The sequence below is a fragment of the Haemaphysalis longicornis genome, unplaced genomic scaffold, assembly GCF_048455015.1.
Source record: "Haemaphysalis longicornis isolate Haplotype H1 unplaced genomic scaffold, Haemaphysalis longicornis Haplotype H1 scaffold_6, whole genome shotgun sequence".
Lineage (NCBI taxonomy): Eukaryota > Metazoa > Arthropoda > Arachnida > Ixodida > Ixodidae > Haemaphysalis > Haemaphysalis longicornis.
In genome coordinates, this window is record NW_027526407.1 from 100678726 (window position 1) to 100750664 (window position 71939).

General features: G+C 49.3%; 2 long non-coding RNA genes and 1 pseudogene across 2 annotated transcripts; 1 reads left to right on the forward strand and 2 right to left on the reverse strand.

Annotated features, from left to right (window-relative positions):
* Positions 1-403: 403 nt before the first annotated feature.
* LOC144141095 (uncharacterized) lies at positions 404-28226 on the reverse strand. Its single transcript, XR_013316429.1, has 2 exons — positions 27891-28226; positions 404-3596 (listed from the first exon to the last, which is right to left on the reverse strand). It is a non-coding gene; the product is annotated as an uncharacterized LOC144141095 (long non-coding RNA).
* On the forward strand, positions 16742-18357 carry LOC144141811 (zinc finger BED domain-containing protein 4-like; annotated as a pseudogene).
* A 9703-nt stretch (positions 28227-37929) lies between the features above and the next one.
* LOC144141096 (uncharacterized) lies at positions 37930-40606 on the reverse strand. Its single transcript, XR_013316430.1, has 2 exons — positions 40227-40606; positions 37930-39412 (listed from the first exon to the last, which is right to left on the reverse strand). It is a non-coding gene; the product is annotated as an uncharacterized LOC144141096 (long non-coding RNA).
* Positions 40607-71939: the final 31333 nt, after the last annotated feature.

Genomic DNA, 71939 nt, shown 5'->3' on the forward strand with positions numbered 1-71939 from the left:
ACCTCAAAATCATTTAAAACTCAAGAGTGCATCAGCAAGCACGGATGATGACGCTCATCACACAAGCAATACACAACTTGCTTCCTAGTGCTTCGCCCCCTCGGCATTGTTCATGCACGCAGATGTGCGATTTTTTGTTAAACATGAATTTGTGAGTGCACAGTAGCCTGCAATGTTTGAAATGGAATGAGTTTCTTGAAGGTGTATAAAGGAGAACAGATACTTCTCACTGAGTAAAAGGTGTAATGGCTGGTGCTGGGAATAAAGCCAGGTTCATGCAGGAATTTAATAGGTGATGTAGCGTTTAAACACTGAGAAACAAGAAAAGCAGCAGTGAGGTTTTTAAAAATTGAATCACCGAAGAACTAATTCATTGCAGACAAGTAAGACAGTAAGTCAGTCATCCGCATGCACCTTTATTTTTTACAACAGATTTGCAGCGTTCGTTCGGCACAGAGTGCTGTCAAGCAAGCTTATAAGCAAAAGGGATTGGACATATTTTGTAACATTTCTAACGTTGCATACGGCGTCAAGCAATAAATCTGCGCTTATAAATGCTCCACTGGTCGTAGTCGCCTGCTGTGGTCTTGTCAGTTCATTCAGGCGATCGCTCATGTTTCCACGAGCGCTTAACCCAACACCGCTGGCCTGTCAGCTAAGTTTTTTTCGGTGACGAACACCACGTCAGAACAAACGTCGTAAAAGCGAACAGAATTAGTTGTGTTAACACCAGCACACGCTAACGTGGTCTCGCGATTGTGAAACGAAGTCGCGCGTCTAGCAGACAAGTTCACTACTAAAACATCTCAACTGACTGAAAAAAGCTTACATAATCCAACGCTTTTACTGGTTGTTAAATGTCTAAAACTTGTAAGATAAAATGACCATACGTATTCGCCGATTGTTCACAGCGGCCAGTGAAAAATGTTTGCTTTTGCCACAGCTACGACGAGTATAGCTGGTAGCATACATTCACAGGATGAGTTTTCGTGATTGCAGCTGTCTCAGAAGGACGACCCCGGCGAATGGCTGGGCTTGAATTCAAGACGAGTGAATACTTCGTCCTTTGGGACTGAGATTTCTTTCGGTGGACTTGGCCGCTCTTTCGTCGGGAAGAATGCAACAGTCGATTGAAGCCGAGGTTGCTGAGACGTGAAGCGAAGATAGTCATCCTCTTGTTCCACAAAACTCTTCTCCGCGGAGTTTGGCCAGTCTTGGAACAAAACGTAGAATGTTTCAGGTGAGCCAGTTCGAGGGTGTTCTGGTGATGACACGGTCTCCAACTTGTCCGCTTCCCCAGAAAACTCCCCTGTCTGGACGCAGCGGTGATGCTGCCTTGCGGCGTCATGATACTCGCTCTCATGTTCATTCTCTGTCACGACAATGGTTTCATCAGACGAAGTATTCTCTTCGTCGGTTAACTCAGCTAGCTTTCCCGGCAGGGACCACTCTTGATCGGACATGGTTTTCTGCACTTCCGTTTCGTTTTCCTCCACCTGGACGTTGTTACTAATGTGCCTCGTGGCCTGATCGCCTTCTAGCGCATCACCGTTTTTGTTTTCCGCTGTTGTGTTCTCGACAAGATGGAACAGTTCATTGGTGTGTCTATTTGAGTTCACTGCTTTCTGCTGGCGCCGGTAATCCGTTTCGTCGTCTACAGACGGCTCTTGGTCCAGATTTGTGTTCCGTCGTTTGATCTCTTTCTTCGCCGGTGGTTCATTTATCAGATGTTCTGCAAGTTTTCTGTCTGATACAAACTGCGGAGGTGTAGTCGTTCGGGAGCATTTGAGTGGGTCCTTTCGATCCTTGCCCTTGTTTCCGGCAGCTGTTACCGCTCCTCCTTGCGTGCGCTGACCAGCTACGGCCGTAGGGACGTTCTCCACCCCCGGCCGACTTTGGGACTGCTGCGGTGGCCATTCCCACGTACTCCATCCCCGTCGTCCGCTTCCAAGTAGTGGAACTTTGGGTTGACCCCGCTCTTTCCCTCTGTTCTGTTGACTCAGCGGAAACTGCTGCTTTTCAGGTTCAGCCTGGTGGCTCCACACCTGTCCGCCTTTGGGTTCGAGCACTGTCTGTTCCAATGTGTTCCCTTCTGACTGTTGACGGCGTTGGCCCTGCTTGACGTCATCACCTGAACGACACGACCGCTGACATCTACTGACGGTTGCCTGGAACGGAGAAGGGTCGTGGCGCTGAGGGGGCTCGTTGAGCAAAGCAGGTGCTCTTTGTTGAGGGTTGCGCCGTGCACCTTGGTTTTTGCGCGTCCGTTCACGTGCTCCTGACGAGGATCCCAAAGTGGCGCTTCTGGAGCCTCCGGTACTTTGAGTTGGTGAAGGTTTAGCGTTCCCACTTACTTTCCACCGCTCACAATCATCCAACCACGCCAGTACTGCAGCGTTGCGCTCATGGGAAATAATCCTTTGTCGTTCGTAGTAAGGCATCGTCGAGAAGTAAGCCCGCTGGCTTGGACTTTGCGGCTCGGTGTGGGAGCGGGGCAGTGCATGGTTCACCAGCGTCCCTTGGTTCTCGTATTGTGTTTGCAACGCCGTGAGAGCCAGCTGACGTTGTAGCAGCAGCAGGGCTGGCCCATGCAATGTGTTCTCGAATGGAGGTTGCGGATTCTCATTGCCAGAGTACTGTGCCCCTGATTGTGCCTGTGGTGCCCCAGACATTGAGTACTGAAGTGCTAGATTTGGCAAAGCAGCGAGGGTTGCAGCATAACTGCCGGTACGGCTATCTACCATAGGGGAGGTGGGAACCTGAAAACAGCCTCTTCCTGGTGGACCTGGACGTGTTGCGGGGATGTGGGTACCCTGCCCTCCTACTGCCACGTTAAAGCCAGTGTCAGGCTGCACTAAATGTGGCTGTCCAGAGCCGTGCGGTATCGGTGCAGCAACAGCGGGAAGTGCATCTCCCGGAAGGAAGACCTGAGGTTGATAGTGGGGAAAATGCTCCAAGTAACGGGCCGGTGCTTCTAGCACTTGTGTTTGGGTAGGCACCATCGTCATCCCGTGCATACCAGGCGGAAATTGAATTATCGGCTGTTGGTATGAGGCCACTGCGGCTTGTACGAAATACATCTGGGCATTGTCTGCAGAATGCAAAAATGGGCTCGTTGTATAAGCGGGAGCACTGTGCGCACCTTCAAGCCCCATCGTTACATCGGCGCTCTGGATGACCTGAGAGCCCTCGGGTGAGAAGTGCGGTGCCACCGGCTGCGGGGATTGCATCACGGGTTGGAAAGCCAAGGAGTGAAAGTCCCTTTCTTTTTCAAAACAGCTCTTCTGCCTGCATTCAATAAGGGTATCCGAAGGCAGCAATGACCCCCCTGCATTCAAACGGGGATGCATCTGGTGAGTTAATACGTTCGGCGAATTCGGTGGAGCTTGAATATTCCCGCCGCACGTAGAAGCTTCACTTGGGAAAGAGGTATCTGCCGACGCATTAACAAATCCGCTCGTAGTGTTGCCACGGTGCGTAGAGTCAGCGGTTTCAGGAATATCTCGGGGAGTATTGGAGCTACCGCCATGACGATCGCCCTCCATTTTGTGAACGCTGTGGCTGTAGCGTTTTCTTGAGCCGATGGGTGGCGGACCCTTTGTGAGATGGGAGAAACAGAAAAAGAAGAAACAGATTTAAAATAAATCTTTGGGGCATTTACATTTTATGCTCACGAAAATTAAAGAAGCAAATTCAATAGGTAGAGTGCAACCCCATTTTCTGAAAAGAAGCTCTGCTACGGTGCCGCAATCAAGGCCACGTATTTACATAGCTGGTGTACTTATCCCTGCTGTAAAACAGTTTACTGTAGTCAGGTACAACTTTGGAACGGCAACGGAAGTTGCCACAGAGCTGAGTACGCCCCACTGCGAGTGTTTTAAACAAGGCGTGAGACGTTTCGGCGATTTTTCACGCTTAATCTGGTTATAAATGAGTGGAGCGACGACAAACAATCAGCGTGAAAAAAATGCGGGCGATGTCACGCATTCAGCGCAATCTCCTTTCAAAACGTGCGCCCAAACCGACATGCGAAGCCGTAGCTTCGGCGAAGCGCTGTAGTGCATGCGCTATGACCGTTCCTAATTTGAACCTGTGTACAAATTAAGGACAGCAACTTTTGCCTTTTGTTCTGTTGGTCCACCTTAGTAAATATAACCGCGCCTCTAGTTCAAACCAGCTGTATAAACAGCGCAATTGTCCAGCCACCTTCGTATTTTCCTAACATTAGAATAGAGCCAACCACTTCCCGATGTCTACGCGTTTACGTAATTGAACAACGACAAGCATTGGAACGTTCGATATTTCAAGTGGTCGTAATAGAAGACCAGCAAAAAGTCGGCACGCGTATGAACGGCCTATAAAAATATTGGCCGCGTATCTGCTCCTTTCGTTGCAAATGTCGTCAAAAGACGATAGTCTTTATCGACTTTTGCCAAGTAAATCCCTTCCTTCGTTTTGCCGCTCACCTCTCATGTTTCTCTTGCGTCGCGCTCCTCCCAAGGTAAAGACGCCAAAGGTTTGCTTAAATCATATTAAATTTCCCGCGTTCCACAGCTCCAAACCGGGTGACTCGATGCCAACGCTGCCGTACGGCGAAGACGCGCGTGAATCGAGGCCACCTACTTAAACGTTTATAGAACCGCGTTTCCCTACTCCACGTGCGTTGCAAGCAGAACGTGGAACCTATCTAGTGGAACCTTGCGTAACTGTTGCCGGTTGATTTCTTAAAATGGCGCCAGAAGCTTTAGTGGCGCGTGCGACAGCAGGCGACGGCGGAGTGAATTTTTTTTCTGCAGTTTGATGAAGTATTTAATTTCGCAAAATTCAAGCATGTTTAATTTCTTATAAAGGAACACTGCAAATATAACGTCTATATTAATTTGTTGTCTTATATTTGCGTAATGTCTTGTTCTTCTTCAACAATGTTGACAAGTATGAACGTTACACCGGACTTAGATGGGTAGATTTAGCTGGGACTATATGAGACTATTGCGCAGGCATTTTTTTCTTTGGCTGGGCGGCTGAATTGAATCACAGACAGACAGATGGACAGACAGACCTCAATTTCTGGGTTTAAGTAGGCCAAGAAAGACTATCGTTTTATTCGTAGCATATCTGATTACTCCACTGAAACTGTAGTGAAAAGGGTCCTCAGCAGCAACATAGCTCATCCTCACTGCGTTCCCACGCCTCCCTCTCTTCCCCGTTCCGCTGGGCTCATCACAAGACATTCAGTGGAAGTTTGTTCAAACCAAGTAAATTTTGCCGCATTCACATTGCAAAGGAGCCATCTGTTAGCGTAGCGCACACCTTTCTTTACAGTGTTTTTTTTTTGTTCTGTAAAGAACAGCAGGGGTACGAATGCGGTTCTTTTCATGTTCGCGTTTATCTGGATCTTTGGCGCCATTCTCTCGCGTTTTTTACATTGCCACAGCAAACATCAGCCATTCGTCCTACAAGTAATGTGTTTATATTTTGCCTAAAATGTGTCTCAGAATTCCTTTGTGCGGACTCATATGAACATTTAAGACCGGTGCCAATGGTTTTTGTGTAGATTGGAAAACTCACCATCCGAGCCCGTAGACAGTTCGTCCCTCTACAACACCGTCCCATACGCTGAAGAACGGGTGGCCACAAACAAAGAAATTACAGCACATTACCTGTGTCTACCTACAGGGTGGTGGATGGGGACCCCCCACCCCCCTTTTTGCACAATCCATCAAAATACAATGGCGTATTGTGGAAATCGAACACATTACCTGCCATATATATATATATATATATATATATATATATATATATATATATATATATATATATATATATATATATATATATATATATATATATATATATATATATATATATATATATATATATATATATATATATATATATATATATATATATATATATATATATATATATATATATATATATATATATATATATATATATATATATATATATATACATATATATATATATAGGGAATCAGAATGGGAAATGAGGGGCTCATGGAAAATAATACAGAAATAAGCATTGCCAGTCAAGAATGCCAAGGAAAGCAAGTGGGAGGCTGCGGTTGGTCATTGAAATAGATAAAGACTTAAAAGAAAGAAAAAGTGGAGACAATGTTTCTACAAGCCCGTCATTTCCCATTCCGATTCGCTACATGCATTGCAAGGGTCTCTGTTCTGGCAGTCTTGGTGCCACAGGTAGCTTAAGAGGGTTCAACTCTGGTCGACCACTCTCGACATGTCGTTGACACTCGAGTGACGGCCCGGGGTAAAAAAGAAGGTCCCCTTCACCCCGAGTAGTCCGAGTGACGCTGGCTACCACCCCAAAGCGCCGGCAAGCAAAATCCCTTAACATAAATACCCGATAAAGTGGAGGGTAAAAACAGCCCGGCGGTAGCGTAGTGGTCATCGCAACAGATCGGTATTCTGGAGGTCCTGGGTTCGGATGTCACGCAGAGGGCATACTTTCTCCACTTTCTTTTTTCGAAATTCTTTATCTATTTCAATGACCAACCGCATGCTCCCCTTTGCATTTCTTGGCATTCTTGACTGGACTGGCAATTCTTATTTCTGTATTGTATATACATATACATACATACATATATACATACATACATACATATATATATACATACATATATATATACATACATACATATATATATACATACATATATATATACATACATATATATATATATACATATATATATATATATATATATATATATATATATATATATATATAGGCGTCACATTAAGGGACATGAAGAGAACGGAGGAGTGGGTCAGGGAACAAATGCGTGTTAAGGACATACTAGTAGAAATTAAGAAGAAGAAATGGACGTGGGCAGGGCATTTAATGCGAAAGCAAGATAACCGTTGGTCATTAAGGGTAACGGAGTGGATCCCAAGAGAAGGCAAGCGTGGCAGGGGCCGGCAGAAAGTTAAATGGGCAGATGAGATCAAGAAGTTCGCGGGGATAAATTGGTCGCAGTTAGCAGAGGTCCGGGGTAATTGGAGATTAATGGGAGAGGCATTTGCCCTGCAGTGGGCGTAGATAGGCTGGTGATGATGATGGTATACTTCAACTTGTGATGTCCACAAGTCCTTATGTACCCAGCGCCCATCATTCGGGGCGTACCTAAACTTCCCTCCGAATAATAACCACGACCAAACTGCGAAGATCAAGAGGTGTGCTATGGGAGAACCCTGCGAGAAAGATTGATTTAATTGATTGATCCAACGTAGGGCTTAACAGGCCGACGCAACGTAGACGAGGAGGCGCGCCGTAGTGGAGGGCTCAGAATTAATTTTGACCACCTGGAGATCTTTAACGCGCGCCGAAATCTCGAACACATGGGTGCTCTTGCTTTTCGCCTGCAACAGAAAAGCGGCCGCCGCGGCCGGGAATCGAAACGGCGTCGTTGTACTCAGCAGCGCAAGGCCTTAGCCACTGAGCCCGCCTGTGAAAAGGCCGCGTTCTGGTTTGTAAATGCGAAGCAATACGTAAGAGTCGGTCCGACCCTCAAGATTTCGAAATAGAGGAAGGCGCTGCTGGAATATTGCTATAAATCCACCAATAAATATTATAGTCACTTTAATGCCGAAAGCCATTCTTAGAGTTCATAGATGGCTCTCGAGAATGTTATACGCGCATACGTTGCTAGAAATGAAGTTGGTGCAAGCCTGTCGCAGTGGAGAGGAGGAACGTTGAAATCGTGCCTGGTTCCTAGGTGCGAATACACCGTTAAAATGTTTACCACAGCAGCGGAACGCGCATCTTCAAAGCACGACATTTGATAAAGCGAGCCACGACCCCCCTCTCACCCACATTTTTCCTTGGATCTCTCACCGAAAAGAGACTGCAACAGCAGCGCACCGACGGCATCGCGAGGCTGAAGTAGAACATAGGCGTCGTGTGGTGGATACACAAGTTTAATGCGGGGTTCACCTTGAAAGCGTTCGTGTGTCGACGTATTGCTGTATCCAGAAGAGAACAGAAGCGCACGAGGATCTACGCAGCTTTCGTTATAAGACTGTTTCAGCGCTACAACTGCACTTGTCTTTAATTGGCATACCTGTCACCGTTTTTCTAAAACCATCTCTACAGCGCTCACACCATGTGCATGTCACGCTGGTTCATTGATGTCTTATCTTGGTGTGCCACGCCACTTGTGAGAACGGCGCCCTGTATCCCGAGAAACGGAGCACCTGTGTTTTGCGCATGAACAGCCGCCAAGGAGAAAGAGTGGGCGAGGAGAAACAGGGCTATTCGCAATGACGCCACAGGTCAGGCAACAAAAGCCTTGCTCGAAAAAAAAACAGCATTGCCTTAGCTCGGCTATGCCAGGATATTGGCCGCGAGGGCCACCACTGGAGGGGTGGGCGCTGCTATCGTTTTGACGTCACTTGCAGGATCCCCGTTCCCCCGTTCCTACTGTTCCTACCTTGATGCTTAGTTGACTTGCAGCGCGTGACATTTCGTTTCGGACGCGCCTTCTACGTTTATTTTCGTGATAATTTTCAGCGTTTGAAGCTAATTATCAGTGCGTCAAGCGCAGTTTTACCTGATTGGAACTTTATAACCGTGGCAACCGTGGTAGGCTGCTTGGAAACCACTTGAGCGTGATGGTGTATGCGGGCGTATGCGACCGAGTCTGGTGTAAGCGTAAGCTGCGGCTCCTTTCCCGGATCAACATTGTACGCTACGACGATCCCCGAACTAAATTTTTAGGTTCCGCTTGTCGTTCGCAAGAAATGGATGAAGCAGGAAATTATGAAGCGTGTACTGCTCGTACAAACGCTCCGCACATTCGGCCACCGTGCCTGCCTGCCGGTGGCTCGAACTGATGCAGGTCGTGGCAGCAACACATTGTTGCCGCGTTTTTAAAATCACACTGATCGCGGAAGAGGAGGTCCGCATTCGCGAAATTGGATGTTACTGTGGTGAAAAATTGTGGTAGGTAGTGTCAGGAGGTGTGATTTTCAATCCTATGCTCACCCGCCGCGGTGGCTCAGTGGCTAAGGCGTTGCGCTGCTGAGCACGAGGTCGCGGGTTCGATTCCCGGCCGCGGCGGTCGCTTTTCTGATGGAGGTGAAAAGCAAAAACGCCCGTGTGTACGAGATTTCGGCGCACGTTAAAGATCCCCAGGTGGTCAAAATTAATCCGGAGCCCTCCACTACGGCGCGCCTCATCGCCTGCGTTGCGTCGGCGCGTTAAACCCTACGATCGATCAATCAATCAATCCTATGCTCAAATTTCTGCCGCGATCTACGCCGACCCGCCGCGGACGTCGGTCCTGGCACTTCTGGCCCATCACTGCGAGCCGGCCTAGTTGGAACTGATTCATTTTGAAGGTAATAGCGTACAGAAACGAGGACAAAGAAAGGAACACACGGACAAGCGCCTATCCGTGTGTTCCTTTCTTTGTCCCCGTTTCTGTGCGCTATTACCTTCAATACTTCTGGCCCGTTCACGCATGGTGCGGCGAGCGGCCGAAGGGCGGGATACCTGCGCGCAAAAATCGCCCGAGGCCATGGCAGGTATCTTGATCATCAATCGCTTAAATGACAGTCACCGCGAATACAAACTTTCACTTTCTAGAAAGGGGGTGACAGTGTCGTGAAAAGTTGTTTTAGGGGCTGTCATTCGCGCCTAACGATAGCGGCGATGAAATATCTGCCGTTACACTAAGCCTAAAGTTCCCAACATGGGACTACGCGAATCCGAAACCGGCGGCGAGCTAGCTATTGGGAAGACCCTCTTTTAAAACTCACCGCGCGCAAGCGTGTTGCTTTGCGGTCCTCTAACTTCTTGGGGTGCCCCAACGCTTGGTTCCCCTATTCTAAACCTCCCCATTACCGTACGACGTGCTTCGCCTCGTACACAGCCGCGCCTTCTGTGAGCAGTCGTGAGTTCTCGAACTTGATGCTACAGAAAGGCGCAGGCTCATTGTGAACAGACAAAAGCCCTTGGTGCAATGATAAATTTCCACTTCGAGGGATTAATTAAAAATCTACATATGCACATCTAAACCCAGTCGAAGGCGTTGAAAACTCGAGTTAGTACCAGTCATACATTGCGGACAAGTTGTCGCGCGAAAAGTAAACAAATCGCCGAACCGAATACTAGTGATCGTTAATCAAATCACGACATAAATATAAAAAAAAAACATTGGAGAGGAAATAGGCATTGCTTAAGCCAAACTGCAGATCGTACCAGCCTTTTTAAGCATATTCGGTGAAGCAATCGGCTCACCGTTCTCACGTAGTCATTGATTTACCAGTCAGGCAATGCGCGCAGTACGCGTGGTGAGATCACAACTGAGCGGCACGTTTCCGTAGCTCCTGAAAGGTCTGTTTTCTTGGCACACACAGTCTCGTACACATCACGTCGCAATTATTTCATAATTAATTAACAACGTACTTTTCTCGGCACCAATTGGATCGTCTTTGGCGTTAGCTGGCTGCGTACGAGCTGTCGGTGGCGGTGGTAACAACTACCTAGCCGTGGCGGTGTCGCCGGAAACAAGCTAGTCGCTGATTGCTCGCCCGGACAATCGGTATGTAGACAAGTTTTTTCTGTAATTTGCACCAGAACTGCGAGGAAGGAGCACACGGTAGCTGCAACAAAATACCTGCGGGCGGATAAGCACACAAAATGTGTTTTAGCAGACGACAACATAACCCGGCGTCCTACAAGGGACGTCACTGGTATGTGGCGCCACGGTATGTCCTCGAGGCCAATACGTAGCGTGAGCTAAGGTTCAGCAGGTTATTCTTAGGTTCCCTGGTTGTCTAGGATTAGCTTATTATCACTGCTGCTAAAACGATTTCCAATCCAATCCAGTCCAGTCCGGTACGGTTCAGTCACTGGTCCTCGCGCATGCGCAGCACGGCTCTCCAGGAGCCACGTGAAACAGCTATCAAGCGGCTCCGGCGCAGCGTCAGACTTGGCTACTGCGCAACGGAGGCGCACAGCTGGGCACGCACCGGCGCCAGTGCATCTACCGCGGCTATGACGTCACTCCTCTGGAATGCGCAGACCGGCGAATGTGCAGACCCAATTATCTTCCCATCCGTACTCCAATTGGATTGGATAATCTAATCCAATTCAATTCAAAACAACCCGATCCAATCCAATGCTCCCCGCGCTTTCGCAGCACGGCCCTTCAAGGTCCACTCGAAACTGCTCAACCTCGGCCAGTGTAGCTTAGGCTACAAAAAATTGCCGTGCCTGAACGCGGCAAAATCAAGTTTGTCGAGCGATTGCTCGATTTTTGCGCAGCGAGGGCGCTCACAATTTTACTGCAAGACAAAACAGAGACATTGCTCGACGCTGTTGCCGATGTAGGGGAACACTCCCAGGAAACTTCGATGCGGCCAGCGCCGCGTATAATTCTCTGATCGCACACGCTCTTATTCTAATTACATGACCCCTGCCCTCCGCCGATACCTGGATGTACAGTCTTTGTCAAAATTTTGTGGACCACGGCGACCGTGGCCGGAGCAGGGGCGCGGCCGAGCAGGGGCGCGGCGCTTGCCGCTGTCGGCTGGTTGCGCGGCTATAGAGAGCGAGGGGAACTTTTGCTCTTGCTTTTGTAGTGGGCCCTCTTTGACAAGCGCTGCGCACAGTGCCTCCGCTGAAGCGAAGGGCGCCTGCTCTGAAAAATCAGCCCCGCTTCACTTATCACGCCAGCCATAGTACGAAAGGAAGCGCAGAAGTTCCCCTCACTCTCTTTAGCAGCGTAACCAGCCCACTACGGCAAGCTCAGCGCAACCTGCTCGGCCGCGCGCTTGCTCCGGCCACGGTCGCCGTGGCCCACAAAATTTTGACAAATACTGTATATATGACCAAGTAGAGTAATCTATTACCAATCATCTCCCGCAAGAAATTTGTTACAGAAATAAATATTACCTGAGATATTTAAACTGGAAACCACCCACCGTCGCCGCATCGTGCATCTTCATCTTCTCACCATTCTCCTTGATGTTGGTGCGCGCGAGCGTTCCCCCCCATGACGCTTCGCTCCTCAGAGGTGGCGTCTCCAGCCATTCCTGGTTTTATGTTTCGCTGGGACAGCTAGCACGTTGCGGTGGCTGCTATAGGCGGCATGCCTAAACAACAGTTGAATTCGGTGCAGAACTGGGGATGGCGATGAGCCACTTGAATATCATTCCCTTTATCAGTCGCAAGGAGATGATTCTACGTGTCTTGTTCTCTTTCACGCAGCGCGCGCACTGTTTTTCCGAAAAGCTTTGTCCCACATTACGCCCCGACGGTGCGGGGCCTCGTATTGTGGACTCCTGCCGCGGTCATGTAAAATATTTCACGCATCTCCGCAAAGCGAATCATGGCGAGTGGGCGAAGCAGTTAGGATCGTTCTTACCGTAAATAACCCATGAGAGTGCCTACTGCTGCTAAAACGATTTACACTGCAATCCGATTGAATACAATACAATTTATTCCAATCCAATCCACTCCGTTTCAATCCGAATCCAAACAAGTACAATCCAATCCAATCTCCTCGCGCACGCGCAGCGCGGATCTCCAGGAACACACACTCTCTCTCTAACCTTTTGTGAACCTTTTAATGTTTTCTTGTTAACCTTTTGTGAACGTTTTGTTCGCAACGGTTTGTTGTGAACGTTTTGTTCAGCGAACAAACTAAGCATTCTGTGGGCCCTAAACACGGAGTAGCAGTCCCTCCCCCTAGTGAAGGCTGGACAAAACATGTAAGTTGTTTCGTACAGATTCTGGTATGCGGCTCTGCTCGTCGGACAGCGCTTGAGTTCATGTATATAACTCCCCTAGTGGAGCAGAGTAGCGCGTCCATCCGCCATCTTGAGTTCCAGGCCGTGCGGGAAAGCCACCCTTCTCGCATGTTGGTCGCCGCGCCAGCGGCAACGGCGAGGAGGAGTGGCGAAGATCGGCCAGACAAAAACTGGCGCACGATTCTCGGCTGCTTATCAGCTGAGCCGCTGCCGCCGCTTCCACAACCGCCGATGCCCAGTTGAGCAGAACTGACTGATTACGGGGTCTTGTGCGCAGAACTGAAAGCGGGCTTTCTGTCGAACTGGAACCCGCGGCATGTGGCAATCAGACGCGCAACTCTTGCGCTAAGCGATTATACAGGAACTCTAGACAGCGCTGAGGCCGGCAGCATGCAGAAAAGGCGAAAGAGGGCAACGGAGAAATGGCTGTTTCGCCATTATCAGCTGACGCGATAGGCAATTTTATATAGATTACGCTGTTTGTTTGAAGCAGCTGGCTCAACCATCGTTCGTTAATGTGCTTTGCCGCTGTCAATTTTTACCATGAGCGTACATATCAGCAAATAGAGCTATCTTCATCTGTGCAATACGTTTATGAACAAAATCAGTGAATGTTTCCCGAAATAATTTCATCAACTTGAAGAGTAGTTTTAAACGAGCTTTGAACTACACTTGACTTGTTCGTTTGCAATAACCATCCCGCACGCACACATAACCACTACCAATGAACCGACTAACTAGAAGGTCCCAAATATTAGGAGCTGTTTTGTGTCACATTCCAGCGGAAAAAAGTAGTGCTATCTTCGTTCAGCGCCCTATGTCTTTTTCGGGTGATGCAGCCTTGGAGGCATTACAGGTATGCCAGAGCAGCCTTAACGCAGCACAAGCATCTGTCAGCAAGTAAACAGCTTTCGAGCGGCAAATGATTATAGAGCGCCGAAAGCTTCCGCCTAAATTGGTGGTCTATGACGACTGGGTTGCGAAAACACGCCTTTTAATGCCAATTTGCTTTACACGAATGACTTTCCAGAAAATTCTTCTGGTAGCTGCCTGCCACGTTTAGAATACGGTGCTCGAGCGGGAGTTCCACGTGGCAAAGCTACGGCTGAGCTACGCAGGTGGGTTGTGTAGAGTAAAAGGCGAAGGATTGGTTACCACGACCTTTTCTCGAATGACTAGCCTACTCCTGAGCTATGGCAGGCGTTCCTGTTTCTCCGTCAGACCCAAACAAACAAAAAAAAACGACCTCCGCAATTCAAAGTAAATTTCGCTAACTCAAGAGCAATCCCAACCACAATGTCTAGGATAACGCCAAGAGCAGGGCTTTGATAGGTTTAACGCGCCAGCGCTTCACAGGCGATGAGGCGCAACGTAGTGGAGAGCTCCTTTTTAATTTTGACCACCTGGGGATCTTTAACGCGCACCTAAATATCGACCACTCGGGCATTTTCGATTTTATCCTGCATCACAACTGCCGGCGCCGCGGCCTGGAATCGAACTCGCGTCCTTGGGCCAAGAGCAGTGCTTTGCTTTTTAATGTTAGAACAGGTTCCCTGACAGCAAAGGCCTTTGAAGAGAAATATACTCAAGATGACGATGCGGCATGGTAACGGAAATAAAAGCGATTCCTGACGTTGTATTAGAATGTGATTGTATGCATCAAGTTGTTGGGGGAAATCTAGAATCGGGAAGTTGTAGTGTATAAAAGCCATACAGAGAAATTATGCTACGAGGCTGCCGCAGTGACTAAAACAAGATTGAAATGCTGGTGGAGAGCGAGCACAGTCGATAGTATAGCGCAGGAAAGCTACCAGTTATTACCAGGCTGTCGAACCGGAACCTAACCGAATGGAAAACCGGAACTGAACCGGTATTTTTGCCGGAACTGTACCCGAACCCAAACCGTTATTTTTTGAGCACGCTGAACCCGAACCGCAACTGAACCGAAAAACGAAATAACGGTTACCGGTTAATGCCGAAACGTTTTGACCCTGCGTTGTTGATATTGCACAGGCAATGCAATTCAGGTCGTTTTTTCTTTCACGTACCATCAACTTTGTACCCGCGTGCGCACATTCCCCGGCAGACAATTGAACACTATCACGCTCTGTAATAACAGGGTAAATGAATGAGCACCAATGAAGCAATGGTCTGTTGCTGGTGGAAGCGGGAGCGCCGTGCAAGCTGACCAAACAAAATGTAATTCTCGGCAGCTTGCAGGGGATATAAAACGAATTTGCTTTTCCCTAGCTGCGACTTTATTGGAGCAATCAGGCTGCAGGAGTGCTCCACTGCGCAACAGCGAAAGCCCACACCCGATGTGTGCAAACTTTTTTTGCATTTCATCATTTGTTTAAAAGGTCCGATACCTGCAAATTGTTAACGCTTGACAAGTGTGACCGCAGGAGCTGCTCAGTGGCTACGCCGTTTCGCTGCTGACCACAAGTGACCTCGATCTCCCTTCGATGATTTGATTTGATTAGGGATGGGCGAATATTCGGCGTTGTCGAATATTCAATCGAATAGCTCTCTATTCGTTATTCGCTGCGATCCGAATGCAGGTATTCGTTATTTTCGAATTATTCGGTGCTCCCGAATAGGCAGCTAAAAGCCAAGCTTTTCGGTCAAGCTTTCCGAGATGTTATCCCAGGCTTGGCTCAATACCCACCAACGCGGACATTTCTATCATCAGTGCCGGCACTGCCGAGTTGTTGCCTTGCCTAGAGGTTCGACGAAGCTCTCGGCCGCCAGCACACTTTCCGTTAAAAAAAAAAAAGCGGCACTGAAATAACACTTCTCCCAACATAGCGGCACCAATTCCGGCAAACTTGTACTGCCGCCACAGCCGCACTGCGCGAGCCTATTCAAAAGGGCGGCCTGCCACTTGCGCTTTGGTTGGCTACGGCCGCAGATACTAGTGGCTAGAATACTTTTTTTTTAGCGGAGCTTCTAGGCGGCGCTAACCTCTGGGGCGGTATTCTCGAGTTTTGTCCCTTTTGCGTCCCTTTCAAAAGTGTCCCTTTTGGCGAGTCCTGATTGGCTAAAAGCCAACAACCGGAAGTGACGTAACGCAAGCGCGGCAAACCTACTGCCAACCTTCCTCCATGCTGCCAACGTCCACCTCTTAACCGGAAGTACGTCACGATGAAAGGGACGCAAAAGGGACGTTTTCAAAAGGGACAGTTACGAGAATACCGCCCCTGGAGTCGACTGCGTGTAACTTTCCCATTTCGGCAAGCACTTGTTGCTTTGGAATATAAATCCTCCAACGTAAATCAATTCATCACTTTTGTAATTTTTTTTCAGTATCTACTTGGACTTTAGTAAATTAAAATGTAGTAAATACCAGAATAAATACGGGAGCTCACCGAGCCTACCGAGCTCACTGCGTGAGCTGCCGTGCATTGGTGTCGACATCAATTTTCTTTTTCTGACGTTTAGGTAGAGTGAACTAGAATTCTAGTTCACTCTAGTTTAGGCTTGTCACCGTATTGATTCACGTGGTGGATACGGCCGCTTATCCTACACAGTCTTTGGTCCTTTGGCCTATCTCGCTATCGGCAGTCGCTGCAGTCGTTGGAGGAAATGGCGTCGACCGCGCCTGTGTCTGGGCAGCGCGTGTTCGCTAACCCCATATGGAACTTTTTCCTGAAAATGCCTGCTGGAGGCGAAGCGCAGTGCAACACCTGCGGACTTGTTTTGAAAACCCCTACTGGTACGACTACGACCCTCGTCACTCATTTGAAACGGCATCCGGGCATGCAGAAGGAATACACGGAACTACATAAGCTTTACGGCTTGCCGAAAAAAAAGTGAAGCGAAAGGGCTGTTATCGCAGGCGACCGTGGCCAGTATGTTTAAGACGCAACTTCAGCCGTCATCTGCAAAAGCCCAGATGACGAAGAAGATTGGAGCATTCATCGCCCGCGGCCTGCAACCATACAGCGTGGACGAGGAACCCAGCTTCATCGACATGATCCGCTGTGCAATCCCGGAGTACGTCGTTCCTTCGCGGAAGACCTTTTCGCGAACAGTCGTCCCGAGTTTGTACGCGACCAAGAAAAATGAACTGAAGGAGCGCGTTCGGAACGTGTTTGACAACGGTGGTGCCGAGTGCGTCACTCTGACAACAGATGGGTGGACGTCAATGGCCGGGGACAGCTACGTGTGCGTTACGGCCCACATGATGGATCGCGACTTCAGACAGCACGCGTACGCCCTCGTCTGCAAGGCGATGCCACTGGAGCACACTGGAGAAAACATAGTTCAGTTTCTGCGAGACGTGATTGATGATTGGGGCCTGCCCGACCACATCCCGATTTTTGTCGTCACTGACAACGGCAGGAACTTTGTTTCAGCGGTCGCCCAGTCCAACTGGTCGGGACTTCTCTGCTTTGCGCACACCCTGCAGCTGTGCATAAGTGACGCCAAAAGGGAAGTGGTCAGTTTTTCCCACCTTTGTGCCAAGGCGCGATCAATTGTAGGTGGCTACAAAAGAAGCGCGCGTGCACGTGCACGGCTTATGGACATCTATAAGGACATGCACATGGCCCAGCACGAAGTGATTCAAGACGTCCCCACACGCTGGAAAAGCGAGTATGCCATGATGGAGAGACTCGTCGAACTCCGTGCCCCGATATCACTCGAACTTTGGAGTCTGATGTGGACAACTTGAGCTCGAGAGAGTGGAAATTAATGGCTGCAGCAGTGAAGGTGCTGCATCCCCTGGACCAAGCAACGACCGAGCTGTGCGCAGACCGCTACCCTAAATTTTCACAAGTGATTCCTCTTGTCCATTGCACAGAAGTGGTGCTGCGTGAGCATGTCCAGAAGGTGAGGAGGCAGCATCATTTGCAAGGAGCCTTCTGCGAAGCATTGCAACGAGGTTTCCCGACGTAAAAATGGCACTTGTTCCAGCAAATGCCATGCTAGTTGACCCTCGCTACAAAGACATTTGCTGCACTGAAAAGAGTAAAAAAAAAGTGGGCAAAAGCCACACTTATAGCTGCAGCAACTGAGTTCGTGCCAGAAGATTGTGGCAAGACATCTCCTTGCCCAGACATGAAGAAGCCTCCACCTAACACTCTGTGGGGAGTTTTTTTTTCGCTAAGCTCTAGTGTAGTGCAGCAGTGTGCGAACGACAGTGTTTCTTGCCAAGTGGCAGACTACTTGGACACCCCTGTGCTACCGCGGTCTGAAGGCTATCTGGAGTGGTGGAAGAGCCATGGCAGCCGGCTGTACCCAGCGCTGGCCAGGGTGGCACAAAAGTATCTCTCGATTCCTGCCACACGGGCGAGGAGTGAGAGGCTCTTCTGAACGGCAGGAAATGTTGTCAGCAGCCGGCGGGAACTGCTGCTCCCAGAGCATGTGGAGCAACTGGTATTTCTCCACGAAAACTTGTGAATGAGCAGCCGGCGGAAACTGCTGAGCCTAGAGCATGTGGCGCAACAGGCATTTCTTCATGACAACTTGTTAATACAGCAAAGGACAGCTGTGTGTGTGATTTTGCAATAAATGTTGAACTGGTAATAGTTTTACACAATGCTGTGCCTACGTGAGTTCTAATTATTAGTAAAAATTGTGTACATTAGTCAGGTCATCGTGTTAGTCGGGTAAGAAGTTGCTTATTTTTCTTTGTGATTTGCGATGTGTACTGTTCGAACTATTCGATTCGAAATAATTCGACCAAATTACTATTCGCTTCAAATTCGCTTCGAACCGCAAATTCACTATTCGCCCATCCCTCGATTGTTGGGTTTAACGCACCGACGCAACTCAGGCGGTGAGGCGCGCCGTAGTAGAGGGCTCCGGATTAATTTTGACCACCTGGGGATCTTTAACGTGCGCCGAAATCTCGTACACACGAGCATTTTGGCTTTTCGCCTCCATCACAATAGCTGCCGCCGCGGCCGGGAATCGAGCCCGCGACCTCGTGCTCAGCAGCGCAACGCCTTAGCCACTGGGCCACCGCGGCGGGTTTGATCTTCGTTCCTCAAGACCGTTTTTCTGAAATAGACAAATCGGGAACGCCCGCCTATCGATATTTTGATCCAAGTTTAATATCACCAGCTAGTTAAGTCTACAGGCCTGCAACATAAGCTGCGCCTCGGAGCAGAGTTATAGCACGGGGCATCAAATGCGACAGTTTTTTAAAAATTGTGTCACACGGAAAACAACAAAAAAGAAAAGGCAAGTCACGTTGTTTTAAAATATTACGCAAAAAGTAAGTAAAACCGAATAAGTTAAAAAAGTACCAAAATTTGGATATTGCTCTACACTTTTCTTTGCCCTGCTTTTCACAACCTATAACGTGTCACCAATGCGAAGGAAGTGAGTTCCGTGGTCAGTTTTTGAGGACAGTACAGTGGACAAGTTCCGTTTTTTACAGGTAAAAATAGCAACAGATGATGATGATGATGGTTTGATTTTATTGGCGCAAGGCCGACATGGGCAAAGAGCGCCAAACACAAAGTGATTTGATGAGGTGAGAACAAGAAATAAAATCAGTTAAAAGCTATGAGCACGGCTGGTATAAAGGGCCAGGGTGAAGAACAAGAGTGGTTAAAAAATAAATAAGGTGGCTGGTGTATAGGACCAGGGGTAAAACTATGGGTGGTATGAGATGAGTTGTAAAAAGTGAACTTCTGATAGGAACTGAAAGGTGCGTTGAACAGAAAACATGGCTTCGTCTCCTAAGAAGTATGACGGGTGTGGTGGAATATGTCGTGTGTGTAGTTGTGGGAAGTGTTTTCGTCGTGTAATGTCGAGTGCCTTACATTGTATGAGGATGTGGATCACGGATAGGGCCTCTCCGCACCTGCTGCACAGAGGTCTTGGAGACCCCGTGAGAAGGTGCGAGTGCGTTGCATGAGTGTGCCCTATCCGTAATCTAGCCAAGGGGACTTCAGTGTATCTATTACGTGTGTCGGTGGTGTATGGTCCCAAGTGTGGTTTTATTACGTGTAACTTGTTGTCTGTTTGTTCACTCCAGTGCGTTTGCCATGTTTTGCGAAGTTGTTGTCTGATGTGTGGTTTCACGTCGGTGTAGGGTAATGTGGTTATGTCTACTGTATTCGAGAGTGTAGCAGCAGCAGCCATTCGGTCCGCTGCTTCGTTCCCGGCTATACCACTGTGGCCAGGGACCCAGCAAAGAACCAGTTCAAATTTGCGTACATACACCGACATAATACCCTTGACTATTAGATTTACCACGTGATTTTTTGAAGACGTTGATGACGACAACGCCCGCACGACACTGAGGGAGTCTGTATATATAATGGATTGTGGGATGTGACTTTGAAGGATATGATTAACAACCAGAAGTACACCATTAGCCTCTGCCGTAAAGATACTGGTATTACTGTTAAGAGTTCTAGTGACATTAAGGCCGGGCCCATGCGCCGCGCAGGACACAGAGGTGGCAGTTTTAGAGGCGTCCGTATAAAATTCAGAAAATTGATACTTCTGCTGCAAATACAAGAAGTGCTGCAGAATCGCACATGTGGGAGCTCGGTTTTTATCTACATGTGTGAAGGATGTGTCGCATGATACAGGGCGGAGATGCCATGGTGCTATAAAATCTGTTTGAGAACTTTGTATGGTGTCTAAAAAGGAGACAGAAAGCTCTGACGCTTCCTCTCTAACTCTGTAAGAGAAGGGCGCAGAGAACGATGGTCGGTTTAGGAGTAGTGGAGTCTGAGACGTATCATAAAAAGCCGATTTAAAAGAATGGTGTGGCATAGATGAAATTTTAAAAGCAAAAAGAAGATCTGTGTATGCTTGCTGACGTTGTAGGTTCCACTTATTACACTCCACATAGAGGCTTTCCACCGGGCTAGTCCGGAAGGCGCCACATGCCAACCGGAGCCCCAGATGAAGCACTGGGTCCAGCATTTTGAGGGATGTCTTACTTGCTGACCCATAAACAACGCTTCCATAGTCTAATCGTGAACCTATCAGGCTGGTAAAAACACGTAAAAGAAGTTGTTTGTCAGCCCCATATGAAGAGTGGGAGAGAACCTTGAGTATATTCATGGCCTTTAAGCATTTATGTTTAAGTTGTTTTATGTGTTGAATGAACGAGAGCTTTTCGTCAAGGACTACACCTAAAAACTTGTGTTCATTTCTGACTGGAATTGAGACACCATTGAGTTTGATGTCTGGATCCGGCCGAATGCCATGCCTTTTCGAAAACAAAACACAAGTACACTTCACTGGATTAAATTTAAAACCGTTGCTATCTGCCCAGCCAGCTAGCTTGTTAACACCAAGCTGGACTTGGCGCTCGCAGATAGACAGGTTACAAGACTTAAAGGATAATTGCACGTCGTCTAAATAGATTGAGCAGGAAATGGTTGGTGGCAGAGCCTTCCGAAGAGAGTTCATTTTTACAATAAACAACGTGCAACTCAAAACTCCACCTTGCGGAACACCGTTTTCCTGCACATGAACTCTAGAGAGTGCAGTTCCAACTCGTACGCGAAACGTTCTTTCAGAGAGGTAACTGGCAAGCGTGTTCCACATGTTACCCGACATGCCAAAGGACTTCAAGTCGCTAAGGATGCCGTACCGCCAAGCAGTATCGTACGCCTTTTCAAGATCAAAGAAGACCGTCATGCAGTACTGCTTGTGGAGGAAAGCATCTTTGATATAAGACTCTAACGCAACGAGTTGATCGTTGGTAGATCGCCCCGCCCTAAAGCCCGCCTGGCAGCTCTCGAGAAGACCGTTGTACTCTAAGAAGTACACGAGTCTCCTGTTTATCATCTTCTCGAGGAGCTTGCTCAGGCAGCTTGTCAGGGCAATGGGGCGATAACTGGCGGGAGAGTAAGGGTCCTTTCCTTCCTTCAGGAAAGCCACTACTATAGCCTCCCTCCAAGAGCGAGGAATGTGCCCCGCAAGCCATATGTTGTTGTATAGATGTAGGAGTGTTTCAAGAGTGTCTGGGTGTAGGTGTTGTATCATGGTGTATGTGATTTTGTCTGCACCTGGAGCTGAAGGCTTACATGTGCTCAGAGCAACCTTCAGCTCATGAATTGAAAAAGGAGAATTGTAAGAAGTGTGCGACTTGTTGTTATCACGCAGGGACTTCTTTTCTACAGATGTTTTGTGTTTCATGAAAGTGTTTGTGTAGTGTGCTGAACTGGACACGTGTTCGAAGTGTTGTGCAAGTGTGTTAGCCTGGTCTTCCAGTGTGTCCCCTGTTGTACTAACCAGGGGCAGGCTGTGTGTCTGTTGTCCTTTTAGTTTTCGTATTCGTGTCCAGACTTTATGTGTGTCAGTGTACGAGTTGATGGAACTGAGGAATGTGCGCCAACTCTCCCTTTTCGCCTCACGACGCACTCGCTTTCCAAAAGCCTTTGCCCGTTTAAAAGAAATGATGTTATCTGACGTGGGGTACCGGCGAAGGACACCCCACGCCTTGTTCTGGGCCTCTCGCGCCCGCCTGCAGTCCTCGTTCCACCAGGGCCTCCTTGGGCTGCGGGACCCACTGGAGGCCTGGGGAGTGGACTTTTCGGCGGCGTCGAGGATGTGCGCCGTGACGAGTTGGGCGGCTTCCTCCACGTGTAGGTGTTTTATGGTTGTGTGGTGTAGTTTAGATGTTTCTGTGAATGTACTCCAGTTTGCTTTGGATTCATTAAACCTGTTATGGGAAGATGGACTGCTCGGGCCTATACCTATATACGTTAATGAAGTGGGGAAATGGTCACTACCATATGAGTCCGTGCCCACACCCCACTCAAGACATGGAAAGAGAACTGCGGAACCAATAGCCAAGTCAAGATGAGAGTATGTATTGTGTCCTAAGTTATGATATGTAGGCTGTTTTTTGTTGAAAAGGCATGCTCCGGAGGATGTAAGAAACTTCTCCAACAGGCGACATCGGGCATCCGTTCTGGAGGAGCCCCAAAGAGAGTTGTGTGCATTAAGGTCGCCTGTTAGGATGTACGGTTCGGGTAGCTGGTCGACCAGCGCCTCGAAGTCAGAGCTCAAAAGTGTGACATCAGGAGGAATGTATATGGAGCATACCGTTATCAACCTATTAAAAATTATTGTGCGTATTGCTACAGCCTCAAGGACGGTGTTGAGAGCGACAGGGTGGCATGCTAGGGATTTCCGGGCTATTATGGCTACACCGCCCGAAGAGTGTGTGCAGCCATCCCTGTCCTTTCTGAAGACCATGTACCTATTTAAGAAATTTGTGTGCTTGGAATTCAAATGCGTCTCCTGAAGACACATCACACTTGGCTGATTAGCATGCAGTATTTCGTATACATCGTCAAGATTTTTAAGAAGGCCTCTACAGTTCCATTGAATTATGTTTTCTCTTCCCATTATTTAGTGTGAGAGCTACTGGAGTGTGTGTGTTTGTTTATGTGTCGTCTTTCGGGGCTGTGACTCTCGCCTTTTTTGGCTTGTCAGGAGGCTTTGGCGTCGGGACGCGTTCCTTGCGCTGCGTTGCAGGCAGGAACGGCCCGACATCCATCTCGTCGTCGGATGTCCGAGGGGTGCCCGACGGACCGGGCCCCCTGGACTTGGCCCCCCCTCGGGAGCCCTTCGTTTGAGCCGCCACCGCCGAGGGCGTCCGGGGCGCCAGAGGTGGCACAGGCGGTGCGGTGGCGGTGGGAACCGGTGCGGGGCCCGTGGTGTCCATCACCTCTGTACCCTTTAACGCACTGGAGGGCGGGGAGACAGAGGCGGGAGCGGCACCGGTCCCGACGGAAGAGGTTGCCACCACAACCGCTGCTGCCTCAGCAAGCGGCGTGGTGGCGGGTTGGGCTGCCAGAGGCAACCCAGGGGGGGGCGGGCGAGGGACCAGGTCAGACTCGCTGAACTGGGTCCCTGTGGAAACGAGACGCCGCTCCGCCCCCCGGCGAGCCGCGTCGGCGTACCTCCCCAGGGGGAAAGAGGCGAACCTCTTTCGCGCCTCTGGGAAGGTGATGTTTTCAGTGACTTTAATGTTGATGATTTTCTTTTCTAGTTGAAATTTTTCGCACTTGCGGGAGTATGCCGCATGCGGCCCCCCGCAGTTTACACAAGTGAGAGTTTCGGCTGAGCAGTTCTCGCTCGGATGATCGTGCGCCGCGCACTTTGCACACGTCGTTCGGCCACGGCAAGAGTTCGTACCATGCCCGAACCGCTGGCACTTAAAACAGCGCCGCGGGTTCGGGATGTACGGACGGATGGAGCAACGGATAAAACCTGCATTTATGTATTGTGGAAGAATTGCGCGGTCGAAAGTCAAGATAATGTGTTTGGTGGGAATCTCCTTGTCGTCTCTGCGGATGGTGATGCGTCTCACGGCAGTGACGCCCTGATCCTTCAAGCCGGCAAGGAGATCCGCATCGGTTTCGTTCAGGAGGTCTTTCTCGGATATCACACCCTGCGAGCTGTTGAGGCTCCGATGGGGTGTGACCCGGATGTCAAGATCAGCCAGTCTAGTCTGAGCTAGAAGCTTTGCAGACTGCTGCTTGTCATTTATTTCAATTAAGAGTTCACCAGACCTTTGTTTTTTGCATTTATACGATTTTCCTACTATGGCTTCAAGATACTTGGCGATCAAGAAGACTGACTGAGATGCAAGAGGGTGGGTTGGATTGAGGGACTCCATCACAAGAAATCGAGAAAAATGGTCCGGTTCAGGAAAGGTTAACGACGGCAACGGAGGAAAGGATACTTCGGTGCGGCCCCTTTTCAGGGACCGATCACGGTTGGGGGGGGTTTTAGACAATACCATAAAGCATAGTATAAAAGCAGGGAGACGGGGGTACTTTCTTCCACAACCTTATCCTGATAGCTGAGGAGGTCCCGGAGCTCCCTGCCTGGTAAACAGACAGGGAGCCCATCCGCCGGAGCTTGACCTGGGCTCCGACGGCCACCGTTAGAGGTTTCTACCCTTCACCTTAAAAACACATCACCACGGTTGGATCCAGCTTATGTTTGGGGGCTCGGGGTCCGCGGTATCGCCAGTACCGTCACCAAGATTGCTCAAGGTGCCCCGTGCGGGGAAAATACAAACAGATATGTCAGGGAAAACTGTAAAGGTGCGCACTTAATCCCTTGGCAAGAAACTGCAATCTCGGCCTTGTCTTGGAAGCAGCAACAGTAATAAAGCAGATGACACGTGCACAAAGTGAGGCCGGTACCTCACACTGTCCCATTCGACAAGCGATCATATTTTCTACTTGTTCTGCAGTTTTGTCACTTCCAGATCTCCTTTTTTTGCGAAGGTGCACTTGTACTGATTGACTAACTCCCTACATTACTTCTACTGCTACTCGTTCTGAGGGGAGTACTGCTGCGCACGAATTAAAGAGCGTCTACTCAAAAAAGTCCCATCTCATGCTCCGCGTGTCAAATTTCCCTTTCATTTTGTAACAGCCTAACCTGTTATAAGATTCCGCAATGTAGCACACGAAACGATGGGCGGGGGTCAGGCGGTGCGAAGACATACTGATTGTAATGCACACATCCGGCATAGCTATCGCAAAAGGAATTGCAGTGGTCCGAGCAATAATGCAGCGACTGAGCGTTAACTAAAGCTTACCTATGACAAAAGTGTGCCCAACACATTCGATAAGGTGACAGCTACAAATTATTCAGGTTGACCAAATAATCTAATTCGTTGGTAGTATTTATGTGCCACACGCCGTGGTCGCTCAGTGGTTAAAGCGTTGCGCTGCTGAGCACGAGGTCGCGGGTTCGATTCGCGGCCGCAGCGGCCGCTTTTCTGAGGGAGGCGAAAAGCAAAAACGCCCGTGTGTACAAGATTTCGGCGCACGTTAAAGATCCCCAGGTGGTAAAAATTAGTCCGCAGCCCTCCACTACTGCGCGCCTCATCGCCTGCGTTGCGTCGGCGCGTTAAACCCGACAATCAATCAAATCAGTATTTATGTACCTGTTGTAGGATCTTTCTGTTTTGCTACAAATATACAAAATGTGCGCCATTGGTATTAAGGGCTGGTATTGAAACGCGCTAGTGCGCAGGCCTACATTTAAGGCTTCAAGGTTTGTTTGCGTGGTGGGCGATTGCATAGCGACGATTGCGGTTTCATCAAAAAAGTAAAGGGCAGAAAATATATCTCACCGTCATATCTGTCATATCTCTTGGCCGTGGCTTTATGAATAGCCGCTAGGATAACATAAGTCTGGGCGGGAAAATAGGCGATGAATCGTCACCACTTCATTTGTTTTTCTTATAACTCGTAATTGTTTAAAGTTTGCTTTGCATTTCGCCACTGCCCTTGGGGAACAGCAGCATTTTGAATTTTTGTTTGGTGTTGATTAGACTGTCGTTTTAAACTACTAAATGTTTTCTTATTTCAGTGACAATTCAATGCATCGAACTGGTTCACGAAACGGTTCAAGCTCCCGAACCGGTTCTCGAACCGGTTCGGTACATGATTTTGTCGAACCGGAACTGAACCGGAACGAAATGATTTCGCCTGAACGAGAACCGTAACCGAACCGGTATTTTTTTTGGTTCGACACTCTGGCTATTACGAACAAAGCTTAATTTTAACCTGTCGCTATCAGCAGTGCTCAAATTAACGATCCATTTTTTCTTGAAATCACACACGTACTCACTCGGATACAAGACCAGTGTCTCAGTAATCCAATCAATCAATTAGTCAATCAATCAGTCAATCAATAAATTAATCAATTATTCAATCAATCAATTAATCAATCAGTCAGTGAGAAAGCCAGTTGATCGCGGTATTTCATACAAATACAGCTTACCACGGGCGGAATTATCAGTTATGTTTGTGTAAAACATGTCCATTTAGCGCCTAAATTCAACCGTGACATAATTGTTTTTTCTAAGCCTATGACCAAACGATGCACAGAAAGAGACGCCCTTCTTTGCTGCTGCTACGCCCCACATATGGTCTGCTTAACGCCAATCAGGGCTCGCCCAAAACGGACAATTCGACACGGACATGTAATGGACAAAACAATTCCGCTCCATATAGATTCCCGTCTGCGAACTTGGCCCCAATTTACGAGATATTTTTCTACGCCTCCTCAAAACCCGCTAGCGGTGGCGTGACCAAGAGAAGCCTCATTTTTAACAGCGCGAAAAGACCCGAGGGAGAAGAGCACGGCACATAACAAGCGCTGACTGTATGAATAAAACATTCAATTGTCAGTCGTCGGCCGTCCTGTGTGGGCGTCGCCTAGTATCGTCCTTTCGAACTCTTTGAAATAATGCCCGACAAACCACCCATATTTCCCTGTTGTTGCAAGTGAAGCATGTCGTTTTTTTATCTTCCAAAAATCTTAGAAACTGCAAGGTAAGTTCTCGCTTAGGAATGGTGCAAGTTTATTGTTGCAGAAACCTGTGAAAACTAGGGCCGCGTAGCTTGCATATTGCGCAGGCCGGCGTAACAATTGACAGGCCAAGGTTTTACACTGCCGACTACTAAAATAACGCCCGTGAACCAGCCATCGCGCACAAGTCCTTTTGTCAATACCACAGAAATGCTGCAACACAGGCATACTCTACGAGGTGCAGTTTATTTCAACGAACAAAAACTGCAGTAAGGTTGCACATTTGTCCGTTGGTTTAACGCTCCTGATAGTCAGCGCGAAAAGAAATATGGCATAAAAAGAAGTGCTATGCCGGGCCCACTGTTTTTGTCCCTTGTTTTTGTTTGCGCTGACCATCACGAACTAAATTCTGTAACTTACGCCCTGACCTCCCCCCTGCCAGTCCTTAGAATGCGGCTTTTGAATTGGAATATAAAACGAAGCAGTTCCTGTACTGCGCGTTTAACGCGCGGAGGCAACCTACAAGTAGGTTCTGAGGCGTGTCATGATGGAGAGCTGCGGACCAAGTTAGACGACTTTGGTTTCCTGAACGCCTGTTAAAACGTCGTAACAGTTGCGTTCTTTGTTTTCGCGTTACTCGGCAAAACCTCTGCCAAGGATGCGGAGGAAATCTGCTACCACGATCGCGTAACCACCCATTCTCAACACACGTGGTCGAAAGGAACGCAAAACAAAGAATTCGACGAGGAAAGGATCACGCTGTAAGTATGCAAATAGGCTAACCCAAGCGATACAGTTGGTTGAACGAAACAACGAACTCACCAAGCTGACGACCCCGGAAGTGCTCAACTACTTGGAGACTGTCATTCCAAGCTTTCAGCTCGAGCAGTTGCGGTCGAAACAGACTTTACCCAACGTTGCTCACAGTTGCTCCAAACTGGCGAAACACAGCACATCAATGGCTAGTTCAATATTGCCTCGTCCTTAGGCCTTTTTGGTGGGACGCTATCAGCGCGTCTTACCCTCAAATGTTTGTGCTAACTCGCCTTTTTAGGCCGTCATATTTCTTCTATTCACTCATGCTGGCTTAACTGATCAAGCTGCAGCACTGGTTTCCGCACCAGGTGATTCTCCTATCGTATTGTCTTTTCGCCCTGTTCCCACTGAGCGAAAAAAAAACCTACGAAAAATTTATCTTGCATGAAATGCGCGTGAAGCGTGATAATCGAGGAAAGTTTCCGCTTTTTTATTAGAAGAAACTGGGTTATCAGATAATAATCACGCCACGGGCCATTCACGAAATCAGAAACAAGCCTTGGCATTTGCATCCTGAGCATCCATCTGCGCAGTAGGGGTGTGCAATGGGGTATACCTTGTTCTAGTGTTTGTAAAGAAATGCGCGATGCATTGGTATTTTGACCTCACTTTTAAAACAAAGGCCTGTACTCTACCGCCAAGGAATTTTCGGCGACCGTTGGTGTCAACAGAAACTCCGTCGAACAAATAAAAGAAGTTATAGGCACCGCCAGGAATCGAACTTGGAACGAATAGAGAAACGGAGCGAAAGCCGGTGTCTTCGATATTGAGCTACGAGCCCAGTCGCAGACGATGAAGACACATGGTTCGTTCAGCGAGAATATCCGCGGGTTTATCCCAAGCATTTTCGTGGAAAGCCATATGACAGCGTCACGCGACCTCTCACGCCGCTATGCGCTCCGCCCGCGGCACGTGTAGTGGCCGGGTGCGTGCCTTGCGCATGCGCTAGGATTTAGTAAAAATTAAAGGAAACTCACACCAACTTACGGATGTTGTTGCCGACACAGGCAGCAGCCGCGCTGGAGAAGCAAGCTAAGCTACATGGTCTAACAGCTGGTTTCAGCATCCTTTAATTTAAAAAAAAGAGTTACCACTAATGTGCTTAACCAATACAACTAAACCGCCCACTGTTCATGGATCATGCAGAGATTTAAACTTAGCAAAGAATATCTCTTTGAAATAATAAAGGCTGGGGTTAAGTGCATTTCACTGCTCCATGATTTCATTCTTTCTAGAGCCACGTGTAGAAATGAAGTGACGTCGCATGGGTAAACGTGGTGGGCGTCCTTACAGGTTCGCCTTCCGACCACCTTCACAGGGTGGAGTGGACCGCATTTTTCTTATTGAGGACGCATATTGTCACGAGAAGGCAAAAAACTTCTTAGTGCCGCGTAGTGCCATGTTCACCTACCACCAACCACGAAGGAATGGGCAGCTCTTAATCTAGCTTGAACTGTTATGGCCGCTTGTACAAAGATCGATTTATCTGGCAAATAGGTCCCCTCTCCATCACGCATCGATTACCTCAATTTTGTCTGACCGCTGCGTAACATGAGCACGCGGGCGCCTGTTCTCATATTAAACGACGAGCAAAATACCAAAGTAAGGCTACAGATGCTTTGTGGCCGCGTCCTAAGTGCCGAAGCACTATTTTGAAAATAGAACAGGAAGTAATTTTCATACGAGACAACTGCTGTCTTCGTTGCTGCTTATATGGGCGGAGTGGCTGAATTAAAAGAATTCTTCTTTGCATGAGATAGCACAAGAAACTGGAAGGTCGTTTAACGGCCAGACGAATAAAAACTCATGTAGCATCTATATATTATCCTACGATTTCAGAACGCCTGGTTACAACCCTGAGTTTAAAGCCGCGAGATGTACTGCTGGTGAGAATATGATGACTCCATACCGCCAGACGACAAACCGGTCACTCAGACCTGCAGTTGCTTTGCGTTGCGTTTTTTCCTTCTTATTCCTGTTGGTACTACTACTAGCCTAGCCCAATCACCCCAATGTCTACATCCAGGGTAAAGTTAGCTGACAGTAATGTTAACCCTAACTACGCACCTCAACCCTATTGTACGTGGAAATTGAACTTCCGGGTGGCGACAATGGTTTTCAAAGCATGACGTTAGGCGCAAAACCTTACCCATGGGTGCGGGGTTCGATTCTCTGCCTCGACTTCCGCTTTTCTGGTGGAGGAAGGGAATGAAAGGAAGGAAGGAAGTAAACTTTATTTTCCTGAGCACCCTTAGTCCAGGGCGCCGTCTTGGGAAGCCGTGGCCATGGCTTCCTCCGCTCTGGACGTCAGCAGGAGCTGTGTCGCAGCGCTGGGGTCAGCCAGACTTGCCTCCCAGGATGCTAGAATTGGATTCGGGATGGGGGTCAACTTTGGATGTCGATCACAGGCCCATATTGTGTGGAATATGTATGGGTAACCTCCGCAGAACGAGCAAGTAGGGGTGCCGGGTAAATTTCGAAAGCGATGTGTGAGATGTTCAGTGGGTAATGTGTTTGTCTGAATCTGTCGGAGGAGGACGGACTGCCGCCTTGTGAGTGTACGATGGGGGAGGGATGTACCTTGCGCTGCGCGCGAAAAGACTCGAGGTATTCGCGCGGGCTAAAAGACGGCTGTGCATCACTTAAGGACGGCTGTGTACCGCTTGAGGTTGATGAGAGCTGGTCAGGTGCCCGGTAAATAGTTGCTCGGGCGAGCGTATGTGCCCGCTCATTTCCTGCCAAACCCTCGTGCCCAGGAGTCCAAATAATGTGGAACTTGTACGGTTTGTAGTCGAGCGCGTCTTTGATGAGGCGGGCTGTGCGGTGGTGCGGATCATTTCTGATCAATTGTCTGCAGGCGGCTTGCGAATCGGTGACGATGATGATGGGTGTTTGCGGATGAACTATATGGGTGGTAGGGGCGTATATGGCTCGTGCAATAGATTAAGTTTCTAGGTCGTCTATATCATGTACATCTGGTTCAAGCGTGACTAGTTCGTATTTGAGGGGTCCGACGACAGCCGTGATGCCTCCCTCACCTTCCCCAGGATGTGCGTCAACGTAGTAAACGTGCTTGACGGGGCCGAGGCGCTGCAGCGTTTTCGAGAGGACGTTGGTCCTGATGTGGCGCCGTTCAGCATGCCGGTCGGGGTCCATGTTCTTTGGCAGGGGAGCGATGGTGATGCTCGCTCGGTGTTCAAGGGAGAGGCATCTTATTTCCTGCAATGCGGATGATGGTGGGTCCGCAGAGTAGCCAAGATCCTGCAGGATGGCCCTGCCTTGGTCGGTGCTATGGAGTCGGTGGAACTGTCCTAGGCGCTGCGCACTTAGAAGCTCCTCCAGTGTGTTGGTGACTCCGGTGGCCTGGAGCGCTTGCGTCGATGTATATTGCGGCACTCCTAGTGCTTGTTTTAAGGCCTTCCTTCGAACTACATTTATGCGTTCAAGCTCTGTCTTCGTGGGATTTTGATATGGGAGGTGATACAATATACGGGAGTCGATGAGCGCTGCGCTCAGTCGCACAAGGTCGCACAATTTTAACGCCACGTATGCGGGCGAGCATTTTGGGCAGATCTTTCATTGCAAGATTGAAAAGCGTTGGAGACAAGATGGAGCCCTGCGGTGTGCCTCTGTTTGGGGGTTGTTGGATGCTCAATTCATAAGGTCCGAGGGTGAGCGTTATGCTGCGGTCTCGAAGAAAATCTCTAATGTAATTGTACATTTTCTGGCCACAATTTGTGCTTTCTAGGTTCTGTAAGATGAGGTCATGTGTGACATAATCAAAAGCTTTACATAGGTCTAATGCCAGTATTGCCCGCATCTGCGCTGAGCTAGAGTCATCCAGGATGCCCTCTTTGAGCTGCAGCAGACAGTATTGTGTAGATATAGATTTTCGATAACCAATTAATGTGTGAGGGAAAGCTTTCGCGCATTCTAGATGTCTATGGAGCCGGTCTAGTACTATCTTCTCCATCAGTTTGCCGAGGCAAGACGTGAGGGATATTGGTCGGAGATTGTCTAAGCTGAGCTTCTTCCCAGGCTTTGGGATGAGGACTACCTTCGCTGTTTTCCAGGCTTGGGGGAGTTGCCCTGTCTGCCAGGCGCTGTTGATATACCCCGTTAGTGTTTCGCAGTCCTTGTCCGTTAGGTTGCGGAGTAATTTGTAAGTGATTTTGTCGGGACCCGGAGTAGTGTTGCGCCTTAGCTGCTGTAACGCTGCTCGGACTTCCGCTACCGTGATGTCCGCTTCGATTTCTTCGTCGTCTGGCTGGAGTCCAGTGTAGTCACTGTAACGTGGCGCGTCTGCGGCAGGTAGGTATTTGGCAGCGAGCTGTTGGAGCAGCACATCGGGCTGTACGCCCTGCTGATTCAAGAGACGGAGGACGGTGTTGGTTTGATCCGCCTTCGTCTCATATGTATGAGACGAAGGCGGATCAAGGCGGAGCATTGTATGACAAGGCGGAGCATTGTATGAGAAGGCGGAGCATTGTATGAGAGCCCGTAGAAGAGCCCAAGTGCTGCGCATTCCAAGTCTCCCACTGAGACGCTCGCACAGTGAGTGCCAGTTGTTTCGTGTGAGAGATTGAGCGTATTGCTGTGCTGCAACAGATAGTTTAGCTATTCTGGCTTTGAGCTTGCGGTTGTGCTTATTCTTCTTCCATCTCTTCACGAGTCCCCTCCGGGCTTCCCAGAGATGAAAGAGGTGAGGGTCGATGTCCGGGTGCTCTTCTGTTGTCTGAACAATGGTGGTACATTTTACGAGCCTCTCGTTTAATTCGTTTATCCATTCGTCTAAACCACTGATCTCCACTAGAGTTGCTGGATGGCGCTTCGAGCTCTCCGGCGCACGGCCGCCGGAAGTTCGTGCGCTCGTCCCGGAAGTCGGGCCGTTCCAGCATAGCGCATGCTACGCATGGGCTGGTTTCGCACGCATTCCGCCAAAAATGCCTGCTTGTTGCGCCGTCAACTGCACAAGCAGACCAGAGTAGTCGTCTCGGAAGACGTTTCACTTGGAAGTATTACAATATTCGGTACGACGTGCGTGATATGCAGCGAAACGCAAATGTCATATCAGTTTCGTTTTTAAGCTGTAGCTCTTGTTACGCAGATTCCCTCGCTCTAAGCCGGATTTATACCGGCGTTGGGTGGCAAACTTATACCCTAGTTACACGGCGAAAGTAACCACAGTTAAGTTTAACCGTGGTTACTAAACTTTAACCGCGGTTATCGCAAACTGCGGTTTTGGATGTTACACGCGAAATTGCAAGTTTAGTGACCGGAGTCACTTGATTATGAGCGCAACAAATATAAATGCACACTTTTAACTTCACGATAAAAAACAAACGAGAAGCAGTGTAGACAAAAAGAAATATCGTTAAAGCATTCGCTTCTGACACAAACGCAACGCACTCGTGCGCGGCGAGAAGAGAGGGGCTTCCCCAACAGCTCGCTACGGGCTTGGTTTGCTTAGGTCTGTTCGGTGTTGGGAACTTTCAGCTTAGCACAATTTTTCACCGCACTAACATCCATTTTCTCGCATGCGGAAGTTCTTTTCCGCGATCAAATTGATTTCGAAGAGCGGCGATGCGATAAGCTGTTGCTGCCGTGGTCTGGGCCGGTTCGGGCCGCAAGCAGTGCCGTGCGGGCAGGCGCGCCGGCGTGTTTACAGGCACGGCCGACGCGCGCGCCGATCGTTTCCGAGTGCTGAAAACGCTTCAAGATTGCCTGCTATATCCATTTTTGGCGGACGACGCGCGGAATTTACAAATTTAGCACGGCTTTTGTCGTAGTTGATCGGGCGGATCGGGAAACGAGCCGCTGCTGACGGGCAGTCGCGCTGATTGCGAGAGCGATGCTAAGAACGCAAGCGCGTCTTGGAGACAGCTTTGGGGCGCCCGCCGTTTGAGAAACTTCGTCTCTTCCGAACGCCAGGTGATTTTTTTTTTTCGCCTCCGCTGATGCGCCACCACTTGCGTCCGAACTGAATTGTGTGATTTTGAGCACTGCGGCTGCGGAAACTGTGGTTAGCGTGACCGAACTGGCCAAGCTCAGTTTGCGTTAACCATCGTTAGCGACGTAACCGCAGTTTCGTCTGTCGTGTAACGCAGCAAACTGCGCTTTTGTCTAACCGCGCTTTTCCTTAACCGTGGTTAACTGTGCCCGTGTAACTAGCTCTCCATTCCCAGGCAGCAGGCTCTGCAGTGACCACTTTACTGACAACTGTTTTGACAGAAGGGGCGCACGAATTCGGCTACAGCCTGACGCCGTGCCCACGTTGTTTTCTTTCTAGCATAAGTTTCTAGCATAAATCCCGTTAGAGCTGCGTCGTCTCCTCTCAAACCAAGACCCAAGTGACATTTTCGTTCTCCTTTGCAATTAAATTCTGCTTCATATTAACGTGCCATACTTCGGTATAGCATAAGTTGCGATCTGAACGCGATGTGTACAGCCAAAATGCAATAAAGTGAGAACAAAATGCCAAAATACACCAATGGGGACGCTTATCAGCGGGTGAGAAGCGTAGCAGACGCCTGACTTCCGGGACGAGCCGTTGAACTTCCGGTGGCCGTGCGCGCGCCCGGCCGCGACAGCGGCGAAGCGCCATCCAGCAACTCTAGTGGAGATCAGTGGTCTAAACAGACTGGTGACTCTTCCGCTTGCTGTGAGCGAAAGCTGTGGCAGTTTGTAATCTTGACTTGTTTTCTCCGGTGCTTGAGGTTGGCTACTTGGACTCGAGTTTCGATGATATTGTGGTCACTTGTAAGTGACTCGTGGGAGTTGCTCCACTGGCATGTGTACTGTCCTTTGAACAGGGTAAGATCAGTGGTTGTGTCCTTTTCGGCCGAGTTTCCTTCTCTGGTAGGTTGATTGATATCATTGAGCAGAGTGTACCCGTGTTTGTTGACAAGCGCGTCGAGTTTACGTCCCTTCGCAGTGATGCGGCTGTACCCCCATGCCGCATGCGGAGCATTGAAGTCACCCCCGATAAGGTGCGCAACGCGCTTATTTGGAATATTCTCAAATATTTGATTGAAGTTTGCTCCATACGCCCGCGGCGGACTGTACAGGTTTGTTATTAATATTGTCTGCGGCTTACTCCGTTTTTTCGTAGGCTGTGGTATAATTTCCATTGTTACGGTGTGCAGGCTGTCGTCGGCGTGCCCGTGCACCTCGGTGGCCGTTAGTGATTTGTTTACTAGTGTGGCTATCTTGCATGTGTTGTCCCGTATGTCTGCGGTATCAAATGTTTGGTACCCAGCGACACGTGCCGGTGTCATTGGTTCCTGTAGGAGGATTACGTCGGGCATGCGTGAAACATTTTGCAGGTGTTGGAGAAGCAGTCCTCTTTTGGTTCGAAGTCCTCTACAGTTCCATTGCCAAACTAGAATATCATCAGATGGGTTATTACACGGTTGTGGGGGGGAAATCTTCGAGGTCACCTGTGGTCTAGTTGTCCCCATTGTTGAAAGCTCCCGCGTGTCATGATTTCGGTGCACGTGAAAGATCCACAGGTGGTCAAAATTAATCCTAAGCCCACTACCATCGCGCGTCTCATAGCCCAAGGGCGGGAATGCTCAGTTTTGGACATTTCATGTCCGTTTTAAAGTGTCCTTTGTAGGTGAACCCTGATTGGCTGAAAGCAGACGACTGGATCTGAGGTAACACATTCGTTGGTCAAAGGCCTCGTAAGAGCAACTACATAACGACTGAAACGGACCCGAAATAGAGATTTTCGAAACGGACACACCATTGAATTCCACCCTAGGGGTAGTTTTGGCGCGTTAAACTAACGCGTCGCCTGTGTACACATTGCGTAACGCGTCGCCCGCTTCGCAATGGGAGCGGTAGGGACGCTTAGTTCAGGCACTAATCCGCTATGTGGCGCGCGCCACCGGACGTCCCGCCTTACGTCACTGCTGGCGAGTCGCGAACACTGCACCAACTTCTACAGCGCGTGTCTGTTAGCTTGCCTCGAAGGCGTCGGAGCGCCGCCTGGGGAACGCTAGACAAACTGTCAAATATTTTGCATAGTTTCCGAGAAGCGATGCTGTCTGGCGGGCATGAAAGAACGTAGGAAAGCTACGGAGCGGGAAAGGATAGGAGAGAGCAACAGGAGAGTGGCTGTTCTACGATTTTTCGCTCACGCGTTAGGCAAGGATTATACAGGTGGCGTTGGTTAAACCCACCCCCAATTTGGGCTAGCTCCTTCCCCCGCGCTCTCACGACGGCACCGCTCGTTGGGATGGCAATATTCAACCTTTTTGTAATCAGTTTTGTTTATATCAGCGAAGTGACGCGTCGAAGCTGATAGGTAAATAGCACGCGTTTTGGTGCCCCCAGTGCATACACCCACCGCAGGCGCAAAGCCCGTTAGCTCTTTCAAACCAGGCAGCATTCCTGGGTGAACTCTTATCAAAAGCATAGTTGCCTATCTATTCATGAACGGGCGCCTGCAACAAATACACATAAAGAAGACAGAAGAATTCGTTTCCGTAAATCACTACCGAGCCCAACGGGTGCGCATGCGCGAACCCTCAAGCAAAACATAAAACAAGAGACCCTTCGAATGAATTACCAGTGAGCTCATGTAACGCAATGAAGGACGCACTCTAAGGCTAGCGCGTATATTCACTGAAAAAGGAAAGTCCAGATGAGAAGAATATGTTTTTCAGCATAGTCCTTAAACCACCCTCTCCGCTACTTTCTTTCCATCAAACAGCGTAAAAAAAACGCATGTTTTTTGCCTACAGCACTGGTCGGCTGGAAAAAATATTTAGCATGTAACTGGAACTTCACGTCTGCTGCAATTATTTATTTTTTGTAACTCTCAGAGTTTTCAAAGTGATTCTCTTTTGCATATAGCAGGTAACCACATGAAATGCATTAGCCTTAATTTGAATGCCACAATTGCTTTCGAAATTATTGCCTCATTATCGGGAATGTCGAAGAGGGCGCAACGTCCGAGTCATCAGCTTAATGTTTCGCATTTATTTATTTATTTATTTATTTAGTACCCACAGCGCCTTGCGGCATTAGAGTGGGGGGGTGTACAAAAAGGCAGTCACAAGAAGTACTTATCAGCAAGCAAGAAAGCAAGTTATAAGAGAACGCATATATACATTTCAAATAGCTGAAGACATGCCACGAAAAAATTCTGCATCATTACAATAATTCAGAAAAAGGCACTCACAACTACTTTACACAAGCGGGAATCGATGGTTAAAAAAAAACGACAAAGCAATGGAAAGGGCACATAACATTTTCGATAGCCCTCAGTCACACCACGTGAAAAGACGGCATTGGTACGATAATTGATAAAACTGCGTTCGGCGGGGCTGAGAAAATGCAATTCATGTATTAAAAGAAGCAATTACAGAATAGTGAGCGGACAGGTGATTTGAGGAAACAGCAAAACCTGCGCTGTAGCAAACACATGACAATGTTAGTTTAGGCCTTCGAGTGACGTAACTGTGGACAGGAACGTGTTACTAGAATGGCGTACAAACACGGAAGAAGGTAATCTCTTTCGCATTTTCTCCTCTTTTCCTCCGTTTGGAATGGCTGAGCGTTTTCCTGCCTGAAATGATTTATCAGCTATCAGTCGGTGCGGCCGTTTCCAACTGTTTTGTTACGTGTTCCGAAAAGGTTCAGCGTTCGAAGGCGTGTCGTTGCAAACTATACATGATGCCGGGTTTACCGCCAGTAATTGATAAGGAAAGGAAATTGAGAAGGAAAGAATAACCATTTATTCGTTGCTTTACTCGTCTGAGTACATAATACAGCGTCCAAAGCGATGCATAAAAACCGCAATAAAATAAAAGCTAAAGTTACGCTTAATGTTGCCAAATCACAGCTCTCGTGGCAATGCCTAGGGGCCCACACTTTTTCGGCACTTTCGTATGTCACATGCAGTGAAATGTCTAGTCCGCACATTCACTTCGCGAGCCACGTCGTCTTGGAAACAAAGTAATAAAATATCCACTCAAACTACTTCAGCCAAAAACGTTTCGATGTGGATTAAATGCTTCAGTTGCGCCTCGCTGCATTCTGTTCTCCGTCATCGACGCAGCACAACATCAAACCTTCTGTGCAGGGCAGGATGGAAGCAGCCACAAACACATGATACTGCGTAGAACGCCTTCGGTCACTCCGGCCAGATATCTTCGGCAAACCGTCTAAGTTCTGAGCGGCGGTCATCTGATGGTGGCTCTCGATAATAGAAGACCGAGGGTGGTACAGCTCCCTCGGTAAAATATAAAGCCTCGAGAGACCTTGCCCGCGGGTGTAATGATGCTCCGAGCTCCACTTCACTGGGCTGTTCTTCACCTGGCGGTTTTATATCCGGCTCTCGGCTGCTTCCAGGCTTTTCAGGTTCTTCCGCTTGTTCTTCCTCCTCTTCCGCTTCCACTTTGGGCGGGCGCTTTTTCACGAACCTAGTACTACCACGTTTTCTTGTTCGGACCAAAGTAGGTTTTATGGGATATCTTTCAGAGGAAGGTGTTTCTGATTGCGCCTGTTCAAACTTCCTCTCTGCGGTCTCGAGTTCTTTTTCTGATTGAGTCCGGGCCGTGGGTGGCGGAGGCTTCCGCTTCTGCGGTGTAGCCGACCGGGCCTTGCCTGCGTGTTTCTCGTCCGCTGGCGACGACTGTAACCCTTCTACGGATGGTTCAGGCTTCTGTTCCTCCCAGGCTCCTTTACACTCATCGACTTGAAGTTTGCGTGCTCCCTGTGCTTCAGGGATCAGGTTCATCGGGAAGCTAGCGGATTGTGGAAACTTGAAGGTCGACCCGATCGAAGCATCAAACAGCTCAGTGGGCGTTAGAGGATAAATGTCTGGTTCGGACGCAGCCTGACGAGTGGCGGTGAGGAGATTCTTGAGCGAGAGCTCTTGGGATTGGCTTGCTTGTGTTTCGTGGGAAGAGTGCCTGCGAATCCGCCCTTCCATGGCATACGCCGTCAACGGGGAGGGTGCACCTTGGTTGCGCAGAAAGGCTTGGGAAGGTGGGCAAAACGGAACAAGGTTTACATTGGACAACTGGCGAGGTGAAATTCCCCTCATGGGGGCCTGAAATACATGCTGCGCTTGTCGGCGACTCGTCGGTTCCCAGTCAGGGGCTGGAGCAAAACTTCTTGGTGCCGACGGACCATGCAACAGCGGTCGTTGCATTGCGCTCCGGTCGGCGGGGAGTGGCATTCGTGTTGGTGGAAAAATGGGATTGTCAGCGTTCATGATGCGGTGCCGAATGGAAACGATGCTGAAGTAGTTGCTGATGTGTCAGCGGCCGTGTGAAGGTCGAGTTGTGCGGGTGAGCGTTTGCGTTGTCTGCGGAGCATTCCCCAGTTCTCTTCGCCAGGGATGTAACTTTACAAACTGCGAAGCGTGAAGTGGCTGTCCTTGCGGAAGTGCTTGCGAACTAGATATCGCTTCAAATGCCCAGGCTTGCTCTAAGCCACCGGACGAATGTTGAGGATAGGGACCATCCGGCAGAACTGGAGAGTCCACAGGCGAAGGCTGGAAATCTTAGTACCTGCAAGGTAGAAGTAAGTTCGCCCTTAGGAATGGTGCATCTTTATTGTTGCACAAATCTCTGAATAGTGGGTCCGTATAGCTTGATAATTGCGCAGGCGTAGCGCAGCAGGTGTAGCGATTAACAGTTTACACTGCCGACTACTAAAATAACGCCAGTGAACCAGCCATCGCGTACAAGTCCTTTTGTCAATACCACAGAAATGCTGCAACAGCGGCATACTCTACTAGGCGTAGTCTATTTCAAAGAACAAAAACTGAAGTAAGGTAGCACATTTGTCGGTTTTTTAAACGCTCCTGATAGTCAGCGCGAAGAGAATTATGGCTCAAAAGAGAATGCTATGTCGTGCCCACTGGTTTTGTCCCTGTTTTGGTTTGCGCTGGCCATCACGAACTGAATTCTGTAACTTGCGCCCTGACCTCCCGCGCGCCAGGACTTAGAATGCGGCTTTTGAATTGGAATATAAAACCAAGCAGTTCCTGTACTGCGCGTTTAACGCGCGGAGGCAACCTACATCTAGGCTCTGAGGCGTGTCATAATGGAGAGCTGGGGACCAAGTTAAACGCCTTTGGCTTCCTGCACGCCCGTTAGAATGTCGTAAAAGTTGCGTTCTTTCGTTTCGCGGTACTGGGCAAAACCTCTGCCGAGGATGCGGAGGAAACCTGCTACCTCGATTGCCTAATCACCCATTCTCAACACCTGCGGTCGAAAAGAACGCAAAACAATAGAATTCGACGAGGAAAGGATCACGCTGTAAGTATGCAAATAGGCTAACCCAAGCGATACAGTTGGTTGAACAAAACAATGAACTCACCAAGCTGACGACCCCGGAAGTGCTCAACTACATGGAGACTGTCATTCCAAGCTTTCAACTCGAGCAGCTGCGGCCGGAACAGACTTTGCCCACCGTTGCGTATAGTTGCTACAAACTGGCGAAACACAGCACATAAATGGCTAGTTCAATAATGCCTCGTCCTTAGTCCTTTTTGGTTGGACGCTATCAGCGCGTCTTACCCTCAATTGTTTGCGCTAACTCGCCTTTTTAGGCCGTCATATTTCTTCTATTCACTCATGCTAGCTCAACTGATCAAGCCGCAGTACTGGTTTCCGCATCATGTGATCCACCCGTCGTATATTCTTTTCGCGCTGTTCCCACAGAGTGAAAAAGCAACATTAGCAAAATTTATCTTGCATGAAATGCGCGTGAAGCATGATAATCGAGTAACATTGCGGCTTTTGTATTAGAAAAAACTGGGTTCTGAGGTATGAATCACGCTACGGGCCATTCACGAAATCAGAAACAAGCCTTGGCCTTTGCATCCTGACCATCCATCTGCGCAGTAGGGTTGTGCAATGGGGTATACCTTGTTCTAGTGTTTGTAAAGAAATGCGGGATGCATTGGTATTTTGACCTCACTTTTAAAACAAAGGCCTGTACTCTACCGCCAAGGGATTTTTGGCGACCGTTGGTGTCAACAGAAACTCCGTCGAACAAATAAAAGAAGTTACAGGCACCGCCAGGAATCGAACTTGGAACGAATAGAGAAACGGAGCGAAAGCCGGTGTCTTCGATATTGAGCTACGAGCCCAGTCGCAGATGATAAAGACACATGGTTCGTTCAGCGAGAATATCCGCGGGTTTATCCCAAGCATTTTCGTGGAAAGCCATATGACAGCGTCACGCGACATCTCGCGCCGGTGTGCGCTCCGCCCGCGGCACGTGTAGTGGCCTTGCGCGTGCCTTGCGCATGCGCTAGGAATAAGTAAAAATTAAAGGAAGCTCACCCCAACTCACGGATGTCGTCGCCGACATAGGCAGCAGACGCACAGGAGAAGCTATATAAGCTAGATGGTTTAACACCGGGTTTGAGCTTCCTTTAATTTGATAAAAAAAGAGTTTGCACTCATGTGCTTAACTAATACAACTCCACAGACCACTGTTCATGAAACATCGAATAAATTAAACTTAGCAAGTAATATCTCTTTGAACTAATAAGGGAGGAGTTAAGTGCATTTCACGGTTCCTTGGTTTCACTCTTCATAGAGCCACGTGTAGATTTGAAGTCACGTCGCATGGGTAATCGTGTTGGGTGTCCTTACAGGTTCGCTTTCCGACCACCTTCACAGGGTGAAGTGGCCCTCATTTTCTTATTGAGGAAGCATATTGTCACGAGAAGGCAAAAAACGTAGTGCCGCGTAGTGCCATGTTCACCTACCACCACCAACCCGGAAGGATCGGGCAGCTCTTATTCTTAAGCTGGCTTGAATGGTTATGGCCGCTTGTACAAACATCGATTTATCTTGCAAATAGGTCCCCTCTCCATCACGCATCGATTTCCTCAATTTTGTCTGACCGCTGCGTAACAACATGAACACGTGGGCGCACGTTCTCACATTAAAGAATGAGCGAAATACCAAAGTAAGGCTACAGATTCTTTGTGGTCGCATCCTAAATGCCCAAGCACTATTTCGAAAATATAACAGGAAGCAATTTTCACACGCGACCACTGCTGTCGTCATTGCTGCTGGCGGACATACTGGCTGGCGGACATGAGAGCACGTAGGAATGCTACGGAGCGGGAAAGGATAGTAGAGAGCAACAGGAGAGTAGCTGTTCTACGATTTTTTGCTCACGCGTTAGGGAAGGATTATACAGGTGGCGTTGGTTAAACCCACCACCAATTTGGGCTAGCTCCTTCCCCCGCGCTCTCACGACGGCACCACTCGTTGGAATGGTAATATCCGAGCTTTTCGTAGTCAGTCTTTTTTATATCAGCGAAGTGGCGCGCCGAAGCTGATATGAAAAGAGCGCGTGTGTTGGTGCCCCTAGTGCATACACCCACCGCAGGCACAAAGCCCGTTGGCTGTTTCAAACGAGGGAGCATTCCTGGATGACCTCTTATCAAAAGCGTAGTCGCCCATCTAATCATAAGCGGGCGCCTGCAACAAATACACATAAAGAAGACAGAAGAATTCCTTTCATTATATCACCACCGAGCCCAACGGCTGCGCACGCGCGAATCCCCAAGCAAACATTAAACAAGAAACCCTTCGAATGAAATATCACTGAGCTGAGGTAACGGAACGAAGGACGCACTATCAGACTACAGCGTATTTTCACTGAAAGAGGAGAGTCTAGATGGCAAGATTATTTTTGTCCGCATAGTCCATTAAACCATCCTCTCCACTACTTTTTTCCCAGCAAACAGCCTGGAAAAGCGCACGCTTTCTGCCTACACCACTGCTCGACAGGAAAAATATTTAGCATGTAACTGGAACTTCACGTCTGGTGCCATTGTTTATTTTTAAATGCAGAGCATTTCTTAGCCTCGCCTGTTACTGCGTCGGACGGTGTCAACAGTTTCGCGTCCGCAGCAGGTGCGCCTCTCCTTCCCTCCTCTCTCTCAACAGCAGCTGGCGCGCGCATGCGTCGTAGTCAGCCCGTTCGCTCTCCCGTACTGCTCTCCCTCTACTGCGCACGCTGCAAATATAGCGGCTAGCGGTCGCTCGTGTTTCAGTCACTGCGCGTCTCCTTCCTTCCTTGGTTGACGCTCGTGCCCACGTTTACTCGTGTCTGCTACTCAAGCATCACGGAAGAAGCGATGGAAGCAACACTGCCTTCAATCAGTACTGAGGCCCCAATGCTCTGCATTTACTCGTGTTCCCCTCGCGGGAAGGCGCGGGAATTTTTTTTGTAACTCTCAGAGTTTTCAAAGTGATTCTCTTTTGCATATAGCAGGTAAGCAAAATAAACGCATTAGCCCTAATTTGAATGCCATAATTGCTTTCGAAATTCTTGCCACGTTATCGGGAATGCAGTAAAACAGGGCGCAATTCTGAGTCATAAGCCTAATTTTTTCCATTTTCTCGTCTTTTCCTCCGTTTGGAATGGCTGAGCGCTTCTCTGCCTGAAATTATTTATCAGCTATCACTCGGTGTGGCCGTTCCTGACTTTTGTGTTGCGTGTTCCGAAAAGCTTCAGCGTTCGAAGGCGTGTGGTTTCAAACCATACGTGATGACGGGTTTACCGCCAGTAATTGAAAAGAAAAGGAAATTGAGAAGAAAGAATAACCATTTATTCGTTGCTTTACTCGTCTGAGTACATATTACAGCGTCCAAGGCGATGCATAAAAACAGCAATGAAATAAAAGCTAAAATTCCGCTTAATGTTGCCAAATCACAGCACTCGTGGCAATGCCTAGCGGCCCACACTTTTTTCTGTACTTTCCTATGACACATGCCGTGAAATGTCTAGTCCCCACATTCACTTCCCGAGCCACATCGTCTTGGAAACAAAAGTATTAAAATGTCCACTCAAACTACTTTTTGAGCTAAAAACGTTTCGATGCGTATTAAGGGCTTCAGCATCGCCTCGCTGAATTCTGTCCTCCGTCATCGAAGCAGCGAACATCAAACGTTCTGTATAGGGCAGGATGGAAGCAGCCACAAACACCTGATACCGCGTAGGATGCCTTCGGTCACTCAGGCCAGATATCTTCGGCAAACCGCCTAAGTTCCGAGCGGCGGTCATCTGATGGTGGCTCTTGAAAATAGAATACCGAGGGTGGTTCAGCTCGCTCGGGAAAATATAAAGCCTCGAGAGACCTTGCCCGCGGGTGTAAAGGTGCTCCGTGCTGTACTTCGCTGGGCTGTTCTTCACCTGGCGGTTTTATTTCCGACTCTCGGCTGCTTCCTGGCTTTTCAGGTTCTTCCACTTGTTCTTCCGTTTCCACTTTGGGTGGGGGCTTTTTCGCAAACCTAGTACTGCCATGTCGCGTTGTTCGGACCAACGTAAGTTTTAGGGGATATCTTTCAGAGGAAGGTGTTTCTGATTGCGACTGTTGAAACTTCTTCTCCGGGGTCTCGAGTGCTTTTTCTGATTGAGTCCGGGCCGTGGGTGGCGGAGGCTTCCGCTTCTGCGGTCTAGCCGACCGGCCCTTGCCTGCGTGTTTCTCGTCCGATGGCGACGACTGTAACCCTTCTACGCATGATTCAGGCTTCTGTTCCTCCCAGGCTCTTTTATACTCATCAGTTTCAAGTTTGCTTGCTCCCAGTGGTTCAGCGGTCAGGTCCATCGGGAAGCTAGCGGATTGTGGAAACTTGAAGGTCGACCCGATCGAAGCATCAAACTGTTCACTGGGCGTCAGAGGATAGACGTGTGGTTCGGAAGCAGACTGGCGGGTGGCGGTGAGGCGATCCTTGAGCGAACGCTTTTGGGATCGGCTTGCTTGTGTTTCGTGGGAGGAGTGCCTGCGAATCCGCCCTTCCATGGCATACGCCGTCAACGTAGAGGGTGCACCTTGGTTGAGCGGAAAGGCTTGGGAAGGTGGGCGAAACGGAAGAAGGTTTACATTCGAAAACTGGCGAGGTGAAATGCCCCTCAGGGGCACCTGAAATACATGCTGCGCTTCTGGGCGACTCGTCGGTTCCCAGTCACGGGCTGGAGCAAAATAACTTCTTGGTGCCGAGTGACCATGCAACAGCGGTCGTTGCATTGCGTTCCTGTCGGCGGATAGTGGCATTCGCGTTAGTGAAAAAGGGGAATGTCTGCGTTCATGATGCGGTGCCGGATGGAAACGACGCTGTAATAGTTGCTGATGTGTCAGCGGCCGTGTGAAGCTCAACGTTGTCCGGGTGAGCGTTTGCGTTGTCTGCGGTGCATTCCACGGTTCTCTTCACCAGGGATATAACGTTACAAACTGCGAAGAGCGAAGTGGCTGTGCTTGCAGAAGTGCTTGCGAACTAGATATCGCTTCAAATGCCCTCGCCTGCTCTAAGCCATCGGGCGACTGTTGAGGATAGGGAGCATCCGGCTGAGCTGGAGAGTCCACAGGCGAAGGTCAGAAATCTTAGTACCTGCAAGGTAGAAGCAAGTTTGCGCTTAGGAATGGTGCAACTTTATTGATGCAGAAATCTCTGAATAGCAGGTCCGCATAACTTGCACATTGCGCAGGCGTAGCGCAGCAGGTGTAGCCATCGACAGGCCAAAGTTTTTACACTGCCGATTACTTAAAAAACGCCCGTGAACCAGAAGTCCTTTTGTCAATACCACAGAAATGCTGCAACGCAGGCATACTCTTTGAGGCGTAGCCTATTTCAACGAACAAAATCTGAAGTAAGGTAGCACAGTTGTCGGTTTGTAAAACGCTCCTGATAGTCAGCGCGAACGAAAATATGGCTCAAAAAGAAGTGCTATGTAGTGCCCACTGTTCTTGTCCCTTGTTTTTGTTTGCACTGACCATCACGAACTAAATTCTGTAACTTAAGCCCTGACCTCCCCCGCGCCAGGCCTTAGAATGCGGCTTTTGAATTGGAATATAAAACGAAGCAGTTTCTGTACTGCGCGTTTAACCCGCGGAGGCAACCTACAAGTAGGCTCTGAGGTGTGTCATAATGGAGAGCTGGGGACCAAGTTAAACGACTTTGGCTTCCTGCACGCTACAGTGAACTAGAATGTCTTGATCCAGTGGCGCGAACGGGAGCGCTTTGCAGCGTTCGGGCTGAAGCAAAGCGCGTCTACCGCCGCCAGGGGCGCCACTGCGCCTTTTTCGAAAACGGTACCGCGGTTGCACGGGCCGTTCCTTGGGGCGCTCGCCAGCTATTGCCGCTGCCGTTTTTTACTGTGGTACAGTAATTAACCTTTATGGAAGAAAGATGCTGACTTTTGCTGTCCCTGTACTTTTCTAAGAACGTTTTGTTGCTTATCAGACCCGTTTGAGCCATCGGGCAACGGCTACAAACAAATAGTCTGCTAGCGGCGCAGACGATACGAGCGGATGTGCGATACGTTGGCGGCGCGCGGTCGGACAGACTCTCCGTCTGTTTATGGTCGAGGCCGGCCTTTCATTTTCTGCGTGTTTTACGTTTCCGTGATGTGCCCCTACAAAAGCAAGAGGTATGCAATCTTCAGGAATATAGTTATTGCGAGTGCTGTCGAATAGAGGTTGGCCAGGCCGGGTACGCGATGTCAAAACGAACGACGGACACCTATTGCTTTGCTCCGGGTTGTCACAGTGGTTACCCTGCAGGTGCTCCCAAGGCGTCTTTGTTCGCCGCTCCTTTGGACGATGAACTGTGCAAAAAGTGGGGACAAAATTTGGGAAGACTGGACAAACTCTTGACCATATCTTCAGCCGTTGGTGAGCGCCACTTTGAGCCCGAGTGCTTATTGCGTGATTACATCCACGTAATAAACGGCTGTAAAGTGCGACTTGTACGCGGGAAGCTGTCACTGGCTCCAGGTGCTGTACCTACCATCCTGCCTGACTGTGCTTCGAATTCTGCGCGGAGCATGCACGCGGAAGCCGCAAAGGAATAGGCGGACAAGAGTTTCAGTTTCGGCAGCCAGCAAGCAAGCTGAAGAGCCGAAAAAGATGAGGTGCACCAGCCACAACACGAGGCTCTCTCTCCGCAGTGCTCATCAAATGAAGTCGCAAGTTCTGTGGAATGATGCTTTCACAATGAGCCATCTTCAAGAAGTCAAGCTTCCTTCAAAGCTCTGGTGCCGGCTAAATTGTGCCGACGATCGAAACGTTCGTTTCGCTATACGACATCGATACGAAAAAAAAAAAAAGCTAGACATTTTCACGAGAAATCTGTGCTCTTCTATCCACATGACGACAAAGTGTCGTCGCAAACATTCTTTTCGTGGTGTGTTATGCGGAAGCGGTGACATATATTCCCTAGCTGTTGCGAACAGTGTGCTGCAAGAAGCTGACAGCAGTTCGGCCTGCAAAGGGGCCATGACGACTAGGAGGTTTAGTGATGTATTACACGTGCTAACACAGAAGCTGCGATCTCAAACGACACATTTGGAGACGCTGCCTTCAGCACTAAGTGCCTGGGGAAAGTTTCCTCTGAAGGTAATTTGTTCATTGCAAACTTTGCTGCTGAAAAAAATCAGCCGGGTGCTACTGGACGCGTGAATACTGGGTATAATTTGCTTCTGTAGAGGCAAATTCACGAGTAGGTTCATGCCGGGACTTCATTACAGTGAATACAAAAAAGTAAATCCATTCGTAAAGAATTAAACATAGCAGTTGTCTGCCGGCAGCACATCGAACGCGTACGCTCGCATCGATCGTCTGCGCAGGTAGCAGACGACACCAAACAACTCGATTTATAGCCGTTTCCCTACAGCTCAAACGGGCAGATTTGCAACAAAACGTTCCTAGCAAGGTACGGAAATGCCAGACGCGAGTAGCATTTTTTTTAAGGGTTAATTACTACCCAACATCGGAACAGCGACGGCCTGCCGCGGCGGCGCCTTTCGAAGATGGCGCAGCAGTGCCACCTGGTGTTTTCTACACAGAAGAGCACGCCCCTTCCTCGCCGTTCGCGCCACTAGATCATTCTAGTTCACTATACTGCACGCCTTTTAGAACATCGTAAAGGTTGCGCTCTTTCGTTTCGCGTTACTGGGCAAAACCTCTGCAGAGGATGCGGAGGAAACCTGCTGCGTCGATTGAGTACCCACCAACACCTGGGGTTGAAAAGAATACAAAACCATCGAATTCGACGATGAAAGGTTCGCGCTCTAAGTATGCAAATAGGCTAACGCAAGCGATACAGTTGGTTGAACAAAACAATGAACTCACCGAGCTGACGACCCCGGAAGTGCTCAACTACTTGAAGACTGTCATTCCAAGCTTGCAGCTGGAGCAGCTGCTGCCGAAACAGACTTTGCCCAACGTTGCGTACAGTTGCTCCAAAGTGGCGAAACACAGCACATCAATGGCTAGGTCAATAAAGCCACGCCCTTAGTCCTTTTTGGTTGGATGCTATCAGCGCGTCTTACTTTGAATCGTTTGGGATAACTCGTCTTTTTAGGCCGTCGTATTCCTTCTATCACTCATGCTAGCTCAACTGATCAAGCCGCAGTACTGGTTTCCGAATCAGGTGATCCTCCCATTGTATTTTCTTTTCGCGCTGTTCCCACTGAGCGAAAAAGCAACATACGCAAAGTTTATCTTGCACGAAATGCGCGTGAAGCATGATAATCGAGGAACATTTCCGCTTTTGTATTAGAAGAAACTGGGTTTTCAGATAATAATCACGCTACGGGCCATTGACGAAATCCGAAACAAGCATTGGCATTTGCATCCTGAGCATCCATCTGTGCAGTCATCATCATCATCGTCATCAGCAGCCTATCTATGTCCACTGCAGGGCAAAGGCCTCTCCTCCAATTACCTCGGTCCAGTGCCAACTGTGACCAATTTATCCCCGCAAACTTCTTGATCTCATCTGCCCATCTAACTTTCTGCCGCCCCCTGCAACGCTTGCCTTCTCGAGGGATCCACTCTGTTACCCTTAATGACCAGCGGTTATCTTGCCTTCGCATTACATGCCCTGCCCACGTCCATTTCTTTTTCTTAATTTCTACTAATATGTCCTTAACACGTGTTTGTTCCCTGACCCACTCCGCTCTCTTCTTGTCCCTTAATGTTACACCTATCATTTTCCGCTCTATTGCACGCTGAGTCGTTCTCAATATAAGTTGAACCCTCTTGGTGAGCCTCCAGGTTTCTGCCCCGTAGATGAGTACCGGTAAGATGCAGCTGTCCTACACTTTCTTCTTCAGCGACAATGGTAGGCTGCTATTCATTATCTGAGAATGTCTCCGATATGCACCCCACCCCATTCTTATCCTTCTAATTATCTCTGTCTCATGGTTGGGATCTGGGGTCACATCTGCGCAGTACGGGTGCGCAGTACCTTGTTCTAGTGTTTGTAAAGAAATGTACGATGCATTTGTATGTTGATCTTACTTTTAAAACAAAGGCCTCTAGTCTACCTCCCAAGGGATCTTTCGTGACCGTTGCGGTAAACAGAAAACTCCGGCGAGCATATAAAAGAAGGTACTGGCGCTGCCAGGAATCGAACTTTAAACGAATAGAGGAACGGAGCGAAAGCCTGGTGGCTTACCGATAGAGCTACGAGCTCTTTTTTAAAACAAAGCTTTTTACCTCTACCCCCGAAGGGTTCTTTCGCGACCGTTGGTGTCACCAGAAAACTCCAGCGAACAAATAAAAGAATTTACTGGCACCGCCGGGAATCGAACCTGGAACTAATAGACTAACAGAGCGAGAGCCCGACGTCTTACCGATTTAGCTACCAGCCCACGTGACCACTGAGAAGACAGGTGGTGTACTCACCAAGCACATCTACGGGTTTACCCCCTGCGTTCTCGCTGAATGCCACGTGCAAGCGTCACGCGACCGCTCACCCCGTCTAGCGGCCTTGTGCTCACCTTGCTCATGTGCTAAGAGTTACAAAAATTAAAGGAAGCTCAAACCAATGCATGGTATCTCACTTCTAGTACGCCAATGTGCTAAAACCTGTGGCCTCCAGTGTTCACGTAAACAATCACAGCTCCTTGTCTTGCGCCCTCACGCCAAACCAAGGAATACATTCAAATACTCCTTGATGGCCAGGCCGTCACTCCAAATCCCACCATCAAGATCCTGGGCCTACATCTCGAGGCTAACACCAAGAGTGACGTCTCCTTGCAGAGCCTCAAAAACAGCATTAATCAAATCATACACATGATCGGGCTAGTTGCTACCAAGAAGCGAGGCCTAAAGGAATCCGGTACCTTTCGATTAATTGAAGGTTTTGTCCTCTCGAGAGCTACTGACGTCAACCCCCCGTCTTCTTCTCGACAAGGAAGACATAGAGATGCTTTATATAATGATTAGAAAGGCGGTCGACCAGGCCATTGGTCTTCTCATGAGTGCGTCCACAGAGAGGCTGCTTAGCACGGGGCTCCACAACACGGTGGAAGAGCTGATAGAAGGCCATCTTTCTAACCAGAAGGTCCGACTTAGAACTGCGGTGGGTAACCGCATGCTTCACCAGATTGGCTGGGCAGCCCAGAATGTCACTCCGCTTGATGTACTCCCAGACTCTCGGTGACTAAAACTGAAGATGCTCCCTTTGCTTAGAAATATGAACCCCTCACATGACGAGGGTCACCGAAAAGCACGGGCTCAAGCGCTAAACACCACCCTCGGTGGGGATCACGCAGTTATCTACATAGACGCCTCCAAACATCGAGGGCAGCAATACGTCATCATCGTGGCTACCTCCAGAACCAACTTCCTTGCGTGCACCTCGCTTTGGACCAAAGAAATGACGGCAGCAGAAGAGGCAGCCATCACCTTGACTCTCGCTCAACCAGGGATTCGGAGGGTGGGTAGTCATCGATTCCCAGCAAGCCTACTGGAATTACCAGTAGGGTTGGGTGTCCTGACCTGCACTGCGCGTGCTAAAAAAACACTCCCCAAACGGTTCCATTCAGCTCATCTGGACACCCCCTCACGCTTCAGTGGATGGCAACAAATACGCCCATCCAACAAGTCTGCGCTTTTACTTCCCGTGCTATGGAGCTGCAGGAGGAGTCTCCCGCGTGTCACGTTCAGAGAGATAACCCAGCATTATCGCCTTCTGAGACAGACCGTACCTTCGCCTTACCGACCTTTCCAGACGACAACAAACTACCCTACGGCTCATACAATCCGGGCTCCTTCCCACAGCCTACGCGTCTTCCCTTAATGGATCCGAATAGCTACGACGCTGAATGTAAATTTTGCTCAGAAGTAGGAACACTCCGCCCCGTAATCGGGGTGTGCGACTTTAGCCCTGAGCACCCTCCTCTCTTTCCGTCAACTACCCAACAAGAGCAATGGGAGATTCCGCTGTCCAGGCCCTCTCTACCTACCCAGTTTCAGCGGGTGGACAGAACACAGGCGGCGCGTACTGCATATGGGCCCCACAGAAGAAGGGATCACTCCCCAGGGCGGCACTCTGGGCCGTTCAGAAATCTGAACAGAAGTATTTCTTCCTCCTCCTGCTTCTCTGCCGCAAATCTCGTCGCCTCCGTCCGCGGTGCAGAGACGCAGACGACAGATCGTCTAACACCGGGTTGGAGCTTACTTTAATTTTATAAAAAAAGTTTCCACTCATGTGCTACACCAATACAACTCAACCAAACACCGCTCATGCTTTATGCATTGATTAAACCTTAACAAGAATATCTCTTTGAAGTAATAAATGGTGTGGTTATGTGCATTTCACTTCTCTCTGGTTTTGCTATTTGTAGAGCGATTTGAGTGAATTTAAGTGACGTCGCATGGGCAATTGTTATGGGTGCCGTTTACAGCTTTGCTTTCCAACCACATTCACAGGGTGGATTGGCGCGATTTTTTTTCTTTATTGCAAATCTCATACAACCGCACCAGGTACTTACCAGGCACAATGACAGAGCCCAGTCCCAGACGAGGGAGAAAGATGGTGCATTCGCCGAGCATATCCGGGGGTTTACTCCCGGCATTTTTGTGGAAAGCCATATGAAATCGTCACGCGACCTCTCGCGTCGCTGTGCGCTCCGCCCATGGCACGTGTAGTGGCCGTACGCGTGCCTTGCGGATGTGCTAGGAATTAGTAAAATTAAAGGAAGCTCACGCGAACTCTCGGATCTCGTCGCCGACATAGGCAGCAGAGGCTCAGGAGATGCTAGATTGTCTAACACCGGGTTTGAGCTTGCTTTAATTTTATAAAAAAAGTGTTTTCACTAATGCGCTTCACCAATACAACTCAACCAACCACTGTTCATGAATCATGTAATGATTTAAAGTTAGCAAAGAGTATCTCTTTGATCTAGTAAAGGGTGATGTTAAGTGTATTTCACTTTTGTCTGGTTTCACTCTTTCTAGAGCCACGCGTGTGAATTGAAGTGACGTCACATGGGTAATTGTAGTGGGCGTCCTTACAGGTTCGCCTTCCGACCAACTTCACATGGTGATTGCCGCACATTTTTTTATTGAGGACGCATGTTGTCACGAGAAGGTATTGATTGATTAATTGAACAACATTTTATTTGCCCAGATTTGTCGCTTAGCCGTCGGTCAGGAGTCCTTTGTCCCTGGCGGCGGTCGTGGCCATCTAGACGAGCCGGGTCTGGACACACGGGTCGGAGATGAGTAGCGCGCTCTCCCACTGCTCCTTCGAACTTATGCTGAGTGCAGGCTGCCCTGCCTTACTGGTTTGGGGGTAGTTTTACCGGAGAAGGCAAGACCATACCATGTGATGTAGGTCAGCCCTGTCAACGCACGTCTTGCATTTATCTGAATAGAGCCCTGGGTAACATCGGCTGTACGCCACTGGATTGGGGAAACAATCTGTCTGCAGCCGTCGCCACGCTACTGACTGCCATTTGCTCAGCTCTTGTGTGGGGCTGGGTATTTGGCCCTTTACAGTCTATAGTGGTCAACTATGTCTCTGTAGAACACCAGCCTGTTCCTTCCTGACCGTCGTATCGAGTGCGCTTCTGTATCAGGAGTTTAGACATCGGCTCGGTCAATACAACCTCGAGCCGCGTCATGCGCCAACCATTCCCGGCCAGGCCAGAGTGGGCTGGTGCCCATATCAGTTGTTGATTGATTGATTGCAGGGTTTAACGCGCCGACGCAACGCAGGCGATGAGGCGCGCCGTAGTGGAGGGCTCCGGATTAATTTTGACCACCTGGGGATCTTTAACGTGCGCCGAAATCTCGTACACACGGGCGTTTTTGCTTTTCGCCTCCATCAGAAAAGCGGCCGCCGCGGCCGGGAATCGAACCCGCGACCTTGTGCTCAGCAGCGCAACGCCTTAGCCACTGAGCCACCGCGGCGGGTGCCCATATCAGTTGTATTCTGCTGTCTCGCTCCAAATTCAAGCCGGATTTTAGAATACGAAACACCTCGGGTGAGATGCAGCTCCTAGCGTAGTTTAGTATAGCCGACTTGGAGTGCTTACTATAACTTTGGTCTTGTAGGACGCAACCATTGCCAGGGCATTGGCCACCTCCTCGCCAACCTCCGGGTCCGTTGTCCAGACCGAGCCGGCGGCGAAGCAATCGCCCTGTCTATTCACTACCGCTAAGGCCATAGCGTGGGGGCTGGTATATTCGGCGGCGTCCACGTACATCACGTCCTCGGATTTCGCGTATCTTTTGTGCAGAGCCCTGGCTCTGGCCTGTCGTCGCTCCCCGTTATGTACCGGATGCATGTTCTTAGGGAGTGGAGGGATATGTATGTGGGTCCCTAACTCCGCTGGTATTTCGACTTTCGCGCCTTGCGCACCTCTGTGGTTTTTGTTGAGAGAATCTAGTATTTTCCTACCTGTCTGACTCTTAGAAAGCCGTTCCTTTTGGGCGGTTAGCTTGGCTTCTATGAGCTCACTAAGGTTGTTATGGAGGCCGAGCGCTTCAAAACGTGCGTTCGATGCAGTTACAGGTATACAGAGGGCTTGTTTGTGCGCTCTCCTTATCCTAGCGTTTATTTTGTTCTTCTCATCCCGCTTTAGGTTCAGGTAAGGGGTAACGTACGAGATTCTACTTAAAACGAAAGCCTGCACCAATCTTGTTAGGTTGTGCTCTTTCTACGTGGACGTAGCCAAGTACCCGGACCGGCCCAACACGTACGCCGCGGCGGTAGTAGCAGCCACCACCGGGGCGCTGTACACGGCCGGCAGCGTCAGGGCCAAGAGCACGGACCAGGCCGAAGAGATGGCGATCGCATTAGCCCTTGCGAACCCAGAGTGCACCACAGTCATCAGTGACACTAGACAGGCGATCTCGCACTACGCTACGAATAGTGTCTCCCTCAGTGTTGTGAGGTAGCGCGGGGCCCTACTCCCCAGATGATCAGCGGTGACTATTAAGTGGTTCCCGGCGCACGCCGGCCCGTTGAGCACGGGCGAGAACCGCAACGAGGAGGCGGACCGGGCGGCACGCGCGTTCACCAGCCGCGGCGCGAGCCCGAGCCCCCAACTTGCGGCGGAGGAAGACGACGAGGTGCTGCCACTCACCACCTACAAGGACACCCTGGAGTGGTACCGGACTAACCGCCGGACGCTACCCCCACCCCACCCTAAGCTGACGCGACGCGAAGCAGTGGTGTTTAGGCAGCTGCAAACATGTGCGCTGATGACTCCAGTAATAGCTAAACACATATGCCCGGAGGTGTACCCCAGTGATGTAGTGATGTGTGTGTGATGTGCAAGAAGGACAGGGCCACGGCGGCCAACATCCTGTGGGACTGCAGAAGACACCCGAGCCAGGCCAGTGCAGCAGAGACGTTCCCGCCGTACCTTGTCAGTGCGGCCGCGTGCAAAGACTACGTCAAACAACACATGGCCGTCCAGCAAGTGTCGGACGCCCTCGAGCTTCAACGCCCGAAAGTGTCACCCCCACCCGGGGGTAGGCATGAGAAGGTGACGGAAGCCGAGTGGCCGACTGACGCGACGTGAGGCCGCGTCGCGTTGCAGGACAAATAAAGATGTTTTCTCTCTCTCTCTCTCTCTCTCTCTCTCATTCTGTGGTGCCTGTTTTGCGACACGCGAGATGAGCCGAATTGTTTGATGGACGCCTTTTTCCAGCGCGCGTATGGTTTCTATGTTGCGCCCATTGGCCTGAATTCTGAGGCCCAGAACCCTGATACTCTGAACTATAGGGATACGCTGAGTACCGCCTGCAAAAGGTGAATGTTTAGAGTGGTCGAGTCGGTTTAGCGCCCTCTGCTGGTCGGACGGTATATTAGCAGCTCCGATTTTTGTGGGGAGCAACTCAAGCCTCTCGGTCCTACATATCCCTCTACAGCCTCGATCGCCCGTTGTAGAGTGTCCTGTATATGCCCGTCTCTACCCCCGGCCACCCATAGCGTGACATCATCGGCGTACAGGCTGTGATATAGTCCCTCTATGTCGTTTAGGATTTCGGGAAGACCCATCATGGCCACGTTGAAAGGAAGGGCGAGAGGACAGACCCCTGAGGCGTACCTCTGCTCCCGAGCTTCAAAGTGGCCGATTGGAGCCCCCCTACGGTAACACAGATTGAAGGCGGGCCAGTTGGTACATAACTAACTTTTAAAACAGCGCTAGAAACAGGACTACAGAAAGGGCACACAGACAGGGCGCTGTTACTAACAACTGAGTTTATTGTCACTGAACGGGCAATAAATACGGAAAGAAAGTGACACGTGAAGAAAGAAATAACAACTAAAGAATACAAAAAAACAATCAGTTTCAAAAAGTACAGTAATCTTCATTACTAACACAATCGTAGCAACTGGCACGCCTTATCTACATTATCACCGAGAAAGTGAATTTATTTCCCCGTGAGAGCAACAGACGGAGCGCTGACGCAATCATGTTTGAGAAAAGCCACGTGCTGACGCGTTACCGCGACCGGATGCGACGTGAGATTAGAGAAGCCTGGGAAATGAATACCCGGAAACATGATTGCATCAGCGCTCCGTCTGTTGCTCTCACAGGGAAAGAAATTCACTTTCCTGGTGATAATGTAGACAAGGCGTGCTAGTTGCTACGATTGTGTTAGTAATGAAGATTACTGTACTTTTTGAAACTGATTGTTTTTTTGTTTTTTGTATTCTTCAGTTGTTATTTCCTTCTTCACGTGTCACTTCCTTTCCGTATGTATTGCCCGTTCAGTCACAATAGACTCAGTTGTTAGTAACAGCGCCCTGTCTGTGTGCCCTTTCTGTAGTCCTGTTTCTAGCGCTGTTTTAGGAGTTAGTCCCCTATGGTAGCCGTGCGATCCGTAAGAAAGTTCCTGACGTATTCATACGTCGTGCGGCCTATTCCTAGTTTGTCCATGTTCTCTAATATAGCCGAGTGTTTTACGTTGTCGAAGGCCTTGATTAGGTCGAGCCCCACAATTGCCCTAGTATCGAAAGGGGAATAATTATCTCCGTCAATGATATTGTGCTTAAACTTGAGCATGACGTCTTGCGTTCACAATTTTGGGCGAAAACCTATCATAGTTTCGCGAAAAAGCCCTTCCTCTTCTGCGTATTTATTAGGCCTTTTCAATATGGCATGTTCCATTAGTTTACCTACGCATGGCGTAAGTGATATGGGTTCTTAGGTTCTCTATCTGCAACCTTTTACCGGGCTTCAGGATATCACCACCTTGACTGTTTTCCACTGCCCCGGAATTTGACCTCATTCCCAGCACACGTTCATGTTCCGAGTCAAGGCCTCGACAGAGACGTCGCCTAGGTTGCCCAGCATCTTGTTCGTTATGCCGTCTGGGCCCGGGGAAGATCTGGTGCGGAGGTCCTGAATGGCACCTCATACTTACCCCACCGGGATGGGACGGTCCATGAATTCATTCTCTTTGCCCGTGTATGTTTTAAGCTCCTCTTTGGCCTTCGTCCCTATATATCTATCACGAAGTGTTTCCATTAGGTCATCGTCCGACCCTTCGAATCGGTGCAGTAGGATGCTCAGGTTGTGCTTTTGAGGGTTCTTGCTATTTTGCGGATCAATAAGCCAGCGAAGAATGCTCCACGTTTTTGCGAGGCCAATCTGGGGTTCCATGCTGTCGCCTGTACTGTACCAATTTTGCCGTGTTAGTTGGTTTGCATAGTCATCAATATCCAGCTTCAGGGCTGCCAGACGTCTGCGTAAATTATGATTTAACTTTTGCCTTTTTAGTCGCCTTTGTAGGCTTTGCTTGGCCTCCCACATATGCAGTAGCCTAGCATCGGCCTGACTGAGGTTTGCCTCTTCTGGTATGTCTTTAGTTGCTTGCGCTACGCTACTACGTAGCTGTGCTGCCCATTCCTCTTCAATATCTCACTGTTGGGTGCTAGCGCTGTCGCTTGAGTCAAGTTCGACTATTCTGATCTGACGGAAAGTATCCCAGTCGATAATTTTGAGTCGTCTCCCCTCTTTGTGTTTTGCGACCCCTGCCTCGAATGTGGTCGCAATTATGATGTGGTCGCTGCCTAAGTTTTCATGTGTATTTAGCCATGTGGCGTCTGTTCGTCTACCTCTCGTGAATGTGAGGTCCGGTGATGTGTCTCCCCTTACACTGTTTCCTGTCCGCGTAGGGTAAAGCTAAAAACTTCTTAGTGCCTCGTAGTGCCATGTTCACCTATCACCACCAACGACGAAGGATTGGACAGCTATTAAGCTGGTTTCAACTGCTATGGCCGCTTGTACAAAGATCGACTTATCTTGCAAATAGATCGCTTCTTCATCGGTGGCCTCAATTTTGTCTCACCGCTGCATAACAACATTTACACACGGGCCCGTGTTCCCATATTAAAGAACGAGAGAAACACCAAAGTAAGGCTACATATGCTCTATAACCGTAGAGTAAGTGTCCAAGCACTACTTTGAAAATATTACAGAAGCAATTTTCACAAGACCACTGCTGTCATTATTGCTGCTTATATGTGCAGTAGTGTGGTTCAATATAAAGGAACTCTTTATTGCATGAGATAGGACCAGAAACTGGAAGGCCGTTTAACGGCCAGGCGAATAAAAGCTCAAATAGCTCGTGCATAATCTCCTATGATTCCAGAACGCCTGGGCATAATTTCTCGTTGAATTACACCCCTGAGTTTATAGCCGCGAGATGTATTGCTGGTGAGAATTTGATGTCACCACCCTGCAAGACGACAAACCGGTCACTGAGACCTGCAGTTTATTTGAGTTGCCTCTTTTCCTTCTTATTCCTGTTGCTACTACTACAAGCCTAGCCCAATAATCCTCAATCTCTGCGTCCTGGGTAAAGTTAGGTAACCTTAATGTTCGCCCTGACTACGCACCCCGCAACGTGAAACCTATAGACCTTATGCAAAAGTGCCGCCGTCTACCCGACTCTACCGGAAGAAAAACGAAATGAGCACGCGACGCCATGTTGGGGGATGGCGGTCGTGGGATTGCTTATTACGGAGCGTGTGAGGGGCTTTCTGGGCTTGGCGATCCGTTTATATTCAGATTTAAGCGCAGCAGAACGAGCCACGAGTGACCTGAGGACCTTTTTCTGTGCCCAAATTTGCGAGCGACTTCGTAAATACGCATTATGCATCGAAAAAGCAGTCAAGAAGGCACGGGCAGGGAAGATTTTGGAGGCTGTCGCGTTTCTTCTTCCTTTTTTTTTTGGCTTTGAGAACGCAAACATGGAAAGTATATGTGTGTTGGTTCGCACCCTGAGGGTTTCTCAGGAGGTCATTCCTGAAACACTTCAAGCCGATGCGTGCTGCCCTGAGGTTGAATTGGGGAGCGGGGGGGGGGGGGGGGGGGGCACTCCGCGATATAGCTATGTGCTAAGGATCCTCTGGCACGCAGAGGATACCTGCAAAACAACAAATAAACACATAATAAAATAAATTGCATACCTGGCATTTTTTAACAGCGGAGCTGTTGTAGCATGCTGTAATGTGTAGCGCGTAACGCGTGTGGCGTGTAACGTGTTAAACATCGCCAATATATTACCAATAAATTGCCAATGAAGAAATAAATTCTCAATAAATTGCCGAGCGCTGGTGAGTGTGCGCCTCGCGGCGACCGCGGAGCGTACGCAGCACACGCAAAGGCTTTAGCAAAAAAAAAGAAAACTGCGAAAACATTAAAGACCGAGAAAATGGCGAGCGCTCGTGAGCGCGTGCCTCGCGGCGAGCGCTGAGCGTCCTCTGCTCGCGCCCTGGAGAGAGAGAGAGAGAGAGAATCACTTTATTGAGCGTTCTGTTTGGTCTAAGGGTCTGTAGTGGCCCCCAGCTTGAGCCGAGTGACGACTTCGGTAGCTCTGTTGACCACAGCGGTTCGCACCTCTTGGTCTGAGCTCCCCAGCACCTTCTCCCACTGCTCCTCACAAGTAACTGAAGGAAACGGGTCTTTAGGACATCCCCACAGAATGTGAGGAAGGGTGGCGAGGGCACCGCATGCAGGGCATTCTGGGGAGGGCTATATAGAGGGGTGGATGAGGTTCAGTTTTGCGGGATTAGGAAAAGTGTTCGTCTGCGGAAGACGCCACGCGTGTTCTTGGGAAAGGTCGAGTTGAACATGGGCAGGAGGGTATCTACGGCGGGAGAGGCGGTAATGGGTAGTAATTTCATTGTACGTGACTAGTCGGTCCCTGGCAGATCTGGCCCCGTGGTAAGGAACGTGACTGGCCCCGGCTCGGATCGTAAGCCCTCGAGCCGTACAACAAAACTGGGTGCACACTACCGGTTAGAAAATTTCGCTCGAAAAACTTGATCTTGGGAAAATAGGCTACGGTCGAACAGCAGGTGACGAGCGGTAAAATGACCGATACACGAGTTGTTACGTACGTTACCTGCGCTACTCATGGCGCTACGTGAAGGTTGCAACCAAACGTTACAGGAAATGATTAACGTTTGGCAAACGCAAGAATATGTAGTACTTCCATAAAAGCCCACCGAACGTCCAGAATACAAAGAGAAGACGGGTGCGCTAAGTACGAACGGCAGACTCAAAACTCATCCCACACGATAAAGTACGAGCTGACCGATGCAGTGCGCCTTAACTACCAGCAGGCAGGAGTGATCGGCGGCAAATACAGGTCTAGAAAATTTCTCAATTTGGGACTATTTTAGTCCTGCACATAGTATTCGTTTTGGGATTATGCATGCGATCTAACTATAATATTACTGCGCGAAGGAAAGTCGACACACGCCAGCGACTTCACGCGGGGCTCGCATCATGCTTCCGTTGAAAAATAAAAAAAAAAGATGTGCACGTTATTTCCGTGGTCACCCTCGTATTATCTTTGCGCACAGCAAGTTACACGGCAGTATTTAAGCATTTCGGGCAACGATAAATGCCAACATGCGAGTAGCTAATCCCGGGCTAGCATGTATACTGCAGTATCCGGAGATCCGGGAATCCCCCAACATTGCGGAAGCGCACGCGGTTTCCGCAAGAGCGCGCAAGTTTTGCATAGGGTCTATTGTACGTGGCAATACAACTACGGGCTGGCGACGTTGGTTTTCTAAGCATGACGTTAGGCGCAAGACCTTACCCAAGGTTGGGGGTTTGATTCTCTGCCGCGGCTTCCGCTTTTCTGTTGGAGGAAAGGAACGAAGACTCCCGTGTGTGATTATTTCGGCGCACGTGAAAGATCCCCTGGTGGTCGAAATGAATCCGGAGACATCCACTAATCGCGCGCCTCATGGCCCAGGGCCGGAATTCTCAGTTTCGGAAATTTCATGTCCATTTCAAAGTGTCCTTTGGTGCGAGTCCTGATTGGCTGAAAAGAGAAGAGTGGATCTGACGTTACTCATCCATTTGTCAAAGCCCTCGCAAGAGCAACTATGTAACGACTGAAACGGAAGCGATATGAAGATTTGAATAACGGGCACACAATTGAATTCCACCCTAGGGCTAGCTTTGGCGCGTTAAACCCCACCACCAATTTGGGCTAACTCATTCTCCCGCGCTCCCACGACAGCATCACTCGTTGGAATGGTAATATTCGACCTTTTTGTAATCAGTTTTGTTTATATCAGCGAAGTGACGCGTCGAAGCTGATAGGAAAATAGCACGCGTTTTGGTGCCCCAGTGCATACACCCACCGCAGGCGCAAAGCCCGTTAGCTCTTTCAAACCAGGCAGCATTCCTGGGTGAACTCTTATCAAAAGCGTAGTTGCCCATCTATGCATGAACGGGCGCCTGCAACAAACAAACATAAAAAATACAGAAGAATTCGTTTCAGTAAATCGCCACCGAGCCCAACGGGTGCGCATGCGCGAACCCTCAAGCAAAACATAAAACAAGAGACCCTTCGAATGAATTACCACTGAGCTGAGGTAACGCAACGAAGGACGCACTATAAGACTAGCGTGTATTTTCATTGAAAGAGGAGAGTCTAGATGGGAAGATTATTTTTTTCCACATAGTCCATAAAACCACACTCTCCGCTCCTTTCTTTCCAGCAAACAGCGCAAAAAAGCGCATGCTTGTTGCCTACACCACCGCTCGGCTGGAAAAAATATTTAGCATGTATTGATTGTAGGGTTTAACGCGCCGACGCAACGCAGGCGATGAGGCGCGCCGTAGTGGAGGGCTCCGGATTAATTTTGACCACCTGGGGATCTTTAACGTGCGCCGAAATCTCGTACACCCGGGCGTTTTTGCTTTTCGCCTCCATCAGAAAAGCGGCCGCCGCGGCCGGGAATCGAACCCGCGACCTCGTGCTCAGCAGCGCAACGCCTTAGCCGCTGAGCCACCGCGGCGGGTAATTACCACTGAGCTGAGGTAACGCATCGAAGGACGCACTATAAGACTAGCGCGTATTTTCAGTGAAAGAGGAAAGTCTAGATCGAAAGAATATTTTTCCCATAGTCCATAAAACCACCCTCTCCATTCCTTTCTTTCCAGAAAACAGCGTAAAAAAAAGCATGCCTTTTGCCTACAGCACTGCTCGGCTGGAAAAATATTTGGGATGTAACTGGAACTTCACGTCTGCTGCCATTGTTTATTTTTGGTAACTCTCAGAGTTTTCAAAGTGATTCTCTTTTGCATATACCAGGTAAGCACAAGAAACGCATTAGCCTTAATTTGAACGCCATAATTGCTTCCGAAATTGTTGCCTCGTTATCGGGACTGTAGCAGAAGAGGGCGGAACTTCTGAGTGATCAGCCTAATTTGTCGCATTTTCTCCTCATTTTCCCCGTTTGGAATGGCTGAGCGCTTTTCTGCCTGAAATGGTTTATCAGCTATCACTCGGTGCGGCCGTTTCCGACTGTTTTGTTGCGTGTTCCAGAAACGGTCGGCGTTTGAAGGCGTGTCGCTTCAAATCATACATGATGCCGGGTTTACCGCCAGTAATTGAAAAGGGAAGGAATTTGAGAAGGAAAGAATAAACATTTATTCGTTGCTTTAATCGTCTCAGTACATAATACAGCGTCCAAAGCGATGCATAAAAACAGCAATGAAATAAAAGCTAAAATTACTGTTAATGTTGCCAAATCGCAGCGCTAGTGGCAATGCCTAGCGGCCCACACTTTTTCTGCACTTTCCTATGACACATGCAGTGAAATGTCTAGTCCTCACATTCACTTCCCGAGCCACATCGTCTTGGAAACAAAAAGGATTAAAATGTCCACTCAAACTACTTTTTGAGCTAAAAACGTTCCGATGCGTATTAAGTGCTTCAGCTTCGCCTCGCTCAATTCTCTCCTCCGTCATCGAAGCAGGAGAACATCAAACCTTCTGTATAGGGCAGGATGGAAGCAGCCACAAACACATGATACCGCGTAGGACGCCTTCGGTTACTCTGGCCAGATATCTTCGGCAAACCGTCTAAGTTCCGAGCGGCGGTCATCTGATGGTGGCTCTCGATAATAGAATATCGAGGGTGGTACAACTCGCTCGGGAAAATATAGAGCCTCAAGGGACCTTGCCCGCGTGTGTAATGATGCTCCGAGCTGCACTTCGCTGGGCTGTTCTTCACCTGGCGGTTTTATATCCGGCTCTCGGCTGCTTCCGGGCTTTTCAGGTTCTTGCGGTTGTTCTTCCTCCTCTTCTTCCGCTTCCACTTTGGGTGGGCGCTTTTTCGCGAACCTAGTACTACCACGCCGTGTTGTTCGGACCAAAGTAAGTTTTAGGGGATATCTTTCAGAGGAAGGTGTTTCTGTTGGCGACTGTTGAAACTTCTTCTCTGGGGTCTCGAGTGCTTCTTCTGATTGAGTCCGGGCCGTGGGTGGCGGAGGCTTCCGCTTCTGCGGTGTTGCCGACCGGTCCTTGCCTGCGTGTTTCTCGTCCGCTGGCGACGACTGTAGCCCTTCTACGCACGGTACAGGTTTATGTTCCTCCCAGGCTTCTTTATACTCATCGGTTTCAAGTTTGCTTGCTCCCAGTGGCTCAGGTGTCAGGTCCATTGCGAAGCTAGTAGATTCTGCAAACTTGAAGGTCGACCCGATCGAAGCATCAAACTGTTCACTGGGCGTCAGAGGATAGATGTCTGGTTCGGACGCAGCCTGACGGGTGGCGGTGAGGAGATCCTTCAGCGAACGCTCTTGGGATCGGCTTGCTTGTGTTTCGTGGGAAGAGTGCCTTCGAATCCGCCCTTCCATGTCATACGCCGTCAACGGAGAGGGTGCACCTTGGTTGCGGGGAAAGGCTTGGGAAGGTGGGCGAAACGGAACAAGGTGTACATTCGATAACTGCCGAGGTGAAATGCCCCTCAGGGGCGCCTGAAATAAATGCTGCACTTCTGGATGACTCCTCGGTTCCCAGTCACGGGCTGGAGCAAAATAACTTCTTGGTGCCGACTGACCATGCAACAGCGGTCGTTGCATTGTGCTCGGGTCGGCGGGTAGCTGCATTCGTGTTGGTGAAAAAGTGGAATGTCCGCGTTCACGATGTGGCGCAGGATGGAAACGATACTGTAGTAGTTGCTGGTGCGTCAGCGGCCGTGTGAAGCTCGACGTTGTGCGGGTGAGCGTTTGCGTTGTCAGCGGAGCATTCCCCGGTTCTCTTCGCCAGGGTTGTAACGTTACAAACTGCGAAGCGTGAAGTGGCTGTGCTTGCGGAAGTGCTTGGGAACTAGATGTCGCTTCAATTACCCTCGCCTGCTCTAAGCCACCGGCCAAATGTTGAGGACAGGGAGCATCCGGCTGCACTGGAGAGTCCACAGGAGAAGGCGTTTCAAGATCAGGCATCGAGTCGTCGTCATCGCCATCCGTCTCTGTGCCTATGGATGATGACACTGCTGGCTCCCGATACGAGATAGCTTTCGGCGAATTCGGCTCCGTTGCTTCTTGGTTGAGAACAATAACACCGCTGTCTTGACAAACTTGTAAAGGAGGACGGCTCGTCGACGGCTGGCTTATATGGACTGCTGGAAGCTTCGCATCGAAGGCCTGGTTATGACGGGGCATACGCGTCAGATTTGACACAGGGCTCGCCGAAGGAACTGCCCTCTCTAGTATTTGGTTTTGAGGCGGTTCTCTTCCCGGAACGAAGGCTGACCAAGGAAGGGAAGACTCGGCGAACAACCTTGCTCGTACAGACTGGCAAAGGTCCGCCAGGCGCTTAGACACTGCCTCATCAGAAGCCCCGCTTTGCCCTGCTGCCTCAGTGAGCTGTTCGTGTGGCTGACTTCGCGCACTGGGGGCTGTGCACTCGAGCAACTCCCGTGGCAAGTATCGGCGAAGCATGCGTTGGAACTCCTTATCCCACGGGGAATCTCGCCCAGACTCCGCGCTCGTCCCGGCCGTATCAGATTGCTGCTGGTGCTGTTGACCCTGTGGCTGATTGCGCGCTGTTGGGTATGTGCACTCGAGCAATTCTCGTGGCAAGTATCGACGAAGCATGAGTTGGAAGTCCCTCTCCCACTGCGGGTCTTTGTGGTCTCCTTGAGACATGGTAGAGGTCGGGTCAGAACTTGCCGCAGATGCTTGCTGTTGTGCGAACGTTGTTGTGCTTGACCCAGAAGGTAATTGTGGCACTGTGGGTAACTGTTTGCTCACTGTCTGCGTTTGGTGTCCTCTGGACATGTCTCTTGTCTCTGTCGGGTGAGATTGCTGCCCGCGGTGCTGCTCCTGGAGCTCATCTCGAGTACGGGGGGCTGTACACTCCAGAAGTTCTCGAGGCAAGTATCGGCGGAGCATAAGTTGGAAGTCTTTATCCCACTGTGCGTCTTGCCCGTGTTCATGAGATGTCGCTTGGGCTGTGTCCGAACCACCGGCTGATGCTTGCTGTTCCCTGAATTGAGACGTGCTGGATACGGATGCTGATTGCCTATGGCTATATGAAGTTGGCTGGTTTCTGCCTGTATGGTGAGGTGCTTGGCGTCTACTGGAATTTCCGCGTCCTGAAGCTTGAATCACTCCCGGCACTGTAGTGGAGTGTGGGGTTGGGACCCTATAGTCAGGCACAACTAAAGATCGCTCAGGACTCATTGGAGTATGTTGTGGACGTGACGTAAGTTCGCTTGCTAGCGGCGGAATGTTTTCTTTGCAGTCAGATTGCAGAATAGCCGCTTCTGATGTTCCGTGGTAGTTCCTTGTGGGCACAAGCTCGTGCGATGGAGGGTATTCCTCTTCAGGTGTCGTTGAACTAACTTCCGAATCTTGTGGCAATTCGTTTGCATTCAATGGTGGTCGTTGCAAAATTGCCCGCAACGTTGGAAACCTCCAAGCAAGCGATGTCTTCCTTTTCTTTTGTGTTGGGATCGGAAGTGACAATTCTGCCTTCATGGAACGCGGATCACATTTCAACTCTTTTACTGCGCCGTTCGAAGTCGGTCCGGCTTGGTTTCGGGCAAGAAAATCTGGGTTATTTCGTGCCGTTTGTTCTCGCGGAACAGAGGGGCGGTGGGACGCTCCACGCAGTGCGTTCCACATACGCGAAAACGGACGCGACGCCTCCGTGGTGTCTCGCATATTAAGAGTAGGCTGATTAGGTACTTCCTTTAACACTGATCGTTTAGACGTGTGGCACTGGCTTCTAGCACTCAAAGGTGTCAAATCGGCTGATCCTGGATGGGCTGAATGTGCTCTTGACCCCGCAGTGGACAAACGTTCTTGAATAGTAAGGTCGCCATTGTTGGTGGAGTGGCTGACAATTCGAGCTGCCCCCGTAACGTGACATGCATTCCGCGGAATTTCTTTCGGTGGAGATGGTACAGCGACGACCGCATCTGAGGTTGCGTTTGCTTGAGAAGCAGTGTCATTATTCTTAGAGGTTAGGGTGGCCGGATTGCCCTTCACGGGTATTTTTGAAGTATTTTCATTTGGTGAAGCAGGAACGGCGACACTGTGATGCTGACGTTTCGTGGGCCGCGTAGCCTTCGACGATGTCCCTTCGGTCGTATGCTCGATTGTCGGCTGGGGAGTCCGGCCGCGGATACGCTCGAGTAAGCGCCGGGCTCTTCCATTTGGTGTGAGATCTGGTGTACGCGTACGACCTTGCACTGGTGTTTCCTGTTTCACAGGTTCGGGGGGCTGTTCGTACGTTCCATCCGGCACGTGTTTAGAAGTGCGTTCAGCCGCCTGCTTCGATGTCTTCTTCGCAACGCCGCGACGAGGCTTTCGTTTGGTTGGGCGCTGTGATGGCTCTCTTACATTCAACGATAGTTCTCCAGAATTCGTGGTTGCACTAGGGGTGACATCGCTACTCAATAAACATTCAACGCCGATAGGGTTGACACTTCCACTACCAATTTCGGTGCTACGAACAGCTTCAGTAATGCCATTGTCGACCTCTGCGTAGTTCTTGTCGTCCTGCTGCCTTCCTTCGTGGCCGTCGTCAGTATTTCCGGCGAGGTGGCTGCGCCGCAAGTCGCGCTCCTGGCCGTCGTGATGGCTAGACTCCGGTACATAGGGGTGGGCGAAAGCGAGCGGTTCTTGCGCGCCGTTGATGTTGAGAATTTCTTCGGTCGCACCCGTGGCCGGCTCTCGGAGGACTTTGAGGGCTTCAGCAGCTGCGACGAGCGCCGACATGGCTGAGCCATCTTCATCTGTCTCAGATTCGGGTTCACGCTTTTTAGGCTCAGCGTCCATGGCCGACCGCTGTTGTCCTTCCGTAGTTGAACATTCACTGCAATGGGAGACACCCTTTCTGGCACAGTTTCCGAGCACTCACAGTTCAAAACACCGCAACTTTTTACCGCAAGCTTTGCCTCATCCCTTATAGGGGTGTGTAACTTAAACGAGCGCGAAACACAGCCTGCGACGCTTTCTTGAAAAAAATTGTTTTTGAAGAATCAGACAACTTGTGCTCGCCTCCTGACGTCAAACGCCCTGTTTCCGCTGATAGGTTTGTTTCTGGAACCGTCTCTTCTTCCCCACAGCTTGCGATCACTAGTGTTATCACCGAGTTAGGGCGGTGATTTGGGCGAGCTGGTTCATGATCGACTAAATTGGAAACAGCGCTAGCAGCCGGCAGAAGAGAAGACAACACAGTGCGCTGCCGTATCATCACCACGGCTATTATCAGCACTTGCTCGTGCACGTGTCATATTCGCAGTGTTGGTAGAGCCCTGACCTGTGGTATCAGCGGAGGACTGTTTGCCTGGACCGCGTTTTGTCACCAGCCGTCCGAGTTTGAAACGAGCAACTACTGCCCATTCAGACAAAAAATAAAAAGCACGTGTTTTCAGCATTGCAGAATAACAATATTGGTCCGGATTCTTTTGTATTCACCTTATCGAATAGTACCTCGTAAACGGTCTCACGTGCAAATCACTTTAATTTCCAGGAACAGAAACGTGTACCAGCACTTCGTTCACATGCAGAAAGGCGTTAACGGATGGACAGCGCTCATAATAATCCCGCGTTGTCATGAGCGATGAAGAAGATATTCGCGTAATTTATAGCTAATTGCGTGCCTACCACTGTTGTTCATGAACGTGTCTGTGCATAGATTGTAAGCCCTTTGTCTTAAGATTGGATTGCGCATGCAACAGCACTCAAGCTGAGCCCGCAAAGACCTGTGACATTTGCTGCACATTGATCTGTGTCAGAAATGTGCTCTTTTGTTTTTGTTTTTTCTTGTAAAGGCTAGTCCTCAAACTCCCAACCAGCTAATGCAAAAATATTCGTTCACACAAAGCAGATGTATTACTCGAAGCCGGCTTGAGTGTTTGTTGAATCTGCAGCATCAGGGGGCCCTATACCGTAAAATACCGAGCAATCGCCTCCCCCCAAAACTTGTGGATAATTGGTTTAGAGATAGGGAGGGGGCCCTTATTCGGATCGGGCCCCAAATTCAAGATGGCGGCACAAAATGGCGGCGATCGCGAGAAAGTCACTGTAGCCTTCATTATGAAAAATGTTAATGTGTGAGTCATGACACTTCTAGGCAATGCTAAAAACGTAAATTTTCACATTAACTTAAATCACTGTTAAATCCGCAAAACGATTCTTCAGAATTCGATCCCAAAATAAGGTTCAGGCCCTCGGTCTGCAGCTTGTCAGGGTCCTCGGGGACAACGAAGTTTTGTTGCAGCAAAACTTTGTAGTTCTTATCCCACTCACGTATCCTTTTACCGTCCTATCTGAACACGCGAGAAGTGAGGTGCACGTTTCTGCCATTTTTCCGATGACAGTCCACTACTTCGAGCTTCCTTTTTACCGTGTACGAATGCATAGTGAACAAAGACATCCGCTCCCGAAAAAATGGCGGCGATGACTGGTAACGCGTTCTCTTAGCAGACGACTTGGATTGTACTAGATTCGGCATCGGCTTTGAACACTGTGGAAAAAAAAAAAAACGCTTTCGGAACGGCGGGAAGTGGGAGGGGGCGCCTGCTTGGTCGTGTACAGAAATTCTAAATTCCGGGAAAATGTTTGGGGGGCGCTTGCATGGGTGGGGGCGCTTTATCGGTATTTTGTAGTCATCATGGAAGCGCTCGTTTAATGGTTGCCTGACTGTAGCCCTCTCCTATAAATATTTTTTCCCGCATTGTCTTTATCTTGTCCGAGCATGGTTCTGTGATTACTACACGAGTAAACTCAGCTCGCGTGTCGCCCACGTTGTTGCGGCGCTCGAGGGCTTGGCAACCGTTCGCTTCACGTCTCTTCGAGAGAATAGGCTTCCCTGGCAAGGATGACGCAACACTGCGGAAGCGCCCATTGTGCCCAAAACAGGCAGAAGTGCTAAAAGGGACCCCGTGAGATAATATTGTTTCTCTCGTACTGCCCCAATACTTCGCTATTTTCAGTCGGAAACGGCAGCGAAGCGGGAGCAGAATAAAAGATGAACAGAAAAAGACGATATGAGCGCGTACTATCAAGTACATTTTTATTCCGAGCGGATAATTTTCTGCGCTTGCGAAAGACTGTACAGAATCCACATCCATCTAATCACTTCTTATATGTTGCGAATACGAAAGAACTAACGTCCAATTAAACGGTTCAAAGTGCCCCTAACTGATTTTCGGCTTGATGTAATTTCGGCTGTTGCAATACAGCGCCTGGTCACTGGGCCGCTTACTTTATACGCCACCGAACATCGCACTAACAGTAATAGCTGAAACTCTGCGTTCTTACCGGTTGGATTCGCGTTGACTAGCAACCCGGTCCCCAACCTTTGTTTTCATTGGGTTCTGAAGCCGGTAGCTTGCACTTCCGTCACTGTGGCTGCCAAATTTACGCCCTCATCTGTGACGCCAGGCTCTGAACTTATCCGCCGCTCATATATCGAACAGCACTCTATCGCGCTCCAATTTTACCGAAGCTCGACTTTGCCATTGCAATATGGAATTGTTTAAACCCTTCGCCGTCCCTTCGACGGGAAAGGATTCAGAAGCGCTTCGGGAGAATTACTCACCACGGAGCAATTATGCGCACGGCGAACTTCTCGAGCTTCTAAATCTGGATTATCTATCTACGAGGCGTTCCAGGCGCGACCTGATTTTTTTTAAACTGCATTCATTATACTTCACGGCCCTTATACTGCGAGCGCAGCCCATCTTTGATTTCCAAGCAGACCACCGCGTTCTCATGTCGGTTTTTATTTATTTTATTTATTTAGTACATACTGCAGGCCCAGTTTGGGCCCAAGCAGGAGGGGCAATACAGCACATACAATACACTCAAATAAACAGCACAAAAATATAGCCGCACATTATGGCAAACGAAATATCAAACATAGAAACAACAACAACAACAAAAAAAAAAACAATTCACTACACAAATCAAGCAACCGCTAGTTAAAGAAAAGGAACTATACATGGAAACAAGAATACGTAAAAAACAAGAATACGTTTTCTTCTAGAGAGAACACCAAGCCTGACAACAACCATCCGACACCAACATGCGATGAATTGTCTGTTATCGCACTCTATGGATATTTTTTACGGTGATTGTGTATTATGTAGGTGCTCATTGACGAATATGATATTTTGTTTGCGCATGTCGTGTAGTGGTCGCATCTTCACCTCCCCCCGTGTTATTGAGCGTCTCACACAAAAGGCCCAGCCTGCTCATGCTCGTCCATGTCAACTTATGCATACTGTGCTTGCGTGGATACCGCCGCTTTGGCCCCCTCAGCCCACTGTTGATGGTGATTAGAGAAAAATTCCATCAAGCCATCTCACACGGCCATGAAATAATATTCCAGTCACTTCCAGGACCCTGCGGAGTGATCGGTAACGTATTGGTGGATGACGCTGCCCATACAGGCAACGAGAGCGACCGCACCATCGTGCTTCCGCTTTCAAGGGTCGATGCCGCGAGGACGCTTCACTTTGGCACGCACGATTGCCATGCAGCAATGCAACACACCGGACTTCTCGAATCGCCGTCTTGTGTTCAAGATCCTCTTCTTCAGCGCCGGCTTCCGTATGAGCTGTCTGGACCCCAATCGACTTTACTTTGTAGACTGTGGTCGGGAGTGGCCTTTACGAAAGCCTACTCCTTCCTCATGATGATGATGATGATTGCTATTGGTTTCCCCTTTGAAGCGGGGTGATGACATGTCATCTTACCAAAAAGGACTAATATAATCATGTTTTACACTCTTGGTTTAATACTAGCGCTGCTTAGGGCAGGGACTAATGCTTATTAGGCCCGAAATACTTTCTTTTCCCTGTTACAGGTGGTAACTGTCCTACGCAATATTCCCCTCTCTGCTTTTCGTCCACCAGAATTCTAATCTTCTTTTCGTCCCCTCACAGCCCTGAAGTTAACTTCCTCTCTGATACCCTTAAATCCTAGGGCTTCTGGAAGCCCAATATTCCCTTCATGTAGATTTGGATGGATACCCTCACATTGTAACACTATGTGCCGCATAGTTTCTGTTTCTTTTCCGCAGACCACACATACCCCATCATTTTGTGAATCGGGATGGCCAGCAGCGCTCACTGCGACACCTGTGGTGTGGAAGAGACCATCGAGCATCTAGAGCAGGCCCTATCTTTGGTCATCGGTCTCTACCATTGACGTTTTCTTCCCAAATTCCCAAATAAAGTGATAGACGAGAAAGGGATGAAAAATGTTGTTGAAGCAGTCGGAAATCAGTTTGCAAAGATAAGGTACTATATTTTAGTGGATATTTAGAAAACATGTGCATTTCGCCTGTTTCTCCCCCATGAGCTTCGGTCTCGCACTGGTGCGCATACATAGCTCCGGTTTTAAAAGTCCGCAACACGACGTTTCTCGGATGTCCGTCGTACAATTTACTAACCGTGGTTCACCTCGAAACGTCTCAGCGATCCCGTTTTTTCCTAGAGCCGCTGAACTAGCTGCCTGTCCTTCCTTCTGTTGTCCACCAGTTTCCGCAATGCCGCGCCGTACACAGCGTCGTCTTCGCCAAAGCAAAAGGCAAGCGCTATATGCCACTGACCACTTCTTCGTCATTCCGCGATATTACGCGTTTCTTCCTACTGAACCTTTAGCTTCGAGTGAACTTCTGCAACGTCGTTGATGCGGCTGTTGGGCTTGTTAATTTGGCGCTGTTTTCGAACGCAGCACTTAAAGGAGCACTGACACGAAAATTTTATGTCACACTTTTAATGCTTTTATCGATGCTTAATGGACTGGCGAACCTAAAACAGCACTTCAAATACTTCAGCACGCGATAGTTCATTACATTGAACGGCCCGAAAATCGTTTGTTTCGAATTCCCGCGCTTTCATCCCGAACGGCGCATATGACAGACTCCCTGCCTGACCTCACCGCTTTGTGGGGACGTCACCGGCGCCCGCTTGAGAGGGTGTTGCGCCCGCTCGCCGGTCGTGGGGCCGCGCGCATGAAGTGACGT